Below are 72089 nucleotides of genomic sequence, written 5' to 3' on the forward strand. Positions count from 1 at the left end.
CTGCGTCTGCCCACTGGGACAATTTCCATCCAGATGCCACGCTATTTCTTCCTTGATGAAAAATTCCAGCATCTTCCCTACTACCGAAGTTAAGCTCACTGGCCTATAATTCCCCGCTTTCTGCCTACCTCCCTTTTTAAACAGTGGTGTCACGTTTGCTAATTTCCAATCCACCGGGACCACCCCAGAGTCTAGTGAATTTGGGTAAATTATCACTGCATTTGCAATTTCCCTAGACATCTCTTTTAGCACTCTGGGATGCATTCCATCAGGGCCAGGAGACATGTCTACCTTTAGCCCCATTAGCTTGCCCATCACTACCGCCTTAGTGATAACAATCCTCTCACGGTCCTCACCTGTCATTGCCTCTTTTCTATCAGTCACTGGCATGTTATTTGTGTCTTCCACTGTGAAGACCGACCCAAAAAACCTGTTCAGTTCCTTAGCCATTTCCTCATCTCCCATTATTAAATCTCCCTTCTCATCCTCTAAAGGACCAATATTTACCTTAGCCACTCTTTTTTGATTTATGTATTTGTAGAAACATTTACTATCTGTTTTTATATTCTGAGCAAGTTTACTCTCATAATCTATCGTCCTCTTCTTTATAGCTTTTTTAGTAACTTTCTGTTGCCCCCTAAATATTTCCCAGTCCTCTAGTCTCCCACTAATCTTTGCCACTTTGTATGCTTTTTCCTTCAATTTGATACTCTCTCTTATTTCCTTCGATATCCACGGTCGATTTTCCCTCTTTCTACCGTCCTTCGCTTGGAAGGTTCTCCACTGTTCCTCAACTGTTTCACCATAAAGTCTTTGCTCCCAGTCTACCTTAGCTAGTTCTTCTCTCATCACATTGTAATCTCCTTTGTTTAAGCACAAAACACTAGTGTTTGATTTTACCTTCTCACCCTCCATCTGTATTTTAAATTCCACCATATTGTGATCGCTCCTTCCGAGAGGATCCCTAACTGTGAGATCATGAATCAATCCTGTCTCATTACACAGGACCGGATCTAGGACTGCTTGTTCCCTCGTAGGTTCTATTACATACTGTTCTAGGAAACTATCGTGGATACATTCTATAAACTCCTCCTCAAGGCTGCCTTGACCGACCTGGTTAAACCAATCGACATGCAGATTAAAATCCCCCATGATTACTGCTGTACCATTTCTACATGCATCCGTTATTTCTTTGTTTATTGCCTGCCCCACCATATTGTTACTATTTGGTGACCTATAGACTACTCCAATCAGTGACTTTTTCACCTTACTGTTCCTGATTTCCCCCCAAATGGATTCAACCTTATCCTCCATAGCACCGATGCCATCCGTTACTATTGCCCGGATGTCATCCTTAAATAACAGAGCTACACCACCTCCCTTACCATCCACTCTGTCCTTCCGAATAGTTTGATACGCTTGGATATTTAACTCCCAGTCATGACCATCCTTTAACCATGTTTCAGTAATGGCCACTAAATCATAGTCATTCACGATGATTTGCGCCATCAACTCATTTACCTTATTCCGAATACTACGAGCATTCAGGAAAAGTACACTTATGTTGGCTTTTTTACCTCTGTTCTGAATCTTAACACCTCGATCAGATTGAAGGTGGACAGCTGCATTTTCTTTGGCCAGGGTAGTGTCCTGGCACTGCTGGTGCCAGCCTGGCACATTGGCTGTGTCATCTGGGTGCCAGCTTGGCACTGCCAGGGTGCCCAGCTGGCAGTTTTTGTGTGTGTGTGTTCGGGCTGGGGGTGCCCTGCGTGGTTGTTGGGGGGGTGCGGAGGGGGGGGGGGGCGCAATGTGTACCGTTCCATTGTGTGTTCGGGCTGGGAGGAGGTTGGGGTCGCCTCAGGGGACCTCGGGGATTGGGGCACCAATTAAAAATGGCGTCCTGATCTCTCACCACACTGGGGAGTTCAAGCGAATGGAGCTCCCCACTGTACAAAGCGGGTATCTGTGCGGCCTCAGTCAAGCATTCTCCGTTCAGGCCCCTTATACAAAGCGAGTCACGTTGAGTGACCATGTGTCTTTAGGCACTGCGAGCGCCGGGAAACACGTGGCTGAACGTGCTTGCTGTGGGACTTTGTTCCCTTTTGGGAGAATTGTGCCCTTTATCAACTCCTCACTGCCTGGCACACTGGGGTGCCACCCAGGCACCCTGTCAGTGCCAGGGTTGAAGTTGCCAGGTGCTAGGGTCTCCAATGGTCTAGGGGACCCCACCAGATGTTGTTACGCCTGGTCCATGTTTGTGTGGACTAGTACTAAATGATGTACTAGCGAGGTCTCCCATGCTTAACAGGTGAGTTCTGGGTGCCGGGTGAACCCGAAGAACGTATATTTAAATGAACGGTACAAGTATGCTGATCTGGATCAGACCAGATCCAGATTGCGACATCTTGCGCGATTCCTTTGAATTCCACGAGGCGTTTTGAGTGTCGCAAATCTCATGGGAGGCCTCTCGCAAGATTTAACGGCCTCATCCTGATACCAAGTTGGGTGTAACGAGGCCACTGAATCGCATAGCTCTATATGCTGATTAAACATTTTGAATTCAGATAGAAGGTCAGTTGCATCCAAATTAAAACTGAGGAATTTTGTGGACATTTTGGAAAACTCCCTTTGTGTTTCCTCCTTTTTAAATACAAATTATTGAATTCCCAAAGCCACCCATTATAATCACAAAGTTCTCTGGCCCAATCTTTATGAAGGCTTTGTTTGTTTCTTTTGTTTGACCCTCCCTCACTTGCTATTGCTCCATCCCGCTCCCTGGTAACTTGCCTTTTCCGCCTGAGTTAACCCAGTTTGGTCTTCTAGACATGCTGTATTTCTCGTGGGACTGACAGGCTGTGTACTTCAATCTTACAGTGAGAGATATGTCTGCTTACCAGCTCTTTCCTGGAGCACTGTGTCTTCAAAGGTTTCCTGTACAGTTGCCACACTTTGATTTCTCCACTCTCTGATGCTGCCAACTTGGTGTTCTCTGACCTGAATGTCAAAGGTTATCTTATGGTATGTAGCATGATATCATAACTGTTCTTATTCTTGCTGTCAGGCTGTTTGACCACCACTGAACACAATGTTATGTTTTTTTAATGATATAAAAGGCACCAATCAAGCACAAGGGATTGGGTAAACACATTGTGGGTTCAAACTGGGAACATAGGAACATTTATACCAAAGTAGAAAGCTTGAAGACATCAGCAGCAGAGCTGTGTAGCATGTGTTCTGTACATAGGCCAATGTGAAACTGAGACTGGATCACATGGCTCACTTCTTTTCGAGTGATGGCATGCTGCTATCCCTTCAAGATATATTAAAGCAGTCTGTGGCTTGAAGAGGTCTTTCAGGAATGGTATTTCCGTGCATCCCCTTGTCCTTTTCTTTGGCAAAATTTGTCAGGTGCTGTGAAAGAAGGCTTGGTGAGTTGCTACAGTGCACCGTGTAGATGGTGCACACTATTGTCAGTGTGAACCATTAATGGAGTGAATGAATGTTTGCGGTGGTGAAAGGGATACAATACAGTGGATTGATTTGGCCTGGACTGTGTCGCACTTCTTGAGTGTTGTTGCAGCCACAATTATCTAGGCAAAGGAAAATTATTCCATCACACTCCTGACTTGTGCCTTGTAGATAGCGGACAGGTTTTGGGGAGTCAGGACAAGAGTTACACATCACAAGTTACCCAGACCTACTCTTGTATCCACAGCAGTTACATAGCTAATCCTGTTGAGTTTCTGGTCAATGATAAAACCCAAAATATTGATGATAAGTTTTCAGTGAATGTATTGCCATTGAATGTCACGGATTAATGGTTAGGTTCTCTCTTGTTGGTGATGGTCATTGACTGGCACATGTATGGCACCAGGGTTACACACCACTTATCCATCCAAGCATAAATGTTGACCAGGGCTTGCTTCACTTGGACACAGACAGCTTTACCATCTGAATGGCACACCACACAGTATAATCCTCAGCAAACATCTCAATTTCTGACCTTACATGGGAAGGAAGGTCATTGACCATGGTTGAACCTAGGACACACCCTGAAGAGCTCCTGCTGAGATGTCCTGAAGCTGAGATTACTGACCTCCAACAATCACAATCTTCTTCCTTTGTGCTCAGTATCTCTCCAACCAGTGAAAGATTTTCCCTCTGATTCCCATTAAATACAGTTTTGCTTAGGCTCCTTGTTCTCACATTTGGTCAAATGCTACATTGATGTCAAGTGCAGTTACTCTCACCTCAACTCTTGAGTTCAGCTTTTTTGTTCGTGTTTGTACCAAGGCTGTTGTTGATTCCCAAATTTCTTTCTCTGTCAGTCTGGCCTCAATAAAAGTTGAGATGGATTCGCACGTAAAAAGAAGTTATTTATTTAGCTTGCAAGCTTGATTCATTTCATAGAAATATAAGAGACATCCAGTTTCCTATATCCCAGAAAGCGAATGAACAAAGAAACAAAGGGATCTCTGCAAATCAATTCAAATGGTATCAAGTTTCACATACTCGACGCCCATAGGTCAGCCTATATCCCTCCTGACCTGTTTGATCTATTCTGATTGGCTCACTTCCAATCCCTTTCTCTGGCCCCTATCAATGCAGCATCACTCTCATAGACACACCTCTTCCTGCTTTTTCCATGCGGTCTCAAATCCCTTTCTCCCTAACTGCCAGAATCAAAGTGGCTTATTTCTACATTACATTAACTAGTATCTCTAAAGTAACTATTTTATATCACATTCGTCATTCCCTCCTTTTATCATTCCATGATAACCAAACTATCCAATCCATAGCTACGGTTCCTCATCTAAAAGATCCGTCGCTGCATTTCCAATTCCTGTCTTAGCCCCCCTTCATCTGCCTCACCCTCATGGATTTTAACAGTTAAATTTTTTTTCGGTGATTGGGGTGGTGATCTGATCCAGTGCACCCCGCATTCTACCCATCACACATTTAAGGATGGCCAGGCCCACAAAGATGCAGCCGATAGCTACCACTAGATACATGGCCATATTTATCAACCAGTCCTTCCATCCTCCAAATCCCCAGTTACCCCAAGAGCCAGGATCCTGCATCCCGTCCAAGTGATCCTGTATGCGATCCATAAATTTAATGATGTTAGCGGTCAAGTCCTGAACTCCCATGATACACTTGCCCTGTACTATGGCGCATACCCCACCCTCACGGGCCAGAAGATAGTCAAGAGCATACCGGTTCTGCATTGCAAACAACCGTAGCTGAGGCAACTCCTTGGTTATTGCCCCGAGGGCTCCCAAGGTTTCATTTCCCAAGATGGTAAGGCCGCAAATAAAATAATTCCGATCACTGACAGCCAAGGAACCCCCCACACCTCCCAGTTTATCCAACTTTGAAATGCCATTCGGGCCGCCCAGCAATGCGGAAAGCCTTAGTCCCAACAGTGATATGAGAGACATTCGCCCAGCCACAGAGGAGCTGGAGGCCGGCGTTCAATGGAACGCAAGTGGTGTTGTAACAAACGCATTGGCCAGACGCCTGGGTGATATGGCACCTCTTGTCCGTACAGGTGGGAAACAGACATGTTATATTTGTGTCCACCTCTACCAGCAAACAGCCATATCCTTCACTGCTGAAGCAATTCTCGTACGACCGGGAATCCCTATTGGGAGTGAAGTGGCTAGGTTTGTACGCCCTCCACCGTCGCAGCCTATCGTACTGTGAATGGGAATTATCCTGAGGAAGGGCAAGGCAAATAGCCGGTGGTGCTGAACCCGGATCGTAAGGAAGAGTGACCTGATCGGGCAGTGGTTCGGAATGCTGACAATGAACCACCGTTTGGGGAGTGCCCCAAAGCGGTGAAACAGAAAATAACCTAGACACCGCTGCGGGGTTTGGGTAGCAGACAACCCGTCCCTGGCCATACAAGCGGTGGTAAATCTGGTAGAAGAGATTCATACTACCCGGGTTTTCCTCTGTTTGGCCTTTAATTAACTTAAGTGTATCTCCCGGTAACCTACGTTCTAGCTGTACTTCCCTTCTCATACGTCCCGTCCTCTCTCTAGTCCCTTTCTCTTTCTCATAGCCTCTTCCTACACTCTTCTGACAGCCTGATTTTACCTTTATTGTACCACTCTTAACACATCCAAAATCAAATTTACATGTATTCCAAAAACAAGGCAATGTCCATATAATGTTCCCTTCCCATCGCCGGGACCGGTGCAACTGCTTCATGACTCCTGCATTCTCCATAACTTTGATGACCTTCCATGAGTCAATACCATGTCCTCGTATATGGGGGCAGCGAAGAACATCACCTTTGCATAGGTGATGTATCCTTGTAGATTGGTTGGGGCTACACAGATACATAATATTCCCCTTTTCCATGTCCATCGCCAATAACACGCCAAGCGAAGTGAGGCCAAATATCAGACAGACGATGCGTAGCCACTCCATCATGCTCCACACCTGTAAAATAGCACTGGAGAAGGGAGGCAGGTTAGTATCCGACCTTTTACAGTAGTGGAGATGGACTCAATTTACAGTGATGTAGGTGGACCCAAGCACTTCGCCCCTCCACTTTAACTGCTGTGGGGGTGGTAAGGAGAACTTGGAAGGGCCCGTCCCATCGCGGCTCTGACCCCTTCCTAGTCCAATTTTTGACCATGACATAACTACCGGGCTGGACTGAAAGTGAGCTAGGTACTGGGGGCAATGGCTGGTGAGCCGCGCGGACCTGGCCATGGAGTTCCTTGAGCACTTGCGTGAGGGCTAGAACATAGGCGGTCATTTCTTCAGTCATCTGATGAAACTGAACCAGTCTGGGAACCTGCAGGCTCCAGGGAGTTCTAAGAGGCCTGCCATAAAGAATCTTGGCGGGAGAGAGCCGGGCCAGTCCCGCAGGTGTAACCCGCAGCTGGAAGAGGGCAACGGGGAGCAACTTAAGCCATGTCAGTCCCGTGTCTGCTCTTAATTTAGCCAATTTAGTTTTGAGGGTCTGATTGTGTCTCTCAACCAACCCGGCCGCCTGCGGTCTGTAAGCACAGTGTAACTGCTGGCGTATGCCCAACTGGGAGCAAAACTCCTTGTTAATTTGTCCAATAAAATGAGGCCCATCATCAGAACTTAACTGAGCTGGTATACCGTACCGGGGAATGATTTCCCTCATCAAGACTTTAACCACAGTAGCAGCTTTATTATCGATAGTCGGATACGCCTCGACCCATCTGCTGAACACATCCACAATGACCAAAACATATTTATAACATTGACACCTTTCCAACTCAATGTAATCCATTTGGAGCGTCTCAAAGGGACCACTGGGCAACGGGGTTTGCCCCTTCCCACAAGGGATACCTTTTCCGGTGTTATATTGCTGACAAATCAAACACCGATTACTGATACTTTGGGCCAACCCCTGCACCAAGTGTCCAGCAACAAATCACTAGTCCCTCGAGCCCCACAATGAGTTGGAAAGTGTACACATTCAATGACCCATAAAGCCAGCACATCAGACATACAAGTCTGATGTGCAGGCGTGGTCCATAAAGAGGAAACAGAATCATATGTACAACCTAACCGTTTCCACATTTGTTTATCACTCTCAGGAGCGTCCTCCTGTAACCTTATGACGTCTTGGATGGTTGGCATTGACTTGTCAGAAGCAGACATATTTATAGTAGATCGTTTAGTCTGACTTAACATCTTAGGCACCATCACTTGCTGAATTTGCGCGGCTGTTCGCGCTGCACAATCTGCTCGTTCATTACCAACGTCAACTGGGGTTGTACCATTCGTGTGGGCAGCGCATTTAATAACGGAAATCTGCGCGGGCATAAGGAGGGCCTGCAGTAGGTCATTAACTAAACCCCGGTGGGATATTTGACCACACATAATCATGTCAGGTTGTTCTGACGAAATGTCACTCAAATCGCCCCTTATTGTGGTAGTTTCCTGAATCAAGGCTAAACAGTCGTGGCCAGGTGCGTCTTCATGGACAGGGGGACCACTAAGAAAACAGGCTGGATTGATAGTGGTACAGTATTTAAATGTCAGACGTGGATTGTTCAAAAGGTATATCTCATACCTATTCTGACGAGCTGCGGTAAGATGCTGAGTCTGCAGTTGCCTCAGTAGTGCGATGACCGAGTGGGAGCTATACACCGTAATATCCTGTTGGAGGGTGAGAGCATGTAACGGCTATGCGATGGCATTGATTGAACGTAAATCCTGTACTAATCGGTACTGGTCTGGTTTGGCTGGTTTAGGCACAGCAAGTATGGGGGTGTTACATTCTGATTGGCAAGGGACCAAAATACCCTGTTTCAACAGCTCTTGAATTAATTTATCTATTGATGGAGCAGCTTGAGATTTCAGGGGGTATTGTCGAATGGAAGGTAGCTTTACATGATCCTTAATCATCACCTTGATAGGTGTAACATTTGTCTTTCCCACTTGTGATGGGTATTCCGCCCAGACCTGTGGATTGACATATTCCAACACATCATGTCCCCTGTGATGCTGCAGTCGAGTGTTAATCGTTTCAGGGACCTCAAAATATTTTATGGTAGTGCCGTCCGGCATGACTTGAAGTGCGTAGTCTGTTGGATCCGAATGATCCACTGCCCTCCTGACCATTCGCCCCATATCCCTGGCATGGTACTGGTCATGGACCTGACGTGTAATATGAGGGCTTACCGAAGCTGACTGTGGCCATAAATGTGGTGATATTGTAACAAAATCGGCTGTACCTTCTTTTCCCGTGACTGTGGCTGTAACCTTGACTGGCCATTCGGTCTCAAGTAATGGCCGGTATTTGTCCTCCAACTCCCTGTTTCGTCCAGTTCTGTCATAGGCCAGGGTAACGTGATGCAGTGACTATTCAACGTCTAACGTCCACCACTGGGGGGTGATAGAAATATAGCACTGTTGTCTCATCCTCCTCTTCGCTGATCCACCCACCCAAAGTCACTATATTGGGGCTCCTGCTGGTAAACTACCATTTCTGTCGCTTGTTGGGGTCGCAGATCATCCTTTTTCATTACATACTCAGTCTTAACCTTTGTAACTGAGCCTCCTTCTTGGCCTACACCCTCCTTCCAGTAAAATCTGACTGCCCTTGCCATCTGGGAAGGGTCGTTCTCTGTCCAATTCATGTTATTACATTTCACAGCAGTAACCACAGAAGGTGGTAGGCAATGCATTAACATAGCACAGTATTGAGGGGAATTCTGACCATTTTGATACAGCAAATCGCCTGACTGCCCCCGGTAGATTTCATTAAAACGCTCCAGAAATTCCCCTGGCTCTTCAGTTTTCCTAGGTTTTAGGTGTAAGATAACAGAAAGATTTATGGGCCTTTGAAATGTGCTATTCAACGCATTCAAGATCTGTGTCCTTCTTTTCTCTATTTGCTCTTTTTTTAAAAAACTTAAAAATGTTTGAAAATTCAAATTGAATTACTGCAACTTGCAAGCTTAGCTCTGATCTCAACTCAGAACTAAATTTACAATTTGCTGAACACAAACTTTTATAACATTTACAACTTAATTATTTCTTTATCTTAACAATTTTTCTTTTAACAAGTTTTTTTTTCTTTTACATACACATAAGTATTAGCAAAATCAACTATCATCTCCAGATTGACACTTTTTAAAATGGTGTCCATGATCTTCTTTAAGTTTCTATTAATCTCCAGATAAAATGAGATAAACCTTATTTCAAGTAAGTAAAACTTAAGATTCTGGCAATTTCAATCAATTGCTTTCGAAAATAATAACTTTTATCAAAGAGGTGGAGAAACCCACTGGTTTCCTTTAATTAATTCAAAACGTAACTTTGCTGGTGTTCACTGACTCAAAGGAAAGGTATCCGATTACACTACGGCTGCTGCTGTTATCTCAAAGCCTGAGTGAGAAGCACTGTCTGTTTTCAACTTCGCCTGCTGCTGTTAACCCTTTGAGAGACTTCTGCTTCAACCAATATGCAGCATTCCTCACAATCTCAACTAGACCTCGGAACTGCGTTTTTCGCCAATACAGTCCAAGGAGACAATTTTAGCTTAATCAACTATATATTTAAAACACTCACACATAGAGTTGAACCATCTTCAGATTTAAAAACAGTTATACTGGACTGAACCTTCATTACTGAAGTCACATCAGCCCCTGAACCCATATAATAGACTGAACCTTCATTACTGAAGTCACATCAGCCTCTGAACCCTTATACTTGGAATTGAATCATCATTTGAGATGTCCCATCAACCCAAAACCCTAACCCAAGCCGAAATAACAATATGAAATCCCATCAATTAAATTGCTAATCCCCAGACTGACCTGTGATTTCGTCAAGGCGGTCTTTCTGTGCCAACCGCGAGTGACCAGACTAATCAGACGATAAGAAGAGGGGAACAATCAATGCGCGGTCGTTTTCCAGTTCTACATTGAGGGCCCTTTGTTCCCCATCCTCCTGTTCATAATCAGTCTAATTCTGATTTCGCAGTTGGATCAGGATCGCCCTGAGAAATCCCGGTTTTCGGCACCAAATGTTGATTCCCAAATTTCTTTCTCTGTCAGTCTGGCCTCAATAAAAGTTGAGATGGATTCGCACGTAAAAAGAAGTTATTTATTTAGCTTGCAAGCTTGATTAATTTCATAGAAATATAAGAGACATCCAGTTTCCTATATCCCAGAAAGCGAATGAACAAAGAAACAAAGGGATCTCTGCAAATCAATTCAAATGGTATCAAGTTTCACATACTCGACGCCCATAGGTCAGCCTATATCCCTCCTGACCTGTTTGATCTATTCTGATTGACTCACTTCCAATCCCTTTCTCTGGCCCCTATCAATGCAGCATCACTCTCATAGACACACCTCTTCCTGCTTTTTCCATGCGGTCTCAAATCCCTTTCTCCCTAACTGCCAGAATCAAAGTGGCTTATTTCTACATTACATTAACTAGTATCTCTAAAGTAACTATTTTATATCACATTCGTCACTGTGTGAAGTCTGGAGACGGAATGGTACAAGAACGATAGTGTGGTGATAATGCTCCTGGACCAGTAATCCAGAGATCTAGACACATGGAACTGCTTTTCTGTTGTTGCTCATATCATTTCTCATCTGAAGTCTCCGTAAGAAGATCCCATGCTAATCTGACGGTTGAGAGCTGGAAAGAATAGACGAGATGTACAACACCAATGTCATAGAAATGATTTCCAAAGTAGTGAAAACATTTTTTCAGAGCAAATCCAAGGTGTGAGGGTCCTTCCTGATGATTTTCTAATTTTCCCTTTCTTTATTTTTTGCCGTTATCATTTTGATCCAAGGGTGCTGAATGGACATATATCTTAAAGCTGAACAGGGGAAATGAGGAACTCCAAAGTTGCAAAAGAGAACACTCTCTGCTAGTTTTGGGCTGGAAGACATTATGGTACCCAAAAGATGGGGTAGGACTCGGTTTGATTGGTTGGTTAATGGCCAATGAATTGGACAAAAGGCTGTATTTTGCCTGCTAAGGTGCTGATTGGGTCCTGCCTGAGTGGGCTGATTTTCAGAGAGCCACGGGAAGTTCAGTTTGAATCCTGGTTTGAATCATGCAGGGGAAAGGCCCTCATAATCACTCGGTTCTCATAGGACGAGGCTTTATACGTCAGCTCGTCCCCTCTCCCTTTCCCCACCAACTCCCCCACCTTCACCCCCTCACCGAATTGACCACCCCCACCACCTCCCCATCCGCATCATTCCCACACATTCCCTGACCCTCCCACATCCCTCCCTCCCTGACAACCCTGTCCCACCCTCCAAGGGTCTGTGTAACATCACCCTAGGATGATGGGCCCTTGTCAGCACTGTCAGCGGGTCAATATACAAGGCAGGAGAGTGAGAATCACTCACTGTGAGTTTAGCTCTGGTGTTCCACAGTTTATGCCAAAGTCTGATTCCTGTCTTTCTGCTGACAGTGCACTCACATCCATCCTCTGATCGGGGTCTACATTATGGGGGCTCTTGGTCTTAGACCACTGTGCCCGGGGAGGAGGGGGGGGATGCGTGCAGCTCCATGGTGGGGAATAACATGACAGAGGCTGCACATGTATCAGTTATTACATGATTCAATGATGAACATTTGATATTTCCATTGTCGCCAGCTACAGATAGCCCCCTGTGCCCACTCAGTGATCCTCAATCTTCTTAATATTATGTATTTAACTTCTATGTCTCTGTGTCCCCCCAGGATGCACATCAGAGGTGGAGGCAGCTTGCTGCTTTCCATGCCCTGTGGCCTTTGATGCCAGTGGCGGACATCCTCTGGAGGGCCTGGAGCCGGACAGCTCCACCTGACTTACTGGTGTCACTGGCGTCACCGTGCCATCCTGTTCTACCCGTCGCCCTTGAGACGCTTAGGTGTCAGAAGGCGGGGTGGGGGAATCGAAGGAACTGGAGACTGCCATTGTCACACTGGTGGCAGGATTGTGTCGGCCTCCAGCGTTTCCTCCTCCTGAGAGTGCCCGTAGGGGCTGAGGGTCTCCATGGGATGGAGGGGCAGCTGGAGTGAACTCCAGAGGCCTCCGAGTCATCTGGCTTTGTCAGCCCTGGCGGCTCCCCATCATCTGCACCATCGTGTTGACACCCTCAGCGATAATTCCCAGTGACTGGGCCATACTCTGCAGTGCCTCGGCAATGTCCATCTGCATCTGGGACACGTCCCTTGGGCTTGGATAGTTCCTTAGGGGCTCAGACATGATGCCGAGGACCTCAGCCATGGTCGACGCTGACTGAGCCATGCCTTGCACACCACCACTCAGAATGCTGAAGTTGTGCTCCAGGCTTTCCACTGTGGCCTCTACTCTAGCAGTATTGGCTTTGGTGCCACCCATTGCCGGCATCATCGCTTGCGCCCATAGTCTTTGGGACTCCTCCAATTGGCTGTGCACTGTCGCTGACATTCGCTTCTGAATTTTACGGCTGCGTCCTCGCATCTGCATCAGCTCCGGGATAACCTTATACGGAGACTCGGCATCTGACTGGGACTCAGCTGCATCCTGGGATCCAGCAGACCTCTGACTGCTGACTCTGTTGGATGTTCCTGCCTCCACCTGATGTGCATCAATAACTGTGTAGTGCTCACCAGATTGTGCCCCAGATGCCTGTCCGCCAATGTTGAGGTGTGTGTGTCAGCGCAGGTGGAAGTTGGGGTTGATAGCTGTGACACTTTGATGGCGGTCTCCTCGGAGTTCTCCTCTAAGGCGTTCTCTTGGTTGGCAGGGGCGAGCCCGGATAGACCCGGCCCCATTAGGTGGAGATCCTGCGAGAGAAGGGGCATTTGGTCAGTGAGAGGGAAGGATAATTTTGTCTGACATGAACAACCCACTTGAGTGAGGTTATCCAGGTGAGGGGACAATGGATCCTCACCCCTTCGGCGCAGACCAACTCGATGCCGGTGACTGCTCTCTCCTCGGTCAACCCCGTGATCTTCAGGGCCCGCTACTCATAGGCAGCGAGAACTCTCATATCTGGAACTCTGCTGCCCATTTGGGCCCTTTCACACCTATCCTGGCTAGGTTCTCCTGTGGAGACAGAGTGAGAAATGTGAGCTGCGTTCTTGGTGCAACGGGGGTGTCTATGGCAAGTGGCATGTGTGGGCGCCGTACTTGGACATGGGGGGGATTGTGTAGGTGGGTGCCAGGGTGGTCTGATGCACAGGCGCAGTGCTCGGATGTGGGGGGGGGGAGGGGTGAGAGGTGCCAGTCGCTGACATGGTGGGGAGGGGGGAAGTTGGAGTTCTGGGGGGTGGCAGACTGTACTAATTATTTACCCTTGCGGCTCAATGGATGTTGTTTGTCTTCTTCCTGCACCATACGGCGGTCACGCTGGTCACGCTGCTAGAACTGACGACTGCTGCCACTGCCTCTCAGGCAGCATGCGACCTTCCGACCCCCACAGGGGAACAGCATGTGGCCCTCCGACCCCCACGGGGAAACAAGATATGCCGTCTTGCATCCACGGCATCCAAAAGCCTGGGCAGGTTGTTCTCACCAATGCGAGGAGCAGGTTTGCGTGGTATCATGCTCGCGTGTTGGCTGGGATTGAGTGGTGAAGGAGTGTTTTAAAGCAGCTCCCCTTAGTAGAGAGCCACTGATGCACGAGTCTGGCGAATCAGATGACGATACAGCCAGTAATGGCGTGCATTACATGGGGGCTCATTTTCTGCACTTAGTGCCATTAAATACGGGCTGCGATGTCGCCAACGCAGCCATCGGGAAACACCCAGCCAATCACGTCCCAATTGACACTTAGAAGTTTTCCCGTTAAATCATGCCTGTTATCTTTTCCTTATTATAATCACCCCTCGCTTTTCTCCCTATGTTTGTTTGTCTTGTGTGAGTGTGTAAAGGGTGAGGGCAAATTAAAGTGGAGGATTATGAATTAGATGATAGTTAACAATTTAATGCAGGCAAGTGGAAATTGATCTTACTAGAGAATAAGGCCGCTCAGATTACTGTCTTCTTGCAGCTTCTGTCACTCAGAAATTGAAGAAAAATTCTCATCCCCTCAAAAAACTCTGAATTGGTTGATGCAAAGAAGCTCAAATCATTCTCAGTCAAATATAATTTCAAACTCCAACTGTGCAACTGCTGGCAAAGCCCACAGTGATGTGGTGACAGACCAGGCTATTTTTCGAGATAGCTCAGTATCACTACAGAAGTATCTTGAAGAGGTAGACATTCCAGATATTTCCAAAGGATCACTTGTGAGTCTTTCTTCCTCTTAGGAAGGCAACAATGTGCCAGAGCTCATGGGGCTAATACAAAAAGAAAAGAGAGGCATGCAGTCCGCCCAACCAGAAGATCAGGCTGCACAAGCAGCATAAAATAACAGCACCAAAATGTGACATGCTATTGTGAAATGACTGCAAATAAAACCATCCAGCCATCAAGTGTCCCCATAGGAGCTGCTGTGGAGACTTTTGATCAATTGTAATGATGGCAGGAGTTCAGCAATGAGTCACAATTACTTCCTTACACATAGTTACACCTTAGGAGCTCATCCACAGTACTAAAAGTGCAAGATGTTAATATATAATGGGAACACCACTCTTAATGAAATTAAAGGAGCTTTAGCCAACTGGAGGATGAAAAGCAATATATATATATCAATATATTTATCATCTCTCCAGATTTCTCGAGAAACACCTCTGGATGGATATTTATACTGTGACAGGTGCCAGTTACAATTGACACAAATACAATGAAGCATTATAAGTTGCCAACGTTGATTTGAAAAAGCTTTTGTTCCACAGAAGCGAGAGTGTAAATGGCACCAAGATGTACGATTAATCAGGTAAATTTATGTTTCCACAAGAAGCCAGGTACTCGTTGACAAGCTTTCTGAGCCCTCCAGGTGGAAAACATGAAGATTGTGTTCGCACCCAACTTTATTCTTGCTTGATATTGAGAACATTGTGAAGTCAACGGCAGAAAGGCTGGTTGTGGAATCGGCCCAGATAACGGCCTCTGCTAGTACAGGAAAATCTCGTTTATCTGGCATGTTGCAGGAATGGGAGGTGACCATTAATCAAATATGCCAGTCTACTAAGATGGAAGGTGAAAATGTTTTAGTGTGATTACACAAGTGTTGAGTTCTCATGGGAGATGCAGGAATGCGCAAGTGTATGGAGCAAGGACAGGCCACTGAGAACCCCAGTCAACAAACAGACCCGATAGACCTGACACCAGAATTCTGATTCAAAGAGAGTTGAGGTAGGGAGAGTGATGGGTAACAATGTTTTACTGGGTACCTAGACTTTACTGATAACATCACACACGTGCCTGAAACTGGATACCTTCATCAAATCCCTACAATTCTATGACCACCAGGTATCCAGCCTTGGCCTCGAGGTCAATTGAAACAGGACGAAAGGACACATATCAATCCAGCTACTTTTGTATAAATAGAGATCCAAGACAGGGGGATCAATGACACAATTCACTTACCCCAGATAGCAGAATTTCCTCCAACTGGGTATTGCTTTCCTGATTGCTATAGACCTTTTGCACTTGCAAGCTCTGTAGTTATTGCTCTGTCCCATATATGCAGATTGAACAGACTTTGCAATCTTAGCTGAAATATGTGAGTTCACATCAAGGTAATGAAGAGGGGAACTGACGTGTGACATGTCGTTAGGGCTTTGCAGAGATTTGCTCACCTCAGACCCTGCCACTAAGACTGGCAGAGCCTCTGTGATTCTAACCTTCCCAAGTGCATTGCCTGCCACTGGGACCCCTCATACCCTTCCCGCTAACCCACTCCACTGCCCCCACACCAAAACCCCCTTAAAAGTTAAGGGCATATAGTCAGTTGATCAATCATAGAAAACAAAAACCTTGACTGACCTTCTCAATATAGGTACCAAAGGAATAATATGAATGCTCAGGAAAAAAAAAAGATATTATTTTAAAAGCTGCACATTTTTTTCATGTAAAGATATACAAACAAAAAAGTTGTATTCATATAAATACTAACAATGCCTTAATTTATGATAATGTTATTCTAATAATATATGTACAATTTATATTTTTATATGTCTCTTTTTTTTACTACAACTGCCAGGAATACTCTGTTTCCATTTGTAAGATTGTTCCCATATTGGACAAACGGTTTCTTTACATCATTGTTGTTAAAGGTTTAAATCCTACTGGAGGTCATGCTAAGCTCACAGCAAGCAATATGTTGATGACTTTTCACACTTGCTGAATGGTGAGCCCCAAAGCTGGCTTTACTGACAACCTGAATTTTGTACACTGAGCAAGTGGGTTTCCTCTGCTTCTTATCTGGCTCATCAAAAAGTTACATTGCTGGGATGATGCAGAAATGCTGCCACCATTTCAAGTCAATATTCTCACTGACCTTAATTCTATCATTCATTTGATTTTATACAAACATCTATGTATAGAATTATTATTTTAGTTTTGTTCTTCAACAAAATAAACAAACAACATAAAGACATTTCCATATTCCTTTTCTTTGTCCGATCTGTCCTTCTGAATGGCTTAATCCTTGGCTTTGAAAACATTATTTTTCCCCCATGGCTATTTTTGACACTATAAATGTAAACTATGAAGATAAGGCTGGAAATATCTGTCAAAAGTATTAGTGGATAAACATTTATTACATTCATATGATATTCCTTTGTGCATTATTTTAAATCAGTTGTTGACCTCCTACTTATTTTAAATAGATTATAGGCATGCTAAACTCGTAGACAAAGGATTGTCATGTGCATACAATATTCAAGTTAATATTAGCAACAGTAACTTTCAGGATTAGTTGAGCTGTATGTTCTTGATTCCTTTGCCAACCAATAATTAAATCGTGTAATTTGAGGTCATTGTCTTTTGGAATAATCACAGCTCCAATCTCCACAGCCCCATGGGTGGCACGGTAGCACAATGGTTAGCACTGTTGCTCCACAGCACCAGGGTCCCAGGTTCAATTCCTGGCTTGGGTCACTGTCTGTGCAGAGTCTGCACATTCTCCCTGTGTCTGCGTGGGTTTGCTCTGGTTTCCTCCCACAAGTCCCGAAAGACATGCTTGTTAGGTGAATTGGACATTCTGAATTCTCCCTCAGTGTACCCGAATAGGTGCCGGAATATGACAGTGTTAATGTAAGCCTACTTGTGATATTAATTATTATTAACTGAATCCCAAAACCATGTCCACAGAAACCAATCAAATATCAGAATCATTTCAATTGTGTAATGTATGATTGATTGTCACGAATCACATCAGCAGCAAAAAACTTCTGCATTCGGTTCTATGATACACCCTTGCCCACTCCATTATACAAACCTTAAAAATAAAGGGCTGGATTTCCTATTTTGTGGCGGCGGAAGCAGGAATCGTGCGAAATGGAAAAAAATCCGTTTTACACCCGGTGCTAATTCCGACACCATGTTTTGGTCCCTCACTGGCAGCGATATCAATGTTTGCACCCCGTGCAGGTGGATTATATCAATGGTGGCTTGGACACTTCATGCTACACCCTCCTTGATGCTCTGCCACTCTTATGCGAAAGTCCTATGGGCGCAAGTTAGTGAACGTATTCACCGGGGCCTGGGCGTCATAGCTGAGGAGGGGGAGAGGGAGGCCAAAGAAAGCTCTAAAAAAAGCTTCAACTGTTGTCAGGCTTGGTGGGAGGTGGCTGCCTGGGCCGGTGCAGCCACGGGAAATGACTTGGTGTCAAGACCAGGGACTTGGCGTGTCCCGCTCGGGATTGGAGTAACCCGGCTCAGACCGCCATTGCTGCATTGTGTTTAAATGCATCTCTCTGGTGCTACTTACTGGTTACCTGCTAAGAAGACATCTGGTTATCGAGGAGTCCACTCTAGACATGGAGGGCTCTGCAGAGGATTATGACGATGGTCACTGAGTCTATAGATAGGGAGGATATAACACTGAGGAGGGGGTATTGTATGTGAGGTTCCCCTGGCGGGGCATCACCTCTGTACGTAATGGTGCACACAACTACCAGATGGGGCGGGGCAGAGGTCTACGTGGAACATGGGTGCTTTGCAGGTGCTGGGGCGGGGAGGGGGGTGGAATGTCGGGTCAGGATATCCACCACAATAACAATGAGATAAAGTACTAATGGGGGAGGTTAGAGGATAACACAAAGTAGTTTCACCTACTCATTGTGAGGCTCCAGGTAAATTCATAGAATTTACAGTGCAGAAGGGGGCCATTCGGCCCATCGAGTCTGCACCGGCCCTTGGAAAGAGCGCCCTACCTAAGGTCACACCTCCATCCTATCCCTGGAATCTAATAACCCCACCGAACCATTTTGGACACTAAGGGCAATTTAGCATGGCCAATTTGCCTAACCTGTACATTTTTGCACAACACTCAATTTATTTGCCTCTGGATCTTTCCAGAGCTCAACAGAGCACCTGTGTGACATCTCTCAGTCCAGAACACATTGATGCATAAAAGGGGTGACCGGTGTCTTTTACAGGAAGACCCTGGAGCGCACAAAGACTCCGTGAGACGAATAGAGTGAAGTCGATGAGGCTTTATTAAGCGTGTCTGTTCCCCCGCAGCTCAATAGTAGACTGGCCTGCGGGGGAGGACTCCGGCTTCTTATACTCCGCCTTCAGGGCGGAACTAGAGGTCAATGGCCGACCAGGACCCGGGATCTGTCAGCCAATGACATTAGGGCTTCCAGTCCCACATGACCCCCAATACATACTACCACATTCACCCCTTGTCAAAAATGAACCCGGCGGGGTGATGCTTCGTATGGTGGTAAGGGTTTACAGGGCTGGTCCTGGGAGGGAAAAAAAACATTCACATGGCAATACAGTATTGTACAATTTTGTCCTGTTTCAACTATTTACAGAGGGTATAGGGAGAAAAGCAAAATGTTCTTGTGAAAAGTCCATATTTTGATTTAGATCGACGCCACGAGTCGGTCGGGCGGTCTGGTCGTCCATGTCGATCGCCTCGGCCCCGGTGGTGGTGGTGCTGCTTGTATCGGTGTTGTCGTCTCCGGGAGCCTTACGGTTTCAGCTTGGGCTTTATTCTTGGTTGGGCCTGAGGGGAGGGGAACCGATCCTCCTGGGAAGGGGGCGGTCGCGGGGTGCGGCGGTGGCAGGAAGAGGGGGGTTGGGTGAATGGTGTCAGGGGGGTGTGTGTGTTGCCGGCGGGCGCCAGATCCCGCAGGGAGACCGTGTCCTGTCGGCCGTCGGGGTACTCCACGTAAGCGTACTGCGGGTTCGCGTGGAGGAGGTGAACCCTTTCGACCAACGGGTCCGCCTCATGTGCCCGCACATGCTTTCGGAGCAAGATGGGTCCTGGGGCCGCCAGCCAGGTCGGCAGCGACGTTCCAGAGGAGGACCTCCTAGGGAAGACAAGGAGACGCTCATGAGGCGTTTGATTAGTGCTCGTACATAATAACGACCGGATGGAGTGGAGAGCGTCCGGGAGGACCTCCTGCCACTGTGAAACAAGGAGGTCCCTGGACCGTAGGGCCAGTAGGACGGCCTTCCAGACCGTGCCGTTCTCCCTCTCTACTTGCCCGTTCCCCCGGGGGTTGTAGCTGGTCGTCCTGCTTGAGGGTATGCCCTTACTGAGCAGGAACTGGCGCAGCTCGTCACTCATGAAAGAGGACCCCCTGTCGCTGTGGACGTATGCGGGGTAACCGAACAGTGTGAAGATGCTGTTCAGGGCTTTAATGACTGTGGCCGCGGTCATGTCAGAGCAGGGAATGGCAAAAGGGAAGCGGGAGTATTCGTCCACCACATTAAGAAAATATGCGTTGCGGTCGGTGGAGGGGAGGGGCCCTTTGAAATCGAGATTGAGGCGTTCAAAGGGGCGGGAAGCCTTAATCAGGTGCGCTCCATCCGGCCTGAAAAAATGCGGTTTGCATTCCGCGCAGATGTGGCAGTCCCTTGTGACTGTACGGACCTCCTCTAAAGAGTATGGGAGATTGCGGGACTTGATGAAGTGGAAAAACCGAGTGACCCCCGGGTGGCAGAGGTCCTCGTGGAGGGTTTGGAGGCGGTTAATTTGTGCGTTGGCACATGTGCCGCGGGATAGGGCATCGGACGGCTCGTTCAGCTTTCCGGGACGATACAAAATCTCATAGTTGAAGGTGGAGAGCTCGATCCTCCACCTTAAGATCTTGTCGTTTTTGATTTTGCCCCGCTGTGCATTATCGAACATGAAGGCTACCGACCGTTGGTCCGTGAGGAGAGTGAATCTCCTGCCGGCCAGGTAATGCCTCCAATGTCGCACAGCTTCCACTATGGCTTGAGCTTCCTTTTCCACTGAGGAGTGGCGGATTTCTGAGGCGTGGAGGGTCCGGGAGAAAAAAGCCACGGGTCTGCCCGCTTGGTTAAGGGTGGCCGCTAGAGCTACATCGGAGGCGTCGCTCTCGACCTGGAAGGGGAGGGACTCGTCGATGGCGCGCATCGTGGCCTTTGCGATATCCGCTTTGATGCGGCTGAAGGCCTGGCAAGCCTCTGTCGACAGAGGGAAGGTCGTGGTCTGTATTAGGGGGCGGGCCTTGTCTGCGTACTGGGGGACCCACTGGGCGTAGTATGAAAAGACCCCCAGGCAGCGTTTCAGGGCTTTTGGGCAGTGCGGGAGGGGAAATTCCATGAGGGCGCGCATACGTTCGGGGTCGGGGCCTATTATCCCATTGCGCACTACGTAGCCCAGAATGGCTAGCCGATTGGTGCTAAAAACGCACTTGTCCTCGTTGTACGTGAGGTTCAAGGCTTTGGCGGTCTGGAGGAATTTTTGGAGGTTGGCGTCGTGGTCCTGCTGGTCGTGGCCGCAGATGGTTACATTATCGAGATACGGGAACGTGGCCCGCGACCCATGTTGATCAACCATTCGGTCCATCTCCCGTTGGAAGACCGAGACCCCGTTTGTGACGCCAAAAGGGACCCTTAGGAAATGGTATAATCGCCCGTCTGCCTCGAAGGCTGTGTACTTGCGGTCACTTGGGCGGATGGGGAGCTGATGGTAGGCGGACTTGAGGTCCACGGTGGAGAAGACTTTATATTGGGCAATTCGATTGACCATATCGGATCTGCGGGGGAGAGGGTACGCATCTAGTTGTGTGTACCTGTTGATGGTCTGGCTATAGTCTATGACCATCCTTTGTTTCTCCCCTGTCTTCACTACTACCACCTGCGCTCTCCAGGGACTATTGCTGGCCTGGATTATGCCCTCCTTTAGTAGCCGCTGGACTTCGGACCGAATGAAGGTCCGGTCTTGGGCGCTGTACCGTCTGCTCCTAGTGGCGACGGGTTTACAATCCGGAGTGAGGTTCGCAAACAAGGACGGGGGTTGCACCTTGAGGGTTGCGAGGCCGCTGATAGTGAGTGGGGGTATTGGGCCGCCGAATTTGAACGTAAGGCTCTGTAGATTGCATTGGAAATCTAATCCCAGCAAGGTGGGGGCACAGAGTTGGGGAAGGACGTTTAGTTTGTAGTTTTTGAACTCCCTCCCCTGCACCGTTAGGGTAACTATGCAGAATCCTTGGATCTGTACGGAGTGGGATCCTGCAGCTAGGGAAATCTTTTGTGCGCTGGGATAGGTGGTCAAGGAACAGCGTCTTACCGTGTCGGGGTGGATAAAGCTCTCCGTGCTCCCGGAGTCGACTAGGCATGGCATCTCGTGGCCGTTTATTAGCACCATTGTCGTCGTCGTTTGGAGTGTCCGGGGCCGAGCTTGATCGAGCGTAATTGAAGCGAGACGTGGTTGTAGTAGTGGAGTGGGGTCGGTTGTTGCCGTCCAAGATGGCGTCGGGGATGGACAAAATGGCCGCCCCCATACATCGCACGTGGCTGGGGGGTCACAAGATGGCGGCGGGGGTGGACAAAATGGCCGCCCCCACGCGTCGTACAGGTCTGGGGCGGTCCAAGATGGCGGCGCCCTTCCTCCCCTCGTGGTGGCCGGGACCCAAAATGGCGGTGTCTGCGGGTCGCACATGGGGCGCTGGGGGGGCTGGGGAGCGCTAGGACCGCGCGGAGCTCCCTCACCGGGGACAGCGGTGGTCGGGTCCCAAGTTGGTGGCGCCGGCGGGTCAGACGTGGGGCGCGGGTTAGGGGGGGCGTTAGGGACGCGCAAAACTCCCTCTTCTCCGTGGAGAGTGGTGGCCGGGACCCAAAGCGGTAGCGCCGGCGGGTCATACATGGGGTGCGGGGAGGGGGGTTGGGGAGCGTAAGCGGCGTGCAGGGCTCCCTGTTCTCCCGGGACCGCGGGGGTCGGGACCCAGAGCGGCTGCGCCTGCGGGTCGTACATGGCGTGCTGGGGGGGTTGGGGCGCGTAAACGGCTTGCAGGGCTCCCTGTTCTCCCGGGACAGCGGCGACCTCGCAGGACCGGCACACAACCGCGTAATGGCCCTTTTTCCCGCAGCTCTTGCAGATAGCTGCGCGGGCCGGACAGCGCTGTCGGGGGTGTTTCGCCTGGCCGCAGAAATAACAGCGGGCGCCCCCGGTGCGACTCGGCGTTTGGACCGCGCAAGCCTGTGGGGTGTCCGGGGGGGGGGGGGGTTGTCGCGACGGGTACGTACGGAGCCCAATGGGCTGCCGCGCGGTCAGGGCCGTAGGCGCGGGTGTTACGCACGGCCACGTCTAGGGAGGCTGCTAGGGCCCGGGCCTCAGAGTCCTAGCGACTCTCTTTCTAGAAGTCTTTGGCGGATTTGGGAGGAATCCATACCTGCCACAAAAGCATCGCGCATTAACATGGCCGTGTGTTCATTTGCGTTCACCTAAGGGCAGCTGCAGGCTCGTCCCAAAATCCGCAGCGCGGCGTAGAATTCGTCCATCGATTCTCCGGGACCTTGCCGTCTCGTCGCGAGCTGGTAGCGAGCGTAGATTTGGTTAACTGGGCGGACATAGAGACTTTTCAGTGCTGCGAACGCCGTCTGGAAATCCTCCGAGTCTTCAATGAGGGAGAAGATCTCCATGCTCACCCTCGAGTGCAGGACCTATAGTTTTTGGTCTTCTGTGACCCGGCCGGTGGTCGTTCTGAGGTAGGCCTCGAAGCAAGTCTGCCAGTGCTTGAAGACTGCTGCCGCGTTCACTGCGTGAGGGCTGATCCTCAAGCATTCCGGAATGATCCTGAGCTCCATAGTCTTTTTTAGGCACGCTTAATAAATTGTAGCGCACAAAGACTCCGTGAGACGAATAGAGTGAAGTCGATGAGGCTTTATTAAGCGTGCCTGTTCCCCCGCAGCTCAATAGTAGACTGGCCTGCGGGGGAGGACTCCGGCTTCTTATACTTCGCCTTCAGGGCGGAGCTAGAGGTCAACGGCCAACCAGGACCCGGGATCTGTCAGCCAATGACATTAGGGCTTCCAGTCCCACATGACCCCCAATACACACTACCACAGATCCATCATTATGTCAAGTTTGCTCTGGATGAAAAATATCGACACTCAAAGGTTTACCAGCTTCTCAGCCATCTCAGGCTTCCCAAGAGCGCAGGATGCAATAGACTGCCTCCAGTTGGCTGTACAGGCTCTACAGCAGCAGTCCCTCATGTTTATGAACTGCAAGGATTTCCATCCCATCAACATGCAACTGGTGTGTGACCATCGTAAATACATCCTTCACATTTGTGCACGGTTCCATGGGAGTTGCCACGGCTCCTACATCCTCATTCACTTACTAAGTGTCTGGAATCTTCGAGGTGTCAGAATGTCTGCAGGGATGGTTGCTGGGGAATAAGGGCTGCCCAGTTAAACACTGGCTCACGACTCCAGTTTCCTGCTCTCAACCCCGTGTCAAGAATAACTACAAAGCTTCTCACAGCTCCTTGCACTTTCTCATACACCAGACTATAGGACTTCTGAAGATGCACATCGGATGCCTGGTCTGCTCAGGTGGCTCTCTGCATTACGCACAGGAGAGGGTTCCTCAGATGATTGCAGTTTGTTGTGTCCTTCACATCCTGGCTATGCAAAGAGGTGAGGCAATGCCAGTGGAGGATGAGAGCTCATCGGACAACGAAAATGTGCCGAAGAGAGAAGAAGTAGTCAGATTAGAAAAAGGCAGAGATGGGCAGTAGTCAGGAATGGGATGTGTGTGGGTTGGTGTAAGGTGTGTGGGGGTGCATAAAGGCAAACTACTACAGATGATGAAAATTGGATATAAAAACAGAGAATGCAGGAAGTGCTTAGCAGGTCAGACCGTGTGTGTCGACCTGAAATGGTCACTCTTCGAAGCCCTGGCAAAATATCCATGATCAAATGTTCCCTTTAGTAGGGTGATACCTCAAAGGTCTCCAATACGTGGGCTAGCACAGCACCCACTCTTTCGGAGAAATCCTCCAGGTATTTGCTGAACAAATGTTGGTTGCGTATTGTTGAAGTCTTGGCAAATGTTCCAGAACGTCTCCCGATTACTTCAAAAGCCTCTTCTCAGGCACAGCTCCAGCAGGCACAGCTCCAGCAACATGAAATGGCCATTATCCTGTTGACCAGTACATGAAAGCAACATCAACACCACATTTATTGCGAAATAGCATGTCACTGTTAGGACAGAGTGTTAGCCGCCAAAATGCTATGAAGCTTTTTTAATGAGTTTGAGCAAGCGATTTAAGTGGTAAACATCCTTTTAACGAGGTTCAGGCAGTTATTCCGACTGCAGGCATCTTTCAGTCAATCCAGACAATGGGGGGGATTTAGAGACCTTGTCGCGCCCAACTTGGTGTCGGGATGAGATGTTTAATCTCGTGAGAGGCCTCTTGAGAGATTTGCGATGCTCAAAACGCCTCCCGAGATTTAACAAAATCTCGCAAGACATTGCGTTTGGACCGCTCCCTCATTGGTGTGACCCAGATCAGCATATTTAAATGAATCATTTAATCGAATTTAAATATGCATTCGAAGGATTCTCCCGGCACCCATGAACTAATGTCCGCACCTGGGAGACCTCTCCGTTTAGTATTCGTTTCCACAAATGCAGACCAGGCGTAACTGCAGCTGCAGGGTTTCCCAAGCCAGTACAGACCCCTGGGGGGTTGAGGACAGGGCAGGGTAGTCCTGACACCTGGCTACCTAGAAAACAGCCAGCCTGGCACCTTGACAGTGACATCTGGGCACCTGTCATGCCACCCTAGCAGTTCCAGGGTGCCTGGATGGCACTGCCAGGGTGCCAGGGAGAACCAGGCAAAATGGAATCTGATCTGCGAGGAGCCTTTCCTGCTGTAGCCCCGGAGAAACACTCCCCTAAAAGTGCCCAAAACCGGACATAGATTTAATTTCCATTGAATTGCACCTATATCAACTTTTCAGCTCAAGATCCCACCCTGGCCACATCAGAGGTTATTCCCTTCCGATACTTTAACTTTTTGAAATCTTACTTAAATCTCTGTTGGTAATGAATCTTGACTTGCTGCAATGCTCTAGGATGAAATTTCTTCTGCAGTCTATGTGCACCCGCTAGCTAGCTCTGCTTCGCAAAGTTGTGTCTCAAGCTTTAAATGGGAATTTGACAACTTCTTACGATGGAACAGCCACAAGCTTACTCCAACACAAGGTTAATCTTCAAGCAGAATGTACATAGGTGTTTTATTCACTGCCACATAACATATAGTTGCCCAAAGTACGTGAAATAATCTTTGCCAGCAGCTAACAATTAAGTGACAAGAACGTTATCTTATCAAAGCAAAATAATTCTAATGGAGAACATAAAGCATAATGTTACACTGAGCTCAGACCCCAAGGTGAGTTTGTGGACCGAGGGCTGAATGTGTGCTTTACTGTTCTTTTATGGAAATGTAATGGTGTGAAGGGATGCAGGCTGTCTTTTCCCACTTGCCACTTTACATCTTCTTCTAGCACAGAGCTGGACCACAAACCTTTTGTTGGTCTCCCAAGTGCTGTTGTTGCATGTTTATCCAACTACTCGACGCTGCAACATAACATTTCTGTAATTCTTTTATGAGCAAGACAACTTTTTCTGTGCTTTTTCTGACCGGCTAAGCAACAGAACACATCCAGCTGAGGTGAATACATTTCAGTGTCACTTAACAATAGGGCTGGAACTCGTACGATTCTGGTTCTGATGCAATTACAGTCTCTATTAAACCATTCATTAAAAAAGCATGTTAGGGCAAATTTTACTCTCTTTTTGACAATGTGTCAACTCAGGCAGGAAAAGCGGTGTGTAGCCCGTCGGATGCACTGCTGGAATTTCCGCCATCTTTTTTGACAGTCAAAAGAAATCCTGGGTCGACATCACGCCGGTGGGGCAGGCTCTGAATGAACCCAACCCGCCAGCAAACCTGGCCCCTGACAGATCGGGGTACCCTTTTTAAAGGGCACCCTGATCTGAAAAAATTTTTAATAAAAGGATTCCCCACAGAGACAGGACATCACCCCTCCCCCCGACATGGGATCCCCACCACACAAACATGGGACACTCCCCATACAACAATGGGAGACCCCCCCCCCCAGCCCCCCCCAGAACATTCCCAATGGAAATCATCCAGCAGTGTCCACACTTAGTGCCAGGGCACTACTCGGGCATCACTCTCTTCCTCCTGGGGATAGTACTTACCTGTGCACCCCCAACGGATTCTGTTCGCCAGGCTCCCACTTGACCAGACCTGTTGTAGACCTCACCGATGTGATGTCTGTCCGGCAGTGGAGGGGTGGTGGTGGGGGGGGGGGGGGGGGGGGGGGGGGGGGGGGTGAAAGGGTGGAATTTCTCACATGGGGGATTATACAGCGGGGAGGCTCGCCATTGATATTTAAAAGTAAGGTAATGGCGTTCTCGATCTTTCATGGCGGGACATCCAATACGCCACTGGAGGGGGGTGGATGGGAGGGAGACTACCTCAGCAGGAAATCTCGCTGGCATAAATGCTGCTTTGGTACTCCCGTTCAATTATCTACACACAACGGCTTTCCAACCTGCGGGAACTACCCCACTTACTAAAATTGTAGGTTCTCAGCAAGGACCTCTGAAGTTTTTCAGAAGAATTTCAGTTCAATGATACAACCAGAAAACCAGTTTTTGAAATAAGGATTTTTTAACATAATTTTAAGATAATTAACTCAGTACTAAATGGTGCTGATTTGAAATCTATACTTTTATGAGCAACGTACTTGGATTGATAATCCAAGTAATCCTCTGAAGTGAACAGAGTTATTCTCCCTCTTTACATAATAAGGAACAACCACTGTTACATTTCTGAAAGTTTAGATTCAAGAAAGTCTGCTGTAAAATGTTGAATAAACATTTTAAAAGGAGTTTAAGTTTTAACATCATTGCCAGTTTCACTGATGAAGCACACTCCAGGAAATGAGCAACACCTAAATGGACACAGATTTTTGTGGCCCGGTGCAAATGTAGGTTTTGAAAGTGAGCAAATTAGAGTTTGTTTAATTCTTTCAGGGAATTGGGGTTCTGACTGGACCAGCATTTGTGCTCACGCCAACTTTTGATGATGGGCCATGGTTGCCCCTTGGGGCCGAGGGTTGGGGATGTTGCCCATGTCTGCAGGGGGTTGCATTGTCCATGGATGGGGAGTGTGGGGTTAGATGTGTTGGGTATGCTGGGTCGAGGTGAACTGCACTTGATGCAGTGTAGCGAGAGACAGACCTCCAACACTTGATAAAATGCAACACTATTTTATTCAACATCCAAATTATTATACATGTTCAACTGTGGATTGACACTATGCTGACTTGACTGGAGACCTGACACTAGCCTGTCCAGACTAACCTTGCTATCACATGGTGTAGGCACTGGCTAGCTCATGAGCTCTGACTGTCTCAGAGGCTGGGTCCCGAGAGAGAGCGGGAAAACTGGTGCCCTCTGGTTTTATAGTGGTCGTGTCCTGTCTGGTGATTGGCTGCTCTGTTCTTTGTGCTTACTTGTCATCCTGTGTGTCAATCACTGCCTGTCTGCACTCCATTATATACATAGATGAATATTATGACAGGGTTCTCTCAACCTCACTTTGGGAACAGAGGACCCTTTCAAATGGAGTCCCTATCTCTGAGGAGCCGGTCTTGCTGGTGAATTTAGTTCCCCATTACTGAAAAAAATTCTATGATGTGAGATTTACCAGTGAGAAACTCCCCAAGCTCCAAATGAATGACTAGATGTGGGTGAACAGCAGTCTGGATTACACCAAAAATGCCGTTGCAAATCACCCTGCCAAACTCATCCAAAATGAAAAAGTTGTTTTTCGGGTGAATCACGCCCTTGCTTTAGGAGTCTAAAGTCAGCCATGCAGAAAAGGTGGCTCACTCAATGTAGCTGATTAATCACAACCAGTGCTTCAATACAGAGGGGAGAGGATACTGATGTCATGATATGCAGACACGCACACAATGATATACAGACAAGCAGCTAATGGACACAGAGAACAGGACATGACCAATAAGCAGGCAGGACACTCAGGGGTGGGATCTGACTATAAAAGACACGAGGCACTCACACTCCACCTCTTTCCACTGATGAACATCTAGAGAGTCAGTCAAGGGCGTGGTTACAATCTCACACTTCCACCATGTGGCTAAGAGTTAGTCTGGTTCAGTCAGATGGAGTAACCACACTTAAGTCAGCAGAGAGTCGAACTTATAGAGAACTGTGCTAACTGTGCTATTAGTTCAATAAACCTGATTGAACTAACTTCAAGATCTGGAGTATCTTTCTAATCTAAGCTGCATCCAGTTGCAGCCAGTGTTAGACCGGTGTACCTAACACGACAACTGATAGTGGACCGCCTATCTTGCTATTATATTGGGAACATTTTGCAGAGCGACCGCTGGTAATATTTCTCCAGGGATTTAAGGTGTCCGCTGTACATTATCCATATCTGTGACACATACAGGAGTCAAGGTAGCACTGCAACCGAATAGACCATGAGCTTGGTGCCCAATTTGAGGTCTTTTTCATCAAACAGTCTTTTCCACAGATGGTCGAAGGCTGTGCTCCTACTCTGGAGGCAATGTTAACGTCCATCATCAATGTCTGCACTCGTAGATGGGAGGTTCCCAAGGCAGGAGGAATGATCCAAAATGTCCAGTGGTTCATTATGGATCTTGATAGTGAGAGGCAGTGATGTGCATCAGGGGTATGCTGATAGAAGACCTTTGTCTTCCAGATGTTCAGGCCAAAGACCATTCTTCCATGCGCCTCTGTGAATGCACTGACGATAGTTTGGAACTGGCCTCGGAATGAGTGCACATACAAGCATCACAGCAGACTGCAGTTTGATGACAGTGCTTGAGGTGATCTTGGTTCTGGAATGGAGGCATTGTTGGTTGAGTAGTTTTCCACTCGTCCTAGTAGAGCAACTCCACACTGGCCGAGTGCCTCATTGAGATGGGGTGGACTGCTGCGGTGAGGAAGATGGAAAGGAGCATTGGTGCGAAGACACAGCCTTGCTTTGCACCAGCTTATACTTGTATTGTGTCTGTGGTAAATCCATTGATGAGGACCACAGCATGCACGTCATTATGCAGCAGGCATAGGATTATGATGAATTTCTGCAGCCACTTTGGGGAGGATGCAACACAGTCCCTCTTGGTTGATAGAGTCAAATGTCTTTGTAAGGTTAAAGAAGGCCATGAATCGAGGATGATTCCACTCTTTGCATTTTTATTGAACTTGTTTTTCCACGAAAATCATGTCCACTATGCCTCTTGATGGATAGAATCTACCTTATGACTCAGCAGATGTGATGGTGTAAGAACCATGGCCTTGGGTGAGTATTGACTCAGTGTGGGTGACTTGGAAATATTTTGGCCATTCCTTCACTGTAGCTGGGACAAAATTCTTTCAGCACTGATGTGTTGGGCTCTTCTATCATTAAGGATAGAGATATTTGTGGTGCATCCTCTTCCAGTGAGTTATTTAATTATCACCACCATTCATGACTGGATGCTGGATGAGGACTATAGAGCTTGAATCTGATCCGCTGGTTGTGGAATCGCTTAGCGCTTCGATTACTTGCTGCTGATGCTGTTTGGCGCACAAGTAACTCTGTGTTGTAGCTTCACCAGGTTGACACCCCAGTTTTAGGTATGCCTGGTGTTGCTCCTGGCGTGCCCTCCTGCAGTCTCAATTGAACCAGAGTTGATCCCCTGGCTTTCTGGTAATGGTAGAGTGGGGGATATGCCGGACCCTGAGGTTATGGATTGCTCCCATTGCTTTGATTGTTGTGCATCCGAGAAAACTGACCACAGGCTGTGCTGTGCACGCTGAAGTCAGTCGCGGACAAACTTCACCAAGCAGCCTGAAACAGATGGTGGATGGGTGGGGGGACGGATTTACATAATCAAAAAATCTAACACCAACTTCAAGCAGGCATGCTGGCTGACAGCAGGATGTCCTAACCAACATGGTGGTCACATGCGGTCCTGACTTGGGAGTGGAAGGGGGGACAGGGAAGTTGTTGGGAGTGGGGGGGGGTAGGGTGGGGTGTAACAAGAAATTGTCTGTTTTTCACCCGAAACCAATCTCTGGACCAGGAATTTTTCTTTAGCAAATATATACATCTCTGTGCTCATGTATTCATAACCAAAATAATTGTAGCTGCAAAGCTGTCCTCTGGAGACCCAGCAATGCAAATGGGACATTTCCACATGAGCCACCAATGCAGATTCACTGTTACTAATTAAAGCACTCAGTATCAACAAGGTACTTCAGTGAAGGAGCCAGGAAAGGAATGGTGCCCAGAGACTGACGGCTTGTCACATTCTGCTTTGCATAAATATCAAATTCATGCATGCTTTCATGTTCAGCGTCCATAACATTGTGTTTCAAAAAAGAGGGGATAAATACTGTGTAGAAGGTTTGATCAAGCTTAAGCCTCCATCACTTTCCCTTGAAGAATTTCATTAGGCAGGATATGGGTTTGTGTCCCTCCTATGTCCCTTGGCGAACTTGCTAAATTTAATAAAAATATCTTACAGCGGATAAAGATAAATAATTCAGCTTCAGAATTAAATTCAATGTTATTTAAATCCATCCTTCATTACAGTGATAAAACAAACTGTGCCATCGCACCTGGTCATGTGATATCATATGTCAAACCACCCCAAACAAAAATATTGACATTATTTATTATCTTCTTTATTTATTCTTCTGAAAATAAATGCTGTGACTTGTGCATTAGTTGTGAAGTCAAATGTAAAGAATATTCCTTGTTGGGAAACATGATACTGTTGACTTATTGATGTCATAGATGATGAAAGGGCTATCACTGACATTTTCTTCACCAATAATTCCTGTTATAGGGACAGGAGAATTAACGATAAGGAGATTAGCTACACTTGAACAGCTAGACGGCTGAAGCAAAGTTGCACCCTCATCTAGGAAATTTCCCAATGCTGATTGCAGATATTTGTCCTGGCTCACAATACGTCACTAAGTGCGCTGATTAAATGTTATTTGCCCATAACTGACTGTAGGATTTGCGATTTAAGTAATTAGACCGCCGCACATGCGCGGTGCGACAACCTGGAAGTGCGGGCGCACGGATATGCACGTTGGAAGCGCGCAGCATTCAAACTCTGGCCGGCATTTTTATGATAGCTAAAACTCCTGCGCTGCACTAGGCCCGCAGAATGAAAAATCCAGCACAGTGCTACCTTGGTCAACTTGTCCCAATGTTTGGTAAGTTTTTCTGCCTTTTTATTTGCACTTTTTTATTTGGTCCAGAATCATCAAGCAGAGGCAGGAGACATTGGGAACCATTTGTTTTGGATGATCATGGCCTCACTACTGGTACTATTGACTCCTTCAAGGACACTAATGTTAGCGCGCCTGTCCTCCCAGCTGGTTCAGAGCTAAAGTACATTTGGATTTTGCAATGTCTTTTAAAGTGTGTTACTTAAGAGCCTCCCTCATGTAATGTTCATCCTTACAAGCCTCAGTGATGACTTCAAATGCTTTAACAAAATTGAATGCCTTTGTTGATGTATGCAAGCCTCCTGTAAGCTAATGTGAACTATCTGTCTGACAAGTATTGCAGAATCCAGTGCTGATTCAAAATCTGTAGCCAAGCTTCACTTCCGTTGGGGCATCACACTTATGAAGCACCAAGGTATGCGCAGGGATCATGAGAGAAGAAACAGGCAGCATCTCTGCCAGGCGATACAAGGGCCATTCGAGATGGCCTGCTGGCTGCTGCTTTTGGACATCGAGCTTGCAAAATTACCAATTGATATGTCAAAACCCTTTCTCCCCCTTCTTCCCTCCCTCCCCTTGCCCCCTATTCCCTCCCCTCGCCTTTACAAATGGATAGAACCATTGTGTTTATGTGGAAAAATATATTTTATTGACCGTTGTATTTAAGTGAGAAAATAAATTTTATTGCAAGGAATTTGTCAAAGTTGAGGTAGTTTTATGTCATTTGTTCAGCTGATCACATTTAACTTAACGTTCAACATTTAATTGGTTTCAAAGTTTTGTATTTATGAAATTATTTTTGTTAAATGTTTTACATTCAACTTTACAAGCTTCTACAAATGTCTTACTGGAACATCAAAATACAACATCAGGGGCTGGTTTAGCACAGTGGGCTAAATCGCTGGCTTGTAATGCAGAACAAGGCAGCAGCGTGGATTCAATTCCCGCACCAGCCTCCCCGAACAGACACCGGAATGTTGCGACTAAGGGCTTTTCACAGTCACTTCATTGAAGCCTACTTGTGACAATAAGCAATTATTATTATCATTTAATTATGAGATAATTATAAATGAATAAAATAATTGAAGTAAACCAGGCAGAAATGTAACACGGTGGCACACCGGTTAGCACTGCTGTCCTACAACACCAGGAACCCATGATCAATTCAGACCTTGGGTGACTGCGTGGTGTTTGCATATTCTCCCCTTGAGTACATGGGTTTCCTCCGGGTGCTCCGATTTCCTCCCACAGTCCAAAGATGTGCAGGTTAGATGGGGTTACAGGGATAGGGCAGGGACATGGGCATGGGTAGGGTGCTCTTTCGGAGAATCGGTGCACACTCGATGGGCTGAATGGCTTTCTTCTGCACTGCAATGATTCTATAAATACAAATCGAAACAATATCAGATGTTACAAAGACAGAGAGCAAAAAGCCTGGGGAGGCGGCTTTTAAAATCTTAAGACCATAATCTAAATTAAAATATACAAACACTTTTAAGCATGTCACATGTAAAGTTATATAATAATATAGTGCAGATTTAAATAGTTTCACAGGTTTAAAACCAAATAACCAAACCTATGTTCACTTATAAACAATTCTCTTTCATCATTTAAAAAAACATTAAAAATTACTTCAAAAGAACCAATAACAACAGCAATGCCTGTATAAAATAATGGGCAAAAAAGCACTGTTAAAAACGTTTAAAATTCTTGTTAAACATGTTGCCTGTTGTCTTCAATCTAAATCTGGGGCGAAATTCTCTGGAAACGGCATGATGTCCGCCGACTGGCGCCCAAAACGCCGCAAATCAGACGGGCATCGCGCCGCCCCAAAGGTGCGGAATGCTCCGCATCTTTGGGGGCCGAGCCCCAACCTTGAGGGGCTCGGTCGGTGCCGGACAAATTTCCGCCCCGCCAGCTGGCGGGAAAGGCCTTTGGTGCCCTGCCAGCTGGCGCGGAAATGACATCTCCGGGCGGCGCATGCGCGGGAGCGTCAGCGGCCACGGCATTCCCGCGCATGCGCATTGGAGGGAGTCTCCTCTGCATCCGCCATGGTGGAGACCGTGGCGGAGGCGGAAGGGAAAGAGTGCCCCCATGGCACAGGCCCGCCCGCGGATCGGTGGGCCCCGACCGCGGGCCAGGCCTCCATGGGGGCACCCCCCCCCCGGGGCCAGATCACCCCGCGCCCCCCCCCCCCCAGGACCCCGGAGCCCGCCCACGCCGCCTTGTCCCGCCGGTCAGGTAGGTGGTTTAATTTACGCCGGCGGGACAGGCATTTTAGCGGCGGGACTTCGGCCCATACGGGCCGGAGAATCGAGCGGGGGGGCCCGCCAACCAGCGCGCCGCGATTCCCACCCCCGCCAAATGTCCGGTGCCGGAGACTTCGGCAACCGGCGGGGGCGGGATTCATGCCAGCCCCCGGCGATTCTCCGACCCGGCGGGGGGTCGGAGAATCACGACCCAGTTATTTAAATACCTGCCCTCAATGGGCATTCCCAAGCTGGCCCCATCGTAAAGGCAGATGGACTGCAGTCCTGCGCAGACTGTCGCGCTTTAGGCCCCAGGCTGTCGAATGGAGAGGAAGGTTCGTCGCGATATCCGAGGGCAGGAAAGTGAATATTTTTCTCCTTTCAGAATCGGCGGCCCGTGACTTCCCGCCGTTAGTCGGAGGTTACGGGCCAATGTTTCATTTCTGAGGTGCAGTGTGCAGAACTGAATGTCACACTCAAGGTGGGGGTCCAAACAGAATTCTGAAAACTAACTTGAGGCCAGATTTTAACTTTAAGTTAATGGGTTTTGAGCGAGTTAAAATCAGTCTAATTTTAGACTTAATTATTGCTTCTGTTAGCCTGAAGCAAAAATTTTCAATGTGAACCATGATAGCCAGTTTTGTTTTGGTGGGGGGAGGTGTTTCCAGCATGTTTGGGGCTGGGGGTGGGGCATTGTGAAGTTATCGTACTTTTTCCAGTCACTACATGTTTATAATTATGAACTTTCCTGTATTTTCAGTTGTTATTTCTATTGACCAACCAAGGTTTATTCCGGAAGGCGCCGAGCACATCATGAGACATTGTTGGGACCAGGGGTGAAATCGAGAAATCAGAGGGAGTGCACAAACCTCCAAACATCTCATCTGCCCAACCCTTTAATTACCACTTATCCTGCATGTGGCAGTGTGTGCAAATCACACAAAGGACAATCCAGCCATCTCTGTATCCATCATACAAGTTATCTTCGATTTCGAAGAACTGCCTAAGAAGAAGACATTTTAACAAGATGGACACTTACATTTTTTCACCAGCAAACATTGGACCAAAACTTCTGGCCTCGAGATCATCAGAGATGGGGTGCTGGATTGTTCGATCGGCGATGCCGAAATCATGGTCGGCGATCAGCCGGAGAATCTATTTTTACTCCAGAATCGGGAGCGGCGCCGTTTTTCGGATGCTCCGCCCCCTTAAAGCTGCGTACTCGAGGAGTACACGCAACGCCGTCGGGACAGCTTCAGGACGTCACCTGAGGCCCTCCCTCAATGCTTCGCTCCCGATGGGCCGAGTCCCAGATGGCATAGGCACGTGTCCTCTCACTTTCCGGGGACCTCGCGTGACGGCTGCGGACTGTGTCCAGCGCCACCACAGTCGGAGGGGGGAGTCATTCCGCTGGCAGGCGGTGCTTCAGCGGGGGCTGGAGGGACTGGAGGGGGGTGGTCTGGGGGTGGCGAGGGGGGTTACAGGTGGGCAGATTTTGGCAGGCCGGGCTCGCCGCAGCTGGTGCCACGTTGTCCAGCACGGCCGCCGCAGGCCGCTGCCGTGCACATGCGCAGCCACAGACCCGGCCATTCTGCGTCCGTATCGGCAGGTAAAGCCGGGGGCTTTACATGGTGTGGCTGTGAGCCCCCACCGGGCGGAGCATCGGGGCGGGGGCGGCGCTGACTTGTTGATTGTAAGACCAGACGGATCCTGCAGACTTAGCCGCAGAATCGGAGAATCCAGCCCGTGATGTATGTTGGAAGATGAGTGTCAGGAGCCAGCGGATGTCATGAGAATTTCTGGGAAGTTTAAACTTCTGAATGGCTGATTCCCTGCTACCTTGGACCTTCTGAAAATGTCGCCAACCCTGAGCTCAGGACAGAGACTTGGGCCAGATGATCTAACTCTGTGGTCAACCAGCGTAACTCGACTGAGCACTGAAACTAAATCATCTGCAAAACAGAACTGACAACCCAGGACCACCTGACTGCCACCCCAACCTTACCACTCACTCACCACACACCGACCTCTCATGACGCACTGACCCACCTACCCACTACACCCCTCACTTACATACCCACCTCACGAAGACACCCATGTCACCCATCCATTCACACCCTAAACTTATTCATTAAAAGACTTAGCTTTAAAATTACCTGAATATTGAAGATACAGTAATAAAAAAGGAGTATGACCTCTCCTTCCCCCCACACTTGCTGGACTTTCCTGGTTGTTCCTGGTGATTGTAGCAGCGCCAATGACCCTGCTAACATACAGTACACCTTTTGGGCGCGATCTTCTGGCCTCATTACACTCGTGTTCAAGCGTAATGAGGCCGGTGAATAGCGGGAGAGGCCAAAAATAGGAACAAACAATTTGCGATACAACTGGCCCACTCCCATAGACGCATTCGGGATCTCGCATAGCGAGAAACAAATTATCACCACTTATGACCCGTTTCCATACAATTAACGAGAGCCACCTGTCATCCAACGGCCACCTGTCATTCACCGACATCCCCAGCAAGTGGTCACGCTGGCGCCAATTAGTACTCCTTTTTAAAAATGTGAACCCGGCGGAAGGGATTCTGTGGGGAGCCGAGGAGAAGAGTAGCCATCTTTGCTCACAGGCAAAGAAACCGTGGCCGCTGGGCTTGCCACCCCAGTGCTCAGAGGGGGGGGACTCTGCGCAGGGCTGGGCTGCTATGGGAGAGTGGGGAGAGGCATTGGGGGCGCAATCGCCCACGACACCACCATGCAAATCTCTGGATCCCATCGCCATTCTGGGGGCAAACCCTGCCCCTGCCCATCTGCCCCACTGATCACCCATAAGCCCCACCGACTGCTGAGGCCTTTGGCTGTGCAGCTGAAGGCAATTGCTAATAGGGAACTGGTAATTGTGGTTCAGTGAGCACTTGACACATGCCAAGTGGGTTCCGTGCGTAGGCAAGCCATGTAACATGTGGGAGTCATTGCCTAGCATTCCAATCGCACCTTGATGCCTGGACACTGTGCCTGAACAATGCGGGAGGCAACACCACACACGCAGCAGCCAATATCTGAACACCCAGGGGATGGGACACAGTGGTATAGGCCAGGGTTTAGAGAACCCCAAAGTGTATCATGGAGTTCACCTGACCCACAACTTTTAATAGAGTGTGGTTATGGGCAGCACACGGGCCTACTTTACAGGTGTAGTGCAACAGAGAGCTAAAGTACTTTAAAATTAAAACAATGTTTATTAATGAAACCAGTTAACACTTTATAAAACCACAGTAAACATCTTAACAAGTATCAACACCAATCATCGCCACAGATACAATATTCTATAAATAACCCTTAATCTTTCCTTGCAACATCCATAAGACAAAAGACCCTTTTTAACACAGAGATCAGGTTTAAATTCTCTACTGAGAGCGGTTATCACTTTGAAATCACCCAAATGATCTGGAGACAATCTTTAGATTGCAGAGAGATTCTTATACAGCTGCTTGCTTTTCCTGCAGCTATCCAGCTCTCAAAACAAAACTAAACGCACCCTGTAGCTGCCAGCCCAAAGCGAAAGTGAAAGACAGACAGCCCAGCTCCACCCACACTCTGACATCACTGCAGCTATTTAATAAACACTCAGTTCTTAAAGGTTCTCTCACATGACTCACAGCTCCCGAGGCATGACCATGGGCAGAGGGTGGGTGGATGCCACTGGGAGTGGGGGTTGCCTGGAGAGACAGGTAAAAGGTCCCGTGGTCAGCCAGCATTACGGAAGAAGGTGACAGAGGCATCATAATGGTTGTGGAAAAAGTTGTTTAATATGCTGTACATACTCCATTCCCAGGAGTGCCACCCCCCAACCACCCCAGCCACCAACCCACCACCTCCTCACCCCCTACCTAATCTCCCTCCCCTACACCGGTGCCCTCAGTGATGCTCAATGTGCTTGGCCCTTCTAGCTCTACCACTGCGTCTTGGTGGAGGAAGTCAGCTTCTTACCTCATCCCGTGGCCTTCGTTGCCCCTGACGGACGTCCTCTGGGGGCTCTGGGGCCGGAGGGCCCCAGCTCACTTATCGAGAGAACATGCAGATCCGTGCCGCCCAGACCCGTGTGCTGAACCCGGGATGCGGCCTCATCAGGGGCTGGAACTCTGAAGTGCTGCCCACTGTTGCTGCTCCATGGAACGGACCCAGGTTGGCACTCAGCACCCCCTCATCCTGGTCAGCCCATAGGGCCCTGGGGTTCACTTTGGGATGGAGGGCAGCTAGTTTGAGCCCCGGTTGCCCCTACATCATCTGGCTCTGCCAGCCCTGGTGGTTCCCCATAGTCCACACCATCATGTCGACGCCCTTGACCGACTCACCCCAACCCCATATCCCTCCCTCCAGCCCCCTGCAGCCCCACTCAGCAGACCTGTAGGCAATGCTGGGTTAGGATCGGCAACCCCCCAGGCCAGACATGGTGAATCATCACCTCCGTACCCCTGGCACCACCCACATTTCACACACACTCACGCTACACCTCGCACTCCCAGCTCCCCCCCTTCCCCCACACTCGGGCAACCGCAGCCCACCCACCAGCAGCTCTTTCACATCCCACCCTGCACCACATGCCAACACCTGTAGCACCCGCCATGACCAGGTTCCCCGCACAAACAGGCCAACAGCTGCGGACCCCACCCTTGTCCAAGTGTCTCACATTGTGAATTACCTGTACCCTGAGGTAGCCTACAACTGCCGGGAGAGAGAAAAGACAAGAGGGTGCCACCAGACCTGTGGCCTCTCACCACCGTGGAGCAGAGGGCATTGGACTATGTTGGTGGGTGGGAGAGCCGGCAGTCACAGAGACGGAAGTCATCATGGGACAACCAAGTGAGTCCCCAATGCATTGCGATATCCATATGGCACATGAGTTTCGGGAGCCGTTCGGAGGAGGAGGAGCAGTCTCTGTCAGGGAGAGAACCTGAGAACATCTAAGACACTCAGAAGGTAAGTAAGTCATTTTTACTCATTTTTACTTTTATACCTTTTTCAAATTGTGTGTGTCGGGGGAAAACAGAAAGGCTGTGACCTGAGTGGCTGGTTGGGAATCTACACTAAATTTAAAAAATTAAGCATTGGTAACTAATTAAACATAATCACTTAATTATAATTTAGAGGGGTATCTAAGCCAGAGATCGGAGAGTACTATATTTAGCTTTCGCATTTATATTAGAAATCTAGTGCTAGGAAACAGATAGTTACCAGTAACTTTTTAAAAAATAAAAAAATAAAAATATAATTTTAAAAAAAAACTTTTAATTGTAATTAATTGATGCAATGTCAGTTAGAGGGCTGCAGTGCTCTGACTGTGAGATGTGGCAGGTCCGGGAGGCTTCCAGCGTCCCGGATGGCTTCATCTGCAGAAAGTGCACCCAACTGGAGCTCCTCACAGACCGCATGGTTTGGTTGGAGCAGCAATTGGATGCACGTAGGAGCATGCAGGTGGCGGAAAGCACCATAGATCGCAGTTATATAAATGTGGTCACACCCAAGGTGCAGGCAGAGAAATGGGTGACCACCAGAAAGGGCAGGCAGTCAGTGCAGGAATCCCCAGTGGTTGTCCCCCTCTCGTACAGATATACCCCTTTCGATACTGTCGGGGGGATATCCTATCAGGGGAAAACAGCAGCAGCCAGAGCAGTGGCACCACGGCTAGCTCTGATGTTCAGAAGGGAGGGTCAAAGCGCAGAAGAGCAATAGTAATAGGGGACTCTATAGTCAGGGGCACAGATAGGCGCTTCTGTGGACGTGAAAGAGACTCCAGGATGGCATGTTGCCTCCCTGGTGCCAGGGTCCAGGATGTCTCCGAACGGGTAGAGGGCATCCTGAAGGGGGAGGGCAAACAGGCAGAGATCATTGTATATATTGGTATTAACGATATAGGCAGGAAGGGGCATGAGGTCCTACAGCAGGAGTTCAGGGACCTAGGTAGAAAGTTAAAAGACAGGACCTCTAGGGTTGTAATCTCGGGATTACTCCCTGTGCCACGTGCCAGTGAGGCTAGAAATAGGAAGATAGAGTAGCTAAACACGTGGCTAAACAGCTGGTGTAGGAGGGAGGGTTTCCGTTATCTGAACCACTGGGAGCTCTTCCAGGGCAGGTGTGACCTATATAAGAAGGACGGGTTGCATCTAAACTGGAGAGGCATAAATATCCTGGCCGCGAGGTTTGCTAGTGTCACACGGGAGGGTTTAAACTAGTATGGCAGGAGGGGTGGGCACGGGAGCAATAGGTCAGAAGGTGAGAGCATTGAGAGAGAACTAGGGAATAGGGACAGTGTGGCTCTGAGGCAGAGCAGACAGGGAGAAGTTGCTGAACACAGCGGGTCTGGTGGCCTGAAGTGCATATGTTTTAATGCAAGAAGTATTACGGGTAAGGCAGATGGATTTAGAGCTTGGATTAGTACTTGGAACTATGATGTTGTTTCCATTACAGAGACCTGGTTGAGGGAAGGGCAAGATTGGCAGCTAAACGTTCCAGGATTTAGATGTTTCAGGCGGGATAGAGGGGGATGTAAAAGGGGTGGTGGAGTTGCGCTACTGGTTAGGGAGAATATCACAGCTGTACTGCGGGAGGACACCTCAGAGGGCAGTCAGGCTATATGGGTAGAGATCAGGAATAAGAAGGGTGCAGTCACAATGTTGGGGGTTTACTACAGGCCTCCTAACAGCCAGCGGGAGATAGAGGAGCAGATAGGTAGACAGATTTTGGAAAAGAGTAAAAACAACAGGGTTGTGGTGATGGGAGACTTCAACTTCCCCAATATTGACTGGGACTCACTTAGTGCCAGGTGCTTAGACGGGGCGGAGTTTGTAAGGAGCATCCAGGAGGGCTTCTTAAAACAATATGTGGACACTCCAACTAGGGAAGGTGCGGTATTGGACCTTGTGTTGGGGAATGAGCCCGGCCAGGTGGTAGATGTTTCAGTAGGGGAGCATTTCGGGAACAGTGACCACAATTCAGTAAGTTTTAAAGTGCTGGTGGACAAGGATAAGAGTGGTCCTAGGATGAATGTGCTAAATTGGGGGAAGGCTAATTATAACAATATTAGGCAGGAACTGAAGAACATAGATTGGGGGCGGATGTTTGAGGGCAAATCAACATCTGACATGTGGGAGGCTTTCAAGTGTCAGTTGAAAGGAATTCAGGACCGGCATGTTCCTGTGAGGAAGAAGGGTAAATACGGCAATTTTCGGGAACCTTGGATAACGAGAGATATTGTAGGCCCCGTCAAAAAGAAAAAGGAGGCATTTGTAGGGCTAAAAGGCTGGGAACAGACAAAGCCTGTGTGGAATATAAGGAAAGTAGGAAGGAACTTAAGCAAGGAGTCAGGAGAGCTAGAAGGGGTCACGAAAAGTCATTGGCAAATAGGGTTAAGGAAAATCCCAAGGCTTTTTACACGTACATAAAAAGCAAGAGGGTAGCCAGGGAAAGGGTTGGCCCACTGAAGGATAGGCAAGGGAATCTATGTGTGGAGCCAGAGGAAATGGGCGAGGTACTAAATGAATACTTTGCATCAGTATTCACCAAAGAGAAGGAATTGGTAGATGTTGAGTCTGGAGAAGGGTGTGTAGATAGCCTGGGTCACATGGAGATCCAAAAAGACGAGGTGTTGGGTGTCTTAAAAAATATTAAGGTAGATAAGTCCCCAGGGCCTGATGGGATCTACACCAGAATACTGAAGGAGGCTGGAGAGGAAATTGCTGAGGCCTTGACAGAAATCTTTGGATCCTCACTGTCTTCAGGTGATGTCCCGGAGGACTGGAGAATAGCCAATGTTGTTCCTCTGTTTAAGAAGGGTAGCAAGGATAATCCAGGGAACAACAGGCCGGTGAGCCTTACTTCAGTGGTAGGGAAATTACTGGAGAGAATTCTTCGAGACAGGATCTACTCCCATTTGGAAGCAAATGGACGTATTAGTGAGAGGCAGCATGGTTTTGTGAAGGGGAGGTCGTGTCTCACTAACTTGATAGAGTTTTTTGAGGAGGTCACTAAGATGATTGATGCAGGTAGGGCAATGGATGTTGTCTATATGGACTTCAGTAAGGCCTTTGACAAGGTCCCTCATGGTAGACTAGTACAAAAGGTGAAGTCACATGGGATCAGGGGTGAGCTGGCAAGGTGGATACAGAACTGGCTAGGTCATAGAAGGCAGAGAGTAGCAATTGAAGGATGCTTTTCTAATTGGAGGACTGTGACCAGTGGTGTTCCACAGGGATCAGTGCTGGGACCTTTGCTCTTTGTAGTATATATAAATGATTTGGAGGAAAATGTAACTGGTCTGATTAGTAAGTTTGCAGACGACACAAAGGTTGGTGGAATTGTGGATAGCGATGAGGACTGTCAGAGGATACAGCAGGATTTAGATTGTTTGGAGACTTGGGCGGAGAGATGGCAGATGGAGTTTAATCCAGACAAATGTGAGGTAATGCATTTTGGAAGGTCTAATGCAGGTAGGGAATATACAGTGAATGGTAGAACCCTCAAGATTATTGAAAGTCAGAGAGATCTAGGTGTACAGGTCCACAGGTCACTGAAAGGGGCAACACAGGTGGAGAAGGTAGTCAAGAAGACATACGGCATGCTTGCCTTCATTGGCCGGGGCATTGAGTATAAGAATTGGCAAGTCATGTTGCAGCTGTATAGAACCTTAGTTAGGCCACACTTGGAGTATAGTGTTCAATTCTGGTCGCCACACTACCAGAAGGATGTGGAGGCTTTAGAGAGGGTGCAGAAGAGATTTACCAGAATGTTGCCTGGTATGGAGGGCATTAGCTATGAGGAGCGGTTGAATAAACTCGGTTTGTTCTCACTGGAACGAAGGAGGTTGAGGGGCGACCTGATAGAGGGCTACAAAATTATGAGGGGCATAGACAGAGTGGATAGTCAGAGGATTTTCCCCGGGGTAGAGGGGTCAATTACTAGGGGGCATAGGTTTAAGGTGAGAGGGGCAAGGTTTAGAGTAGATGTACGATGCAAGTTTTTTACACAGAGGGTAGTGGGTGCCTGGAACTCGCTGTTGGAGGAGGTGGTGGAAGCAGGGACGATAGTGACATTTAAGGGACATCTTGACAAATACATGAATAGGATGGGAATAGAGGGATACGGACCCAGGAAGTGTAGAAGATTGTAGTTTAGTCGGGCAGCATGGTCGGCACGGGCTTGGAGGGCCGAAGGGCCTGTTCCTGTGCTGTACATTTCTTTGTTCTTTGTTTGTACTTTGAGTCACCCTTCCTCCCCACATTGTGGTGTTGGGTGTTCTAACACACAGAAGAGCCAACACAGTTGCATATGGTACAACGCTTCTTTATTTAAACTCACTATTTACAACTTGGTCTTTGCACTCTGCACGTGGGGGGCTCCCTGCTTGTGGTGTTTCAACAGCTCTTTCTTGTTTCCTTCTCCCCAGACCTACTGACCTCCAGGTGTCGTGCTCGTGCTTTTTATGTGGTTGGTGTTCTTGTCTGTGATTGGTTGTGGTGTTGTGTGCTCTGATTTGCCTGTTAGTGTGTCCATCATGATGTGTGTGTTTGAATATCATGACATCCCCCCTTTTTACAAAGATATGTGCCTACGTGGTAATAAATATGATCGTGACGTGAGTGCATCTAAGAGTGTGTGTGTGTCGTGTGCAGCATGTGTCTATGACGGAACTATGTACATGGGGCGATGTCGAGTGCGTCACATGAATCCAGTTGTACCATAACATAACAGAAATGCGAACGAGAGAAGAAGAAAAAAAATTTGAACAGTTGTCCAGTCAGACGACATCTGGAACGATAAACAACAACAGGTTATCATGTAAAATTGTCCAACTTATTAAACATATGAACTGTATTATAAGTCCATTCTAATGGGTTTGCGACGAATTCGGGTTGACCGCCTTAAGGGTGGATCAAGAACCACCGGCTGCTGTGCAGGCATGGCCATGGGTGGCGATGGAAAGGGCGTGATGTGCGGCAGCTCCACAAAGTCATCCTCGGAAGCCTGTTGAGGATCTGGCGTGTTGTGTGGCTGTGAGCGTGGAAGTCGGCGAAGGGCGCGCCGATTGCGGCGACGCACGGAACCATCCGGCATGCGAACCAGGAACGAGCGGGGAGCCACTTGTCGGAGGACTTCGGCCGGTGCTGACCAGCCACCATACGGTTGATGGACGCGTACTTTGTCTCCGGAGGACAGGGGGGGCAGGTTCGTCGCTCGTGTGTCGTACCGACCTTTCTGGCGATCACGCTGCAGTTGCATGTTCCGAAGAACCGCCTCATGGTCTGTTGTCGGTGCCAGGACGGAAGGTACCGTCGTCCTGAGGGAGCGACCCATTAGTAGCTGCGCTGGCGAGAGGCCCGTGGATAACGGGGCCGATCGATAGGCCAGCAAGGCAAGGTTAAAGTCCGATCCGTCATCAGCCGCCTTGCACAGGAGCCGCTTTGCGATGTGGACACCCTTTTCAGCCTTCCCGTTCGATTGTGGATGCAGAGGGCTGGATGTCACATGAGTGAAACCATATGCTGCGGCAAAGGACGACCATTCACGGCTGGCAAAACAAGGTCCATTGTCTGACATGACAGTCCTTGGAATGCCGTGGCGAGCAAACGTTTCCTTGCAGGCCCCAATGACTGCGGACGACGTCAGATCATGGAGAGGCATGACTTCCGGGTAGTTTGAGAAGTAGTCTATAATAACAATGTAATCTCTGCCGAGCGCGTGAAATAGGTCAACACCCACCTTCGCCCAGGGGGACGTCACCATCTCGTGTGGTAGAAGTGTTTCCGGAGGTTGCGCTGGCTGAAACCTCTGACAGGTTGTGCAGTTGAGCACCATGTTGGCTATGTCTTCATTAATACCCGGCCAATATACCGCCTCCCGGGCCCTTCGTCTGCATTTTTCGACGCCCAAGTGGCCTTCGTGTAGTTGACGAAGAATCATCTGGCGCACACTGTGTGGAATGACGATCCTATGCGATTTCATAAGGACCCCGTCTATATTGGTGAGATCATCTCGCACATTATAAAACTGGGGGCACTGCCCTTTTAGCCACCCTTCCGTCATGTGGCGCATCACTCGCTGCAGCAGAGGGTCAGTCGCCGTCTCTGCGCGTATGTGGGCCAGACAAGGATCATCAGCTGGCATATTTGCTGCTGTCAGAGTCACGTGTGCCTCAATTTGACGCACGAACCCCTCCGCATCTGGTGGTGTGCTCACTGCTCGGGAAAGAGTGTCCGCCACTATGAGTTCCTTCCCCGGAGTGTAGATCAGTTCAAAATCGTACCTCCTGAGTTTAAGTAAGATGCGCTGGAGGCGAGGAGTCATGTCGTTCAGGTCTTTGTTAATGATGTTGACCAGGGGGCGGTGGTCAGTTTCGACCGTGAATCGTGGCAGGCCATACACATAGTCGTGGAACTTGTCCAGTCCAGTTAACAAGCCCAGGCATTCTTTTTCGATTTGCGCGTAGCGCTGTTCGGTAGGGGTCATGGCTCGTGAGGCATACGCAACCGGGGCCCATGATGACATGCTGTCTTTTTGCAGGAGTACCGCTCCAATACCAGATTGGCTGGCGTCTGTTGAGATCTTTGTAGGGCGAGTCGTGTCAAAGAAGGCCAGCACTGGTGCCGTGACCAGTTTGTGCTTGAGCTCCTCCCATTCCCGCTGATGCGACTGGTGCCAGTTGAATTCCGTCGATTTTTTTACGAGATGGCGCATGTTTGTTGTATGAGAAGCCAGGTTGGGAATGAACTTCCCAAGGAAGTTGACCATGCCCAGGAATCTTAAGACAGCCTTCTTGTCAGCCGGTCGTGGCATGGCTGTGATGGCGCTAACCTTGTCTGCATCGGGACGGACCCCGGACCTTGAGATGTGGTCCCCGAGGAATTTCAGCTCCGTCTGGCCGAAAGCACACTTCGCACGGTTGAGACGCAGGCCATTTTGCCGTATGCGGGTGAAGACACGTCGAAGACGATGCATGTGTTCCTGCGGAGTGGTGGACCAAATGATGATATCGTCCACATATACACGTACCCCTTCGATGCCTTCCATCATCTGCTCCATAATGCGGTGGAATACTTCAGATGCCGAAATGATGCCGAATGGCATCCGGTTGTAGCAGAATCTGCCAAAAGGGGTGTTGAATGTGCATAGTCTTCGGCTGGCCGGGTCCAGTTTGATCTGCCAGAATCCTTTGGACGCATCCAATTTAGTGAATATGTTGGCTCGCGCCATCTCGCTGGTGAGGTCTTCTCGTTTCGGGATGGGATAGTGTTCCCGCATGATGTTGTTGTTCAGATCTTTTGGATCTATACATATACGGAGCTCGCCAGAGGGCTTCTTTACACAGACCATGGAGCTGACCCATGGCGTGGGCTCCGTGACCTTGGATAGGACCCCTTGGTCCTGAAGAATCTGCAGTTGTGCCTTGAGGCGGTCTTTGAGAGGCGCAGGAACCCTGCGAGGTGCGTGAACGACAGGGATGGCGTCCGGTCTGAGTCGAATCTTGTACGTGTGTGGCAATGTCCCCATGCCTTCAAAAACCTCCTGGTTGTGAGCGAGGAGGGAATGGAGATTCGCGTGGAACTCAGCATCCGGGAAGTCGGATATCTCATCTGGAGAGAGAGACATGATGCGCTGTACCAGGTGAAGGACCTTACACGCTTGTGCGCCCAGTAACGAGTCCTTTGATGAGCCCACAACTTCGAAGGGGAGTGTGGCCGTGTACCTCTTGTGAGTCACCTGTAGCTGGCAAGATCCTACGGACGGGATAACGTTCCCGTTATAGTCAACCATCTTAAGCCGGGATGGTGTGATGGGTGGTTTGACCTTCATGGCCTGGACTGCAGAGTAAGCAATCAGGTTGGCGGATGCGCCGGTGTCCAGACGGAAGGCGACGCGCGATCGGTTGACCGTCAGGGTGGCACACCACTCATCGTCTGGATTGATGGCATTGACCTTGTTGACATCAATGACGGCAACTCGGAAGTCATCCTGGTCATCTGCATCACTTAACTGGAAGTCGTGATGCGTGGGCTGGACGGTCCTGACTCGTGTGCGAGGTTGTCGAGGATGCGCCGGATCCATGGGTTGAGCCGCACGACAGCGGGCTGCGTAGTGGCCTATCATGGCACATCTGTTGCACTGTCGGTATTTTGCAGGACATTGCCCTTTTAAGTGTAGACCTCCACAATTGCTGCACGTCATGACGTCACGGCGTTCGTTGCGCCACTGCGCATGCGCAGTGCGATCTTGCGGTGGGCGCGCCTGCGCAGTGCGTCCCTCGTTGTGGCCGTTATTCTTGGCGCGCACCTGCGCGGGAGACCGCGAAAAGCGCGGGAAGCGGCCGCTGTCGTCCGGGCCGTGGGGCGGGAAGAAATCGACGGCCTGGATGCGTTCAACGTCGTGGGCGGCCTGGCTTGCCGACTCGACGGCTGGGGACCCCCTCCGTGCCAACTCGGACGCCTGAAATCGGGCAAAACGGCAGGCAGCATCCTCATGGAGGACACAGGCTTCCACAGCAGACGCCAAGGTGAGGCTCTTTATTTTAAGAAGCTGCTGGCGTAGGCCACTAGAGGCAACGCCAAAAACAATCTGGTCCCTGATCATGGACTCTGTGGTGGTGCCGTAACCGCAGGACTGCGCTAGAATCCGGAGGTGCGTCAAAAAGGGTTGAAAAAGCTCCTCCTTACCTTGCAGGCGTTGCTGAAAGATGTATCTTTCGAAAGTTTCGTTTACTTCAGTTTGAAAGTGCTGGTCCATTTTGAGGATGACCGTGTCATATTTGGCCTGGTTTTCGCCTTCCTCGAACACCAGTGAATTATAGACATCGTTTGGGTGGGGGCCTGCGTAGAAGAGGAGCATTGCAATCTTCGAATCATCCGAGACATTCTGTTTTTCGGTGGCACGGATGTACAGGTCAAATCGCTGCCTGTAGAGCTTCCAGTTGGTGCCTAGGTTCCCCGTGACTTGCATCGGCTGCGGTTTGCCGGTGTGGTCCATGTCCAGAATGGCAGGTTGGTAGGCAGGTATCGATCCACTCCTGTACCATGTGGTGTTGGGTGTTCTAACACACAGAAGAGCCAACACAGTTGCATATGGTACAACGCTTCTTTATTTAAACTCACTATTTACAACTTGGTCTTTGCACTCTGCACGTGGGGGGCTCCCTGCTTGTGGTGTTTCAACAGCTCTTTCTTGTTTCCTTCTCCCCAGACCTACTGACCTCCAGGTGTCGTGCTCGTGCTTTTTATGTGGTTGGTGTTCTTGTCTGTGATTGGTTGTGGTGTTGTGTGCTCTGATTTGCCTGTTAGTGTGTCCATCATGATGTGTGTGTTTGAATATCATGACACACATCACACCTACCTGCGATCTCACAATGTGTCTTGTCTTATGTCTTACAGGGTCACCACCAGACAATGTGGAAACGGCTGGGGCGCAGTGTGGCAGGGCCTGCCTGGTGCATGACCAATCACCTCTCGCTACGCCCCCCCCCGCCTCGGCTCTGCCATCCTAGCCCCCACCCCTGCCAACCCATTACTGTGGACCCTTGTAATGGAATGGCCAGCATGCATGCTAAAGTTTTGTCTATACATAAGCAAATCGCACTGACAAACAGTGTGAAATTTCCAGGAACATAGCAACCAATCTGAATAAAGAAATTGCTCATAAGTTGGGCAAAGGCAGGAAGTTAGGTCACAGATCAGCTATGAAATGAAAATGAGAAGGAAAATCGCTTATTGTCACAAGTAGGCTTCAAATGAAGTTACTGTGAAAAGCCCCTAATCGCCACATTCCGGCGCCTGTTCGGGGAGGCTGTTACGGGAATTGAACCGTACCGTTGGCCTGCCTTGGTCTGCTTTCAAAGCCAGCGACTTAGCTCTGTGCTAAACAGCCCCTATGAGCTTCATTGATAGTGCAACAGGGTCAAAGGCCTGAATGGCCTATTCCTGCCTCTTCCTATAATGTCTGTCCCCATTTGGTGATCGCATTATTGATGACCCTTCATCAATGACTTGCCCTTTCCACCCTATCTGAACCAATCATGATCATACAACTATTATAAAATCTCCTCGGCCTTCTCTACCGCAATGGAAATAGCTCCAGTTCCTTAAATTCCACATCATAAATAGTTACCCACCTTTGGCAACATCTATGATCTAGGCATTTCATGATTCCAATGGGCCAGCAATACAGGAGCACTCATTTTGGGCGCTACCCCTATGGCTGGGTCAACATGGGGGGAATGTGTGATCTGGGTATTGAACTTGATGATCAGCCATGATCATAATGAATGGGGGAGCAGGTTTGAAAGGCAGAATGGCCTCCTCCTGCTTCTACTTTCTACGTTTCTGCGTTTAATACCTTGTGCCAGAATGGTGCAGTTCACTTTTATTGGCCAGCCATTTCATAAGATTGATTTTAAAAAAATATTTGCAGCATTTGTGAAGACTCCAACAAGGTGTGCTCCCACTTGCAGCTCATCGCTAAGTGAATGTTTCCCGTTATATTTTAATTGCAGTCCTTTAAATGTTGCTGATGAATTCAACTAACTTGGAGGAGTGGGGTGGTTGTAAACAGTAGATATAAATAGAGAGAAAGCAAGCTGCACTAAGAATTGAGAGAGACGTGGTTAGCATTGCTCTGGGTCACTGTCTGTGTGGAGTTTACACATTCTCCCCATGTTTGCATGGGTTTCGCCCCCACAACCCAAAAAATGTGCAGGGTAGGTGGATTGGCCACGCTAAATTCCCCCCTAATTGGAAAAAATTAATTGGATACATTAAAACTAAAACCAAAGAATTGGGAGAGACGGGTGGTGCTTTTGTGAGAATAAAGAATGCATGATGTGGGGTAAAAAAAAATGATGAATAGTAGTCATAAGGAGCCATGTGAGAAAATGATGTGACAACATCAGGCAACTGCCATAAAAAAGGACAGGACTGAATATTAAATATTTCTGGGTACAAGGAATTCAGGGAAGTTAGAGAAGGAAAGAAAATAGGAGGGGTCGAAGTTTTGATTAAAGAGAATATTATGATGGTGAAGAGAGAAAGAGAAGGGGACAAGGACAGATCTAGTTAGAAACAACAGAGGTACAATTACATTGCTGGCTGTACTCTTATCAGTTGCCAATTTGTGGGAAAGATACAGAGGAACAAGTTTGCAAGGAAATTATCGTGAGGTGTAAAACCTAAAGAATAGTTATAACAGAGGTTTTAATTATCCCAATATATACTGTGAAACAAAGATGCAGAGTGTAGAGTGGGGAAGACTTTTAGAAACATGTTCCAGAGAAATTTCTTGATCAGTAGGTTTCCGGCTAAATATAGGGCAGGCATTTCTCGATCTCTGTTTTGGGGAATGAGAAGTGTCAAATGGATTATATGTCAGCAGGTGAACATTTAGAGAATAGTGATCATAGTATCATAACGTTTAGGTTAGCTATGGAATAGAAACATAGTAACAAAGAAAATAGAAACAGGAGGAGGCCATTCAGCCCTTCGAGCCTGCTCCGCCATTCATTATGATCATCAAGTTCAATACCCTGATCCTGCCTTCCTCCCATATCCCTTGATCCCTTTAACCCCAAGAGCTATATCTAATTCCTTTTTGAAATTAAACAACGTTTTGACCTTAACTGCTTTCTATGGCAGTGAATTACACAGATCCACCAATCTCTGGGTGAAGAAATTGGACCTCACCCCAGTCCTATAACGTTTACCCCTTAACCTCAAACTATGACACCCTTGTTCTGGACTCTCCCACCATCGGGAACATTCTTTCTGAATAGGAAAAGGAGAACCCAGAGTAAAAGTAATTCATTGGGGATGGCCAATCTCATTGGGTACTAACAGATCTGACACATATAACTGTCATGAGAACAATGGGCTTCTCGTGTTGGGTGTTCCGAGAAACAAACGAACCAACACGGTTGTAGATGGTACAACTCTGTTTTATTATTCTGTATACTAACAACTGTTAACTTCTGGCTGTGGTTCGTACTTCACCAGTTAACCTGTGGACCCAGCCTTTAGCACTATCTTAGAGAGGCACTCAGCACATGGTGGATGTCTGAGTGGCACGCTGTGAGCTCTGTGCTCTGAGCTATCTCCTGGTGGAATCAGCGGGAACTGTGGTGTTCCCTGTTTTATAGTGCGTGTGCTCTCACTGGTGATTGGCTGTGATGTTGCGTGTGTGTTGATTGGTCCGTCGACCTGTCCATCAGTGTGTGTGTGTGATTGCACCATGATATGTTAATATAAATATCATGACAGGGCTGTCTTTAAAAGAGGAGTTTGTTTAGGTATCGTTGAGCCATACACGAGGGCAATCACGTGATGGATGAATTTTATTGCAGGAAAGGTGTGAAGTGATACATTTTAGTAGGAAGAAAGAGGAGAGACAATAAAGGATTCAATTCTAAAGGGGATGTAGGAGCAGAGACACCCAGGGTTACGGGCACACACATCTTGCAGCAAAGCAGGTGAAGAAAGCAATTAATGAGGCATAAGTTATCCTGGCATTTATAAATAGAGACCAATGCAAAAACAAAGAAGTTATGGGGAACCTTTTATAACACACTGGTTCAGCCTCAGCTGGAGAATTATTCCCAGTTCTGGGCTGATTTATGAGAAATGGTTCCAGGGATGATGGATTACAGTTAAATGGGTAGATTGAAGAAGGCGTAGCTGTTTTCCTTTGAGAAGAGAATGTTGGTAGGAGATTTGATTGAGGTGCTCAAAATCATGAGGGGTAAGAACAGAGTAGATCGGGAGAAACTGTTTCCATTTACAGAATGGTCAAAAAACAGAGGATACTGAGTTAACGTGATTGGCAGAAGGATCAAAGGCGACATGAAGAAAACTTTTATGTGGCGAATTTAGGATCTGAAGTGCACTGCCAGAGAGTGTAGTGGAGGCAGGTTCAATTGTGGATTTTGAAAGGGCATTGGATAATTGTCGAAAGATAAACTATTTTCGTCCAAGGAGTAAAGGACTAGGACTAGCTGAGTTGTTCTTGCAAAGAGCTGACATGGACACAGCATGTTAAATGGCCTCCATCTATGTTGTTACAATGCTATGATTTTAATTCCCTGCTACTTCCATTTGGTGGGAACTCTGTTCTAGACCCAATATGCATAAGGAACATGCCAGAAATAATTCATTCGAATAACACTGGAAAAATCCGGATATCGGTGTAGCCAGCAAGCATAAGCTTTTTGCATTCGATCCAAGCAGTTTATACCTAAATAGAACCTTCCTGAGACTGCCTTTAGATTAAACATATCATCTTCTTGCCCCATATCTAAGTTGGCCTGCTCTGGGCCTCTGACCCCAGTGAGAACTGCAACATGGATGAGATGAGTAACAACAGTAAGCAAGCTAACTTGCCATGACTGTCTTATACTATTTGCAATGCCAATCACATCCAAAGGCTGTCCCTGTGGCAAAGTAAATAACCAATTGCAAGCATGAAAGGAACAGAAGTACACTATAAAAATATCTGCAAGGATAGGATCTTTATGCTGTAGAACAAGATATAAAGTTAATGAGGTTTATCCAAAAATCAACTCCTGGAGGCCGAGGAACTAAACTGAATCCTATACATCTCCCAAATTGATGTTGTGCATACCCAGCCAGAGGCTCCTAAATATTACTGGTATCACCTGGTTGAGTATTTCCACAGTTGAAGCAGTGAACTGCTGTATAACAGTATTCGGTATGAATTCTCAGCCTCACACTTGCATCAAGCAGTTCAGCAGATGTTGTTCCAGAGTCCTTTCCAATTACGATTCTCAGCTGAACAGACAACCCTTATTGTTATATGCCCTTAACTAAGGCTTGCAGTCAGTGAGGAAAGAGCTTATTTTTGTTTTGAAGTTGTTATTTTCTGGCACTTAATGGACATTAATACTGATGTTACTGAGTGAAGTTAAAGGAGCTCCATGTTTTGAACATTTTACATGCACATTGACAACATTTGCTAACCGATGTATGGATGCGATTGTTCATGCATGAAGTCAATGGTTTTAGTGCAAGAAATAAAAGCTAATTTTGTGAGGAGAACTTCAGACTATTGGAGGGTCATTCTGACTTATGGTATCAATTGGGTAAATCTCAATATAAAACTGGCAGTCAACCAACATACATTAATACACAAAGTCACAATCACTCCATATTGTTTCAACTTTGTACAGATGCTAGCCATGTTTCCTGAGCAGCATTATTTTCAGCAAATATTTTGGCCCTGACATTTACCAGGAGTGAGTCGGAAATCTCCGGACACAGAGACTCTGGCAAATTTAACACCAGCCGTTTATTATCATTTTTTAATTCTGTTCCTTGGCTGGCAGCTGACCAGATTTGCAGACAGAGCTGGTAGATGGGAAAGCCAGTATTAGAAGGCCACAGCGATGGACTATTGGGCACAGTTCAGCAATTGGTAAGGATTGGGGCATAATGGTGGTGGAGGTGGGTGGTCAGTCAATCATAGCTGCAAATAGAAGACACGATAAGCAGAAGCTTTGCTCGAGGGGCCAGGAGCAAATAATTTGCACCTCTGGCCTCCAAAAAAGTACTAACTTGCTTGAAAAATGAGCCCCCATCTCCATTTAACTGCTTGGTTTCTCAAGCCCCAATAGGCCAACATTAAATTTAAATCAAATCCTCAACTGCCTTGTTTAAATAATATACCGAAAGTGTCCCACCTCTTGAGAGCCAGTCACAAACATGTTATGCAACCCACCACCGTAAACTGGCAGCATACATTTATGTTGCGGGTTTGGATCACATTCCAGGATTTTAAATTCCTTAATTTCCCTTCACCTGGATTCTTAATAGCTGTTGTGGTGGGGTTGACACCAATCCTTTATAAGGGTTGTGCTCACTATTATTATGCAATAAATTGCACAGAAACTTCTGGAATCTGTAACGCACAATTAAACACAAAACTCCAGAGGTTATTTTTAGACATATCCCCACTCCTCCAAAGTATGCGCCAGGGTAGACCTCACCAATAGACTAGGCATTGAAAAGGAATCCAACATCCTTAACCCGGTATACTTTTGGATAGTCAGAGGCTTTTTCCCAGGGTAGAGGCGTCAATTACTAGGGGGCATAGGTTTAAGGTGAGAGGGGCAAGGTTTAGAGGAGATGGGCAAGGCAAGTTTTTTACACAGAGGGTAGTGGGTGCCTGGAACTCGCTGTCGGAGGAGGTGGTGGAAGCAGGGACGGTAGTGACATTTAAGGGGCATCTTGACAAATACATGAATAGGATGGGACAAGAGGGATACGGACCCAGGAAGTGTAGACGATTTTAGTTTAGACGGGCAGCATGGTCGGCACAGGCTTGGAGGGCCGAAGGGCCTGTTCCTGTGCTGTACTTTTCTTTGTTCTTTGTACTTCCCACTAGATTTACACTAATGACAGCAAAGAAAGTCAGTGCTGTTGCATTCAGAAGTATGTCGGTTTTTAACAGTGATATAGGTGACAATTATTGTCAAACAACTTCCCTGGCTCTGGAAAATGTATTTTATAAATATGGAGCCTCATTCCCTCAGACTGTTATCAGCATTGCACTTTTAATTTTTTAACTTCTGTCTGTCCCTAATCTTTTTCCCTTTATCCTGTGGTGTGATGGCATGGTGGTGCAGTGACTAGCACTGCTGCCTCACAGCGCTAGGGGCCCAGGTTCGATTCGGGCCTTGGGTGACTTGTCTGTGTGGAGTCTGCATATTCTCCCTGTGTCTGCGTGGGTTTCCTTTGGGTCCTCCGGTTTCCTCACACAGTCCCAAGATGTGCAAGTGGATTGGCCATGCTAAGTTACCCCTTAGTGTCCAAAGATATGCAGCTTAGGTGGATTGGCCATGATCAATGTGCGGGGTTATGGGGATAGGATGTGGGAGTGGGCCTAAGTGGAGTGCTATTATGGAGGGTCGGTGCACATTCAATGGGCAAAATAGTCTCCTTCTGCACTGTAGGGATTCAAGAGATTCTATCTGAATGTTCTAATAATTGTTTCACATTCTGTGCATCATTTGAATTGAATTTCTATTTCTTGCTTTATGCTTCCTGGTTTGGACTCTAAACTGATTAAAAACTAATGTATGCACTGTTTAATTGGGCTTGGGAACCATCAATTGCAACCTCCCAATGACAATTCTGCTGGAGGTAGGTGGAATGCAAATTTGTACTGTCACACTCCACTCAGCAACAATAGTAGCACATGGCACTGTCCACTTTCTGTTCTTAAAGGCAGTCTGTCCCTTATCTTTTCTTTTCCCATTTTTCATGAACACTTTGCATACAAGAATATTTAGTAACCAGATCTTCCCTATTTTGAACCAATTCCCATGTGTCTATCTGTGCCTGCAGCTCACTGATCATATTTACCACGCTTTGTGCATTGAGATGCACGCACTGTAAACCTTTACTGTATTACTTCTCCGTCTGACCCCAAATTATACTTTCCATTGTTATCTGTCTCTTCCAATTATTTTTGTACTTTGTTTCTCCTTTCTAAAGCTACATCCTGGCCACTATACCCTCTGCAAAGTGTAACCCTTCTCCTGCTATCTGGCATGATGAGCAAGCTATAGATGGTGATATGCATCTCTTGTTTGCCCCTGTCCCACTTCCCTCACCCTAACCTTCCACTTCTGATTTTCTACTTTTGAACATTGCCTGGCCAGCCACAGCAATCTCAGGATGAGGAGAAAGATCAACAGCACAGCACTGATGGAGAGGCTCTGACCTTTGATCTAGCACTCTCAACTAGCAGTGCAGATATTAGAATTGCACGTACAATAGTATGGAGTTCGGATGAGTACACTATGAATGATTGTGCACAAGTGGACTACTGCCAGACCTGAGAAATAGATGATTCATGTACCAGCTTATTGGTGGACAATGTTACAAAAGAGTTATTTTGCAGGGGGCTCTCATGAGGAATTCGATGGTGAGGCAGACAGGAGAATGCTAATGGGCATACACAAATGGGCGGCATTATTGACTGGCATTCCAGACAGCCTCCTGTTACTTCCCTTCCCTGCAAATTGGGATTCCTTGTGCTGGCAATCCAGAGGCATTGAAGTTGCAGATGGTGTGGACAGGTCACCTGTGTCTCTGCCCTTCTTGTGACTGTGTAAAAACATTCAAAGAAACCCAGAACTCACCAACACCTTCTATTATTATTATTATTATTATTAATAAATCTTTCAGAGTCAGACACTTTGCAATAGAAGAGCTTTTCAAAATCATCTAACCTGCAAATCGGGTGCCTGACCCTTTAACTAATATTATTGCTGGGCCCCTCATGCAGCTGAATGCCTGATTTTTTTGAACAACGTGTGAATTTATTGCATGGATTAACCTTCGATGCTACAAACTTGGGTAATTGAATATGTTTGTTATTTTAAAAATGTCCTGTTGTCCTAACAGCACGTCACACAGCCACGTAATATCAGCTGCTGCGGCTGTGTGACATTATGTTCGGACAAATTCAGTTGCTCCCAGCCCTCCTCAAGGTGGTGTGCCCTGTGGGCCCTGATGAAAGGATCTAGTGGCACACAGACCCCCAGTAGAGCGATCAGTTTCCTTGACGCCATCTCCGGCAGTGTACTGTCATGTGAGAGTACCTTTAAGAGATGGATGTTTATAAATGGGTGTGTATATAAATATCTGTAGTTGGAGTACCTTTAAGAAATGGGTGTTTACTACTGCAGCGATGTCAAAGAGTGGGTGGAGCTGGGCTGTCTGTCAGCTTTTTACTTTCATTTTAGGCTGTTTGCTGCAGGGTATGTTTGAGTTTTGTTTTCAGTGTTGGAGCTGAAGCCAGACACAGCAGGTGTATTGTTGATCTCTCTGCCATGAAAATACTATCTCTTGATCAATTGGTGAATTCAGAATTATAAATGTTTTCAGTAGTGAATGTAAACCTAATGTGCTTCTGTTAAAAGGTGTTTCTTTTGTCTTCTGGATATTGTTTGGGAAGTTATTAAGGATTACTAAGTGTTGTATTCTTTGGGGGTTGTATTTGAATTAATGGTTGCTTAGATGTTCACTCTATGTTTTAAAAAGGTTAACTTGAATTCATAGAATAAACACTGTTTTGCTTTAAAAAATACTTTTTCATTTCTGTTGGACCACACTTGTAGAGTGTGCCGTGTGCCCCCCAAACCCAATCTATTAAAAGTTGTGGGTCAGGTGAACTCCATGATACACTTTGGGGTTCCCTAAACCCTGGCCCATAACAAATTGGGGGCTTGTCCGGGATAAAAGTCTATCGATTGGATTGGCTTAGTGAACTGAAAGACAGTGAGGGATGAGCATATTGAGGGTGCTTTTCAGGTGTGGTATTTTAGTTTAAGTAGTGAGTGTGTTGTAGACAATGACTCTTTCAGAGGCTCAGAAGATTTTGGAAGTGGAGACGGTCACACACAGTACCTTACAGACAAAGACTAAAAGAAGACGGTTAGATTTGGTAAATACATTGCAGTTAACATTACCTGACAAAATGCGAAAAGATGAGATAATTATGGTGGTGGCTAAGCATTTAAAGTTGCCTGAGATACAGTTTGACTCATTGGAAATGTCAAAAATTCAGTTACAAATTAAACAAGTGGAACATGAGAAAGAATTAAAGCAGCTTGAATACGAAAGAGAGAGAGAGGAAAAAGAAAGAGAGAGAGATGAAAAAGACAGAGAAGAAAGGAAAACCGAAAGAATAGCCGAAGAAGAACAAAAAGAAAGAGAAAGGGAGATACAGATCAGGGAAAAAGTAAAGAGAGAGAGTTTGAACTTCAGAAAATGGCCATGAAACATGACAGTCAGTTAAAATTGGCAGGCGTAAAGGGAAACGTACAGTTGGATGATAGTGATGAGGATAGTGAGAAAGCGTCGAAGTCGAGGGCTTGGTAGGAATCAATTTAAATATGTTCAAGCATTGCCAAGGTTTGACGAGAAGGAGGTAGAAACCTTTTTCATTTCATTTGAGAAGGTGGCGAAACAAATGAAATGGCCACAGGACATGTGGGTATTACTGATTCAAACAAAGCTGGTAGGTAGGGCTAGTGAAGTGTTTGTATCACTACCGGAGAAGGTAACAGGGTCGTACGAGGAGGTGAAAAAATCCATCTCAGGTGCATATGAACTAGTGCCTGAAGCTTACAGACAAAGGGTTAGGAATTTAAGGAAAGAACCTGGTCAAACATACGTGGAGTTTGAAAGGATCAAACAGAGTAATTTTGATAGGTGGATAAGGGCTTTGAAAATAGACCAAACTTATGAAGCTCTCAGAGAAATTATACTTTTGGAGGAGTTTAAAAATTCAATTCCTGATGTAGTGAGAACTCATGTGGAAGAGCAGAGGGTTAAAACTGCGAGATTAGCAGCAGAAATGGCAGATGACTATGAATTAGTTCATAAATCAAAGCTTGGTTTCCGACATCAGTTTCAGCCTGTGAGGAATAGAAACTGGGGACATGAGAAATACTCAAGTGGTAAAGGTAAAGGTGATCTGATGGGAGATAATAAGGAGAGTACCTCAGATTAAAAGGAAATCCAGGAGGATGGAAAAGAAATGAAACATTTCAAATGTTTTCACTGCAATAAACTAGGCCATATAAAGTCACAGTGTTGGTGGTTGAAGAAAAGCACTGGGAAGGCTGATGTGGTGAAACAGGATAAGACATGGTTTGTTTAAGTGGTAAAGGAAAGCCCAAGTGAAGCGAAGGAGATGCAAAAGATTATGCAGCCTGATCAAGAGGTGATTGATAAGAAGATGCTAGATCTCTTTAAAGAATTTACTTGTGTGGGTAAAGTTTACTCGTGTATCAGGAGGAGTAGGTAAAGAAGTCACAATTTTAAGAGATACGGGAGCTAGTCAACCTTTAATGGTAAGAGACGAGGAGTTATGTGGTTTGGGAAGAATGTTGCCAGAAAAGGTAGTAATATGTGGAATTCAGGGTGAGAGGAGTAGTGTTCCATTATATAAGGTAAGGTTGGAAAGTCCAGTGACGAGTGGTGAAGTGGTAGTAGGAGTAATAGAGAAACTAGCTTGTCCAGGAATACAGTTTATATTGGGTAATGATATAGCTGGATCACAGGTAGGAGTGATGCCTCCTGTGGTGGATAAGCCAGTGGAAAATCAGACAACTGAAGTTTTGAAGGACGAATATCCTGGGATTTTTCCGGATTGTGTAGTAACAAGGTCGAAAAGTCACAGGTTAAGACAAGAGGAGAAATCAAAGAGTGAAGATGAAGTTGAAGTGCAATTATCAGAAACGATTCTTGATCAGATGGTTGAAAAAGAACAAGAACAGGTGGAGGATGAGGCGGATATTTTTTAGTTCAGGAAAATTGGCAGAGTTACAACAAAATGATATAGAAATAAAACGGATGTATCAGAAAGCATACACGGTAGGGGGATCTGAGTGAATACCAGAGTGTTATTACCGTAAATGTGATGTCTTGATGAGAAAATGGAGACCTTTACATATGCAGGCGGATGAAAAGTGGGCAGAAGTTCATCAAGTAGTATTGCCGGTAGAGTATAGAAAGGAGGTGTTGCGAGTTGCACATGAGGCACCAGTGGGAGGTCATTTGGGAATAAGGAAAACTAAAGCTAAAATACAAAAACATTTATATTGGCCTGGACTACATAAAGATGTAGTTAAATTTTGTCAATCATGTCACACATGTCAAGTGACAGGGAAATCTCGGGCAGTGATAAAACCAGCACCCTTAATACCTATTCCAGCATTTGAGGAACCTTTTACACTGGTCCTAATTGATTGTGTAGGACCGCTTCCTAAAACAAAAAGTGGGAATCAATATATTTTGACGATAATGGATGTGTCGATTAGGTTTCCAGAGGCCATTCCAGTACGTAATATTACAGCTAAAATGATTGTGGAGGAGTTACTTAAATTCTTTAATTGATATGGACCACCCACAGAAATACAATCGGATCAAGGATCAAATTTTACCACAAGGTTATTCAAAAAGGTTATGGATAGCTTATGAATAAAACAATTTAAATCAACTGCGTACCATCCAGAATCGCAGGGAGCATTAGAAAGGTGGCATCAGACATTAAAGACAATGTTGAGGGCTTATTGTCACAATTATCCAGAGGATTGGGATGAAGGAATTCCATTCGTAGTGTTTGCAATTAGTGATGCACCGAATGAATCAACCAAATTTAGTCCTTTTGATCTAATTTTTGGTCATGAGATAAGAGGACCACTTAAATTGATTAAGGAAAAATTGGTGAGTGAGAAATCGTAAATTACATTATTGGATTACGTGTCAAATTTTAGGGAATGATTAAATAGAGCAGGTGAATTGGCTAGACAGCATTTAAAAGTTGCACAACATGTGATGAAATAGGAAGCGGACAAGAAGTCCAAAGTTTGTAGTTTTGCCAGTGGAGATAAAGTTTTAGTATTCTTACCAGTGGTAGGTGAACTTTTAAAAGCAAGATTTTGTGGACCTTATCAGATTTAAGTGAGGTGAATTATGTGGTAAAAACACCAGATAGAAGGAAGACTCACCTTGTGTGTCATGTGAATATGCTTAAAAGATACTTTGAAAGGGAAGGAGAGAAAAGGCAAAGGTTTTAATGATTCTAACTCAGTGACAAACCAAATCCAATGACTTGGAATTTGACATACCTCAAATGAAATTGGAAAACAAGGATGTTCTTAAAATTTGGGATAAATTGTTGAGTTACCTTCCAGAGGAAAAACAAACTGACCTGAAAGAGTTATTGATATCACATGGGCAAGTTTGTAGAGATAAATTGGGAAGTACTAAAATGGCTATACATGATGTAGATGTGGGAAATGCTGTTCCAATTGAACAACATCCATATAGACTTAACCCTTTAAAATTGGCACAGATTAACAAAGAGGTTGAGAGTATGCTTAAAAATTGCATAATTGAAGTGGGTTTCAGCCAATGGAGCTCACCCATAGTGATGGTACCAAAACCAGATGGTACCCAATGGTTATGTGTGGACTATAGAAAGGTTAATGCAGTTACAAGAACGGACTCTTATCCTATCCCACATTTGGAGGATTGCATTGAGAAAGTGGGACAATCAGCTTTTATTTCACAACTAGATTTACTTAAAGGTTACTGGCAGATACCTTTATCCGAAAGGGCGAAGGAGATTTCAACTCTTGTGACTCCAGTTGGTATATACCAATTCAAAGTTATGCCATTTGGCATGAAAAATGTACCAGCCACATTTCAACAGTTAACTAACAAAGTTGTTTCAGGATTACCCAATTGTGCGGTATACATCGACAATATGGTAATTTTCAGCCAGACATGGAAAGAACATTTAAAACATCTGATGGAGTTATTCGATCGACTTCAGGAGGCGGGTTTGGTGATAAACCTAGACAAAAGTGAATTTGTAAAAGCCCAAGTCACTTTCCTTGGCCATACAATTGGACAGGGTCGAATGGTTACACGGGATGTGAAACCAACAGTTATTGAGGAGTTTCCAATGCCCTCAAGACGAAGGGAAATAATGCGATCTCTTGGCATGAGTGGATTTGTTCGAACATTGGTGAAAAATGTTTGCAGCGTGATTGCTCTACTGACGGACTTGCTCAAGAAGCGTAACAAATTCCAGTGGACGGCGGAGGTTCAACAGGCATTTGATGGCCTGAAAGCTGTGATAACATGTGTTGGAGAATTACAAGGGACTCAGTGATCTGATTGAACTAAAGTATCTGACTTTAAAGAGAAATGCCGAGGCGTAGAGGAATGGATGGATCGTGCAGAGACCTTCTTGTTCAAAGAGATCGTCAATAGAGAAGGATTTTAGTTGGAGGAAGAAGAAGAAAAATGGACTCTCTTATTATATCGTTTGCGTGTGTTTTTTTTTAAACGAAAAAGTATATTTACTGTGTGCATTTCTTAAAGAATCGTGAAAAGGTGAAAAATGAAACCATCTTGAAGTTGATGGGTTTTTTTTTTCTTGGCGGAGGTGTCATGTGAGAATACCTTTAAGAAATGGGTGTTTATAAATGGGTGCGTATATAAATATCTGTAGTGAGAGTACCTTTAAGAAATGGGTGTTTACTACTGCAGTGATGTCAGAGTGGGTGGAGCTGGGCTGTCTGTCAGCTTTTCACTTTCATTTTAGTCTGTTTGCTGCAGGGTGTGTTTTAGTTTCATTTTCAGTGTTGGAGCTGAAGCCAGATCGAGCAGGTGTACTGTTGATCTCTCTGCCATGAAAAGACTATCTCTTGATCATTTGGTGAATTCAGAATTATAAATGTTCTCAGTAGTGAATGTAAACCTAATGTGCTTCTGTTAAAAGGTGTTTCTTTTGTCTTCTGGATGTTGTTTGGGAAGTTATTAAGGATTACTTAGTGTTGTATTCTTTGGGGTTGTATTTGTATTAATGATTGCTAAGATGTTCACTGTATGTTTTAAAAAGGTTAACATGAGTTCATAGAATAAACATCCTTTTGCTTTAAAAAATACTTTTCCATTTCTGCTGTACCACACCTGTATAGTGGTCCGTGTGCTCCCCATACCACAATCTATTAAAAGCTGTGGGTCAGGTGAACTCCATGATGCACTTTGGGGTTCTCTAAACCCTGGCCCATAACATTACTGATCTAAGTTTCACATCCTATGACTCCCAGTGAGGATTTGTCAATCTGACTGATCCTCATGATTTCCTTCTCTGTTTCCAGACATTACCAATCCTCTGATTGCATTCGGAGTCCAATGACAAAAGGTCTCTGCTCTAAAGCCATTCAGATAGCTGTGGACAGCTGTCAGCAAGGTGAACCAGAGGGCCATGCCATCGCTGCAAACCACAAAATCCAGGCCATATTGTTGGGTTATCAGGCAGCCTTTCTGGATCAAAGTCATAATTAGAAATACACTGCTGTTACGACTATGCTTTCAACAACAGAAATGTATCATAAAATCTAGTCCAAAAGATTAAATTGATCAAACAAAAAGTCAATATAAAACAAATTTGACCCCAACAGGGGAGCTGCTAGCTTTGTCACTAGTAATTTAATCAAAAGCAAATACATTTCTCACCAGCACACACAGGTGCATGTCCACACATGTACACCTAAAGCTTTGGTTGACTAGGTAATTAGTAGGCTTCCTTGGAAATGCACTGATTGTAAACATACTGATACAAATGTTATTTCAACTGAATAAAAATGTGAATGGACAAATGTACTCTGTCGGATTAAATAAATTAAACAAACCAGGATCAAGTAAATTTTCAATTCAGTTTTGTCATTGGTAACTCACGTGTAACTGTGAATTAATAACCTTTATGGCACTTTGTGCACATTCACTAAAAAAAATAATTCTGGAAGAGACACTCACCTCAGTAATACTGTCAAAAGGACAAGGGGCAGGATTCTCCAAGCCCTTGTCGGGAGAATCGCCTGGGGCATGGGAAATTCCCGCCATGCCGCTCCGAAGCCGGGCGGCGATTCTCCAGCGACCGGAGAATCGGCGGCAATCGCGCCCATGCGGTCGCCCTAGCACCGGTCGCCCTAGCACCGGTCGCCGTGGCGCCAGTCGCCGTGGCACCAGTCGGGGGCCGCTGAAATAGGCCCCCATGGCGATTCTCCGCCAAACTCCCGCAGAGTCCCGCCGGCGTGGTTCCAACCTGATACCACCCGGCGGGAGCTCGGACCCATGGCCGTGGTGGACATCCTGGTGGGGAGCGGGATGATCTGACTCTGGAGGGGGGGCCTCCACGTGGTCCAGCCCCGCGATTGGGGGCTTCCAATTGGCTGACGGCCACGGTATGGAGGGGGCCTACCTCCTTCCACAAGGCCCGCTGTAAGGTCCCCGACATGTTGCTCCACGCCGGCGCGGAGACGGCAACCACGTGCATGTGCCAGCGCGGAGACAGCCATCGCACGCATGCGCGGATCCGCACCGGCCGTGCAGGGCCGCCTTTCGGCGCCGGAGCAGCGCACAGCACTTTGGCGCCATGCCAGCCCCCTGAAGACCAATACATTGCTGGCCCGGAGGCCCGTTGATGCCGACATACACCACTCCGGTGTTTACGCCGGCGTCATCACTTGGCCGGGATTTCAGAGGATCTCGGCCATGATCTCCCAAAATCATTCATATTTATGAAGTGGATCTTATGAATTTTACTGGCAGACTATCCTTCAATGTTCATTGTGCTCTCCACCTCAAATCCAGGCACATTAGATAGTCCACAGCCAAAAGAGGAATTTGTGAAATCTGCCTCGTATTCAATTTAAATGCTGTGTCATCAGTGCCTTCACAGTTCTGATGATCTGACATCAATGCTGGACAAATCATTTTTACCAATTTAAGCATTCTACTATCACCTTTTAGATTTATCCATTTGCAAATGCGGTTGCAAAATTCTACTACCCTTTTGTACACTGGCACACATCTTCGAGGCTCCATTTGGTGAAGCTACCCTTGGGCACAATGGTACAAGGTTTTTCATCCCAAGTTGTTGGTCGTGCCTTCAGCTGTGTAATCCCTAAGGTCTGGAATGTCCTCCCTAAACCTCTCTAACTGCCTCTTTAAGGTGATGCCATATCTCTTTGACCATGCCTTTGGTTGTCTAGTCTAATATCTCTTCATGTGGCTCAGTGTCTAATTTTGTCTGGTACACTCTGAAGGGCTTTGGGATTTTGTGCTGCATTAAAGGTGCTATATGGGCGACACAGTAGTACAGTGGTTAGCATTGCGGCCTCACAGTGCCAGGGACCAGGGTTTGATTCTGGCCTTGGGTGACTGTGTAGAGTTTGTGCATTCTCCCCAATTATGCCCCTGCTCAACAGCAGCAGCTCTGTACACTTAGCAAAATTATTTACACACATAAGTAGGCATCTGTCCGTGGTGTTGTTGTCCCTTGCTTCTCCCAGACGGAGTTCGCTGCCGTTGTCGTCTCGTTCTGCTTCTGCGCACTTCCGCTTCTGCGGCCCTCCCGTCTTCCCCGTTTTCTCTGTCCCTGTGGATGTTAAGTTTGTTAACATTTCCCTGCCTCCCCCTCCCCGGCTCTCCTTATTGTTCCCAGTCTCTTCCCTCTACCTTCCCCCTCCCCGCTCCTGCCCGTCCCCCGTCCCCCCCGTCCCCCTGTGGCTCGCCTTTCCTTCCTCCTACATTTAGTTCGTACGGGGCGGGGGGGGGGGGGGGGGGGGGGGCGGGGATGCGAGGATCCCAAAGAAGGTCTTACAAAAAACAAAATCCAGGGGGGGGCATGCCCTCCCAAACCTACAAACTACAAACCTACAACTTTACCACTGGGCGGCGACAGCCGAGCGAATAAGGGGATGGATCAAGGAGCCAGAAGCCGAATGGGTGCGTGCGGAAGAGGCCTCCTGCATGGGGACCTCCCTCCGGGCCCTCGCCCGGGCAGCACTCCCATCCCCACCCAAAAAACACTCCAGCAGCCCGGTGGTAATAACCACCCTCCAGTCCTGGAACCAACTACGGCCACAATTTGGCCTGACCAGAATGTCGGGTAAAGCTCCCATCTGCAACAACCATAGGTTCACGCCAGCGCTGACTGACGCCACCTTCAAAAGGTGGAGACAGGACAGAAGGACACTGACAATCAGGGACCTATACACGGTCGGCAGGATCGCAACACTGGGCGAACTGACAGAGAAATTCCAGCTAGCCAGGGGGAACGAGCTAAGGTACCTGCAACTAAAAAACTTCCTACGAAAGGAGACAGGGACATACCCACAACCACCACGACAGACACTACTAGAAGAGTTACTGGACGCAAGCATACTAGATAAAGGAAACTGTAGCGACATGTATGACCGACTGGTAGAAAGGGCCGACACCGTACTGGACGCAACAAGAATGAAGTGGGAGGAGGACCTGGGGATCGAAATAGGGTGGGGACTCTGGAGCGAAGCACTGCATAGGGTCAACTCCACCTCCACGTGCGCAAGGCTCAGCCTGACGCAACTAAAAGTGGTAATAGAGCCCACTTAACAAGAACCCGTATGAGTAGATTCTTCCCGGAGGTGAAGGACAGATGTGAGCGGTGCCAAGGAGGCCCAGCCAACCACACCCACATGTTCTGGTCCTGCCCCAGACTTTTGGAGTACTGGACAGCCTTCTTCGAGGCAATGTCCAAGGTGGTGGAGGTGAGGGTGGCGCCATGCCCGAAAGTGGCGGTCTTCGGGGTTTCAGACCAGCCAGATCTATTCCTGGGGAGGAGGGCAGACATGTTGTTTTCTCCCAGTGCATTTCAATAAGCACGATAAATTATAGAGGATTATGAGAGATATATTAGATTATTAAAGCGGGGAGAGGGGGTGTAGGAGGAAGAGACTGGGAACAATAGAGGAGAGCCAGGGAGGGGGAGGGGGAGGCAGGGAAACGTTAACAAACTTAACATCCACAGGAACAGAGAAAACAGGGAAGACGGGAGGGCCGCAGAAACGGAAGTGCGCAGAAGCGGAACAAGACGACAACAGCAGCGAACTCCGTCTGGGAGAAGCAAGGGACAACACCACGAACAGACGCCTACTTATGTGTGTACATAATTTTGCCAAGCGTACAGAGCTGCTGCTGTTGATCGGGGGCATAATACCATCCGATGGCTTCTCTGGGAAAATTAAAACGTCAGCAGCAGCAGCGACCCATAGGTGAGTGGGGGTGAGTGCTCCTTTGGGAGGGTGTGGGAAGACTGAGGCGGGTGGGGTCATGTCTAGTCAATTGGTATTGTACATTCTCTTTTTGCACTATGATAATGTTCACTCTATTTTGCTGTGTTAGGATTATTACAATTTATTATGAAAAACTTTGCAAAACTTTAATTAAAAAATATTTTTTTAAAAAGAAAGAATTAGATCAGCCCTGATCTTATTGAATGGTGGACTGGCATGAAGGGGCCGAGTGGCCCACTCCTGTTCCCAATTTGTATGTTTGGGTGTTTGTATAAGGCTGGACAATAATGCTGCATTCACAATGGGTAACCCAACCTGAATATTAAAATCACATTTAAGGTAGTCTGCTTTTTTTAATATGCATTCATATGTGAGCAGGTGTGGTGAATCGCCTTCTTCAACCGCTGCAGTCCATGTGATGTAGATACATCCACAGTGCTGTTAGGAAGGAAATGCTCAGATTTTAACCCACTGGCAGTAAAGGAACGGCAGTTTCAGGTCAAGGTGGTGTGTGATGGATATGGAACTGTCACGATCATAGAAGACAGAGGTTGCGGTGGAAGGGTGCTTTTCTGAATGGAAGGCTATGACTTGTGGTGTTCCGCAGGGATCAGTGCTGGGACCTTTTTTTCCATAGTACAGGTAAATAATTTGGAGGAAAATGGTCTGATTAGTAAGTTTGCGGACAACAATAGATTGGTGGAGTTGCGGATAGTGAAGAGGATTGTCAGAGGTTAGAGACTGGTTGGCGGCTGGGGGGGGGGGGGGGGGGCGCGGGGGGAAGGCAGATGGAGCTTAATCCGAACAAATGTGAGGTAATGCATTTTATAAGTTATAATACAGGTGGGAATTATACATTAAATGGCAGAACTCATATGCGTGTTGACAGGCAGAGGGATCTGGGCATACAGGTCGACAGATCACTGAAAGTTGCAACGCAGGTGGATAAGGCAGTCAAGGAGACTTAAGTCATGCTCACCTTGATCGATTGGCAAGTCCTGCTACAGCCGTTTGGACCTGAGTTAGGCCACCATTTGGAATATTGCGTACAATTCTGGTCAACACGCTATCAGAAGAATGTGGATGCTCTGGAGAGGTTACAGAAGAGGTTTACGAGCATGTTGCCTGGTCTGGAGGGCGTTATCTATGAGGAGGCTGGATAAACTCGGACTGTTTTCACTGGAGCGATGGAGGTTGAGGGGCCGCCTGATGGAGGTTTACAAAATTATGAGTGGCACGGTCAGAGAGGATAGTCAGATGCTTTTTCCCAGCATGGAAAAGTCAATCACTAGGGGACATAGGTTTAAGGTGCGAGGGGCAAAGTTTAGAGGAGATGTACGAGGCAAATGTTTTGCACAGAGGATGTTGAGTGCCTGGAATGCGCTGTCGGGGAGGTGGTGGAAATAGATACAACAGCCGCGCTTAAGAGGCATCTTGACAAATACAGGAATAGAGGGATATGGACCCTGGAAGTGCAGAAGGTTTTAGTTTAGACAGGCATCAGGATTGGTGCAGGCCTGGTGGGCCAAAGGGCCTGTTCCTGTGTTTACTGGTCTTTGTTCTTTGACTTGGAGGGGAACTTGCAGGTAGTGTGTTCCCATGTCTTTGCGGCCCATGCCCTTCTAGGAGGTAGGGATTGCAGGTTTAGAAGGTACTGTTGATGGAGACTTGGTAAGTTGTTGCAGTGTATCACTTAGATGGTAGACACTGCAGCCATTGCTGCACTGGTAGTGCAAGGGAGTGAATATTTAAGGTGGTGGATGGGGTGCCAATCAAGTGAATTGCTTTGTCCTGGATGGTGTTGAGCTTCTGCAGTGTTGTTGGAGCTGTATTTACCTAAGCAAGCGGAGAGCATTCCATTGCACTCCTGACTTGTGCCTCGTAGGTGGTAAATTAGCTTTGAGGAGTCAGGAGAGGAGTCATTCGCTCTCTTGTTCAGTTTCTGATCAGTGGCAACCTCCAAATTGTTATGGTGGGGATTCAGCGATGGGAATGCCACTGAATTTTAAGGGATGATGGTGCGATTCTCTCTTGTTGGAGATAGTCACTGTCAGGCATGAATGTTATTTGCCACTCATCAGCCCAAGCTTGTATGTTATTCAGATCTTGTTGCATATGGGCATGAACGGCTTCATCTGAGCTGTCTTGAATGGTACTAAACCTTGTGCAATCATCAGAAAACACCCCAGTTCTGATGAAGGGAAGGTCATTGATGAATCAGCTGAAGATGCTTGGACCTAGGGCAGTACCCTAAGCAACTCCTGCAGCGATGTCTGGGACGGATTGGCTACCCTCCAATAAACATAGCCATTGTTACTCGTTCAGTCGCTTATTCATTCACTCAAACAGAAATATATCCATCAGTTAATTGTAATGCAAGCACCTTACAAAGCTAGTGTTAGAACACTTGTTACTCTTTTTTGTTGAGGCTTGGTAGATCAGATTAGCAGCATTGCAAGTGGCTCATGCAAGCCAATTACTTACAGCACCCAATGTAATTCCAACCATCACAAACATCTGCTTGTGCTGACGGACTTGAGGCTGAATTTCAACTTCCGGACTCCGTGTCAATGGGGAAGCCTGGCAACAGATTCAGGACACGGAGGTTCCTGTGATCTTGCATTGCTCCTCTAGGTATCCTAACCATTTGGAGCAAGCAGGCACAATGACGACCTGCAGCAGTAAATTTCACTTCAGAGATACTGAGACGATCAGAGTTGAAGTATTAGCAAAATGAGTGGACAGAGCTAGAGCTGCAAAAATGGAGACACAATGTAGCACAGTAGCACCACGTTCAGTGACACATCTCTGGACATGATGGCATGGGCTGCATGGGACTGTGGGAAATTTGTGTTCACTGTGGACAGGAGGAAGAAACCTGCCTATTACGATGCCAGAGCGGACCCCAACAGTGGCTAGGACATTGGAGCGAAGCCCCAATATTTTAGTTTATTTGTAAGAGTGTGTAGAAAGACTGATTCGCTCCAGGAGTGATTTGATGAAAAAAATAAGGGTGGGATTCTTCATCCTGAATCTGGTGCGGCACACCGTTAAAATTCTCCATTTCGGCAGCAGCTCAATGGGGTTTCCCATTGTGGGGCAGCCCCACGCCGTCAGGAATCCTCTGGGCTGCCGGAACAATGGAGAATCCCGACGGCAGAGAATTCATCCCTCGGGCTTTGGTATTTCTAAAACACAACTTTATTGTACATACAATATTAAACTTTTTAACTTCACACCATTACGCAACAAGAAAAGAAACATACAGCTCACAATAAAGCTTCAAAATCAGCAGGGCATAGAGTAATACTTCTGTAACAAAACATATTGTTGCTCTTGTTAGAACCCCTTCAGATTCTGGCTGAATATCTTCAAAAAGTTGCTTCAACCGAGTTATTTCAGCCTCTTCCTTGTCTCCAGATAAGGCAGCTCTGCTTTTAAAATATTCTTACTCTTTTTTTTAAACTCATCCTACTGGGAAAGAAAACTGCCTTTACTTGTGGTCTAAAAAACACAAGGTTTTCCGGATCAAACTTCACTTCCAAAAGCATTTCTCCAAAATTCTGTCTCTCTAATGCTTTCAAAATGTCTCTCTGCCTTTCTTGGCTCCATCAGCAATGCCCTTAACTCCCCAAGCTAAAAAAACAAATTAACTTTCCAGGGATTGAAAACACATTAACTCTCCAGGTACTTCTCAGGAAAAGAACTATGCATTCGCCCAGATTAAAAAATACATCCATTCATCAATTTCACCTGCTGGCTGCTAAAACCATCCCGACCCTGCAGAACAGAATTCTTTTGAAAATAAAACATGACCATTGCAGTCAAACACATTCCAACCCCAGGTTTTTAACCCTAAAATTGCCCAATACATTTATAATCCAATTTTCCTAAGATCTTTCAATCGTCAGATGCCCCAGAAAGTAGAAGTTGTGGTTGGAAATTGAGGTCAGCAGCAGGATTATGGTCCCACACTGGACACAGTTTCAAAAGAGGTTCTTTGACCAATCAAGGCAGGGAAGGTGAGTGACCTGGTAGATTCAAGTATATCAAAACCCCTTCACTCTGCCTTCTCAAGCTTTCTCCTGAACTTCATTCTTCATAACAACACACCTTGCTGGTGCGCTCACCCCATATCTTGAGGCATTTTGACATTCGCATCTGACCAGCCACCATTGCCATCAGTCACTCATCAGAACAGCATCACATCTCTGCCTCACAGTGAACCTCCTCAAAAAAAAATCAGAACTTACTCGAAAAACTCAACAAGTCAGTCAACATCCTTGGGGAGAAACCAAGTTAACACTTCTGAGTTGAAAAAAGATAGAGGCTAGAATTCTTCAGCCATTCTCTGGCGGCAGGATTCTCTGGTCCGTTTGCAACGCACCCCCACCCATGGGTTTGCCGGCGGTGCAGGGGGGCTTCAATGGGAAATCCCATTGACAGCGGTGGAAGAATCCTGCCACCAGCAAATGGCACAACACCTCCTGCCGCCAAGAAACAGGCTGGGAGGCCTGAGAATCCTACCCAGAGTGTAAGAGTTAAGACAGTAGAAGTGGTTGGGCAGGATGAACAAAAGGAAAGGTCTGCAATAGGGTGGGGGGTAGGAGAGATGAACTAATAAAGACAGGAGCAATGAGTATCGTAAAGAAACAATGGTTGTGTCCAGAAGAGGCATAATTGGCTATGCAGCACTGATTTGAATACACTGTGAAGGGATAAAGAAACAAGCCAGTACAAAAGACGACAACAAATAAAAACACAAACAAGATGTAATTTTATGTTATGATATAAAATAGTTGAACCCTCAGTTGAGTCCAGAAGGCTGTAGAGATAATAGATGGAAGATGAAAGGTGGAATTCTCTCAAGCCCCTACCGAGTGGATCAATGGCCGGGGTGGGGGGGGGGGGCATTTGTTGAAAGGCACAAAAATTGGTTTTATGTTGCCGTAAATTTACAGAAAGATCTCCTGTAGGTGCCCGCCATGATGGATCA

The sequence above is a fragment of the Scyliorhinus torazame genome, chromosome 11 (genome assembly GCF_047496885.1).
Source record: "Scyliorhinus torazame isolate Kashiwa2021f chromosome 11, sScyTor2.1, whole genome shotgun sequence".
NCBI classification, from domain to species: Eukaryota; Metazoa; Chordata; class Chondrichthyes; order Carcharhiniformes; family Scyliorhinidae; genus Scyliorhinus; species Scyliorhinus torazame.